The sequence below is a fragment of the Hemitrygon akajei genome, chromosome 8 (genome assembly GCF_048418815.1).
Source record: "Hemitrygon akajei chromosome 8, sHemAka1.3, whole genome shotgun sequence".
In the NCBI taxonomy this organism is placed as follows: domain Eukaryota; kingdom Metazoa; phylum Chordata; class Chondrichthyes; order Myliobatiformes; family Dasyatidae; genus Hemitrygon; species Hemitrygon akajei.
Window position 1 is genome coordinate 62,131,367 of NC_133131.1, and position 72,089 is coordinate 62,203,455.

Here is a 72,089-nt window from a genome sequence, read left to right on the forward strand (position 1 = left end):
GCCCCCACCTTGTTGTTGTATATTTGGCAAAGCAGAGTGTATATTTGGATGTAAACACATTATAATCAATTTCCTTTCCTCGGCGTCATCTGGAAAGTGTATTACTCTCTGATGATTAGTGGCTTGAAACAGTTCCCGAGGATCATCTCCGAACCCACACATTCCGATATCTTTGGCAATATCTCTGAGCTGCTGTACTCCAAACGGAGTAGTGTATGTTATATTCTGGTTTTGATTTCCTGCCCCAGCTCCCCGCTCTCGAATAGTATCTAGGGGGGGCTAGTGGTGCCGTTGCACCGGCGATTCCTTAATATTGTATGTGGGCGGGGGATCCTCAGGAAAAAGCGCTTCGTCATTATCAAGACTATATCTAGTCGCATCATCGGCTAAACCGTTCCAATCTATATCTACATATTCACTCTCTTCCCCTCTTTCAGATCCAAAAGCGCATATTATTCCCCTTTGTGTAGCAAGTTGGTCCTGCAGCTTTTGTATCTGCTTTAAACACTTTGTATGGTCACTAGTATTACTTCTCTTTTCAGAAACTGATTTCTGTATCACATTTATAGCTGTTTTTATATCACTGCACTGTTTCTTTAATTCTTCTGCTTGGCTCTTGGCTAAATTAGCTTCCTTTTCCAGTTTCTTCTGTTCTTTAACGAGTTTCTCGCATTTCAGCTGAAACTGATTCATATGCACCAAATCCATACTTCTTTGTCCCTGTAAATCTGTAAAATTTCCCTTGAGGATTTGCAACTCCTTTCTGAGCATTCTGTTTTAGTTTTCTAACTCCTCTCGGATTCTTTTGTTTTCGTCTGCTAACTTATCTCTCTCAGCGTCGGCTTTTTGCCGATTTCCTATTAATTCCTCAATGAGACAGGCAACTGCTACTGGCTTCAGTAGTCGCTTAAATTCCTTGTCCGACAATTTCCCTCAGGCAATTCTAAACAACATTTCGCCGCCTTTACCGCTGGTGTATCCAGCACACTCTCCGTATTGTGACCATTTCCCCAATACGTACTTCTGGAGGAATTCCCTCCAATCAAAACTATCCAAGTCCTTCAGACTTGCAGATTTCCCTAAATTCTTCATCCTGGGTCACTACCAACCAGTTACCCAGCCCCGATTTCTCTGTTTCTCACCCACGTGGTCCGGCTCGAGCCTCGTGCTGACTCAACAAGAGATTTAACCTCGAGCCCACCCAGGGACGCCAATTCTGTTGGAAAAAGAGGAGAGAGAGAGAGCTACCGCTTCTACCTCTTCCAACGATTCTGAGTGAGGCACAGAGAGATCTGTATTTACTGACAATTACCTTTATTGTTCAAACTAACAAGTACGTGAATTCATACACTAAATATCTTGCGCGCACACCCGCTAAGTATCCCTGACCCTCCTGGTTAGTCAAAGAATAGCAAAGGTATTACCCGGGCGGACGAATTTACGCTGGCCAGGCGTTCCTTGTTTCTCGTGTTCCCGATTCACTCTCCACGTGCTTCACGCAGGGTTCTTCTCGCTTGTATCTGCGATAGTTATTCTTCGAAGTTACCGCCATCAGCACCCACAAAGCATCCACTTTTATATCCATTTCTTATCAATTCAAATGTCGCATTCCCGGGCCATTGGCCGCAGGTCACGTGTCTGGCCTTTAACACCTGGTCATTGGCTCTGGTCCAAAGCAGCATCCATCTATTGTCCTCTTCCCATCAAGGGACAGTTGCTGACTCATGGCTCTTTGTTCTCAGTCAGCAATGAGCTCGAATCGCCTCAGGCATTCACAATCCTACATGTTATAGCCAACCAAAGAACACCTCACAAATAACTCCTTATTTGGAAATGACCTCCAGTCCAGTAGATTACTTGAAGTGTCTTTGTGCCTTCTTTAAAACACTAATCAAGTCCAGCATGTCAAGCTCACAAAATAGAGAATAGAGTGTCTTCACAAAATGGCAGCCTCCATCCCCCAAGCATACGGCAAGAACAAAGACCTCTTCCACTGTCCTTGATTCCTTTGAATTCACTGATTTGAAGATTGTCATTCTTTCTGGCCAACAGTATTCTACATTTCTATGTTCCTATGTTACCGACAGTGGTATTACAAGTGCAGAAACTGCCGGGGCCCTAACAGAGATATTGATGAGGGGGTATTACAAGTGCAGAAACTGCCTGGGCCCTAACAGAGATATTAACAAAAGAGGTATTACAAGTGCAGAAGCTGCCGGGGCCATAACAAAGATGTTAACGAAATGTGTATTACACGTGATGAAACTGGCGTGGCACTACAAATGATATTAACAAAAGGGGTATTACAAGTGCAGAAACTGCCAGGGTTCTAAAAGAGATATTAACGGCAGGGGTACTACAAGTGCAGATTTTGCCGGGGCCCTTACAGAGATACTGATGAAAGGGGTATTACAAGTGCAGAAGATGCAGAGGCCCACTCAGAGAGATGAAGGACAGGTGTATTGCAAGTGCAGAAACTGCCGGGTCCCTGACGGAGATATTAATGACAGGGCTATTACAAGTGGAAAAACTGCTGCCGCACTAACAGAGATATTAACAACACGGATATTACAAGTGCAGACCTGCCAGGTCCCTAACCTATGTATTAACGACAGAGGGATTACAAGTGCAGAAACTGTTGGGCCCGAACAGAGATATTAACGACAGGGGTATTACAAGTGCAGAAACTGCCGGGGTTCTACCAGAGATATTAACGCCACGGCTGTTACAAGTGCAGTAACTGCCGGGGCCCTTACAGAGATATTAAGACAGATGGATTACAGGTGCAGAAACTGTAGGGGCCCTAACAAAGATATAAACGAAGGGGGTATTATAAGTGCAGAAACTCCAAGACCCTAACAAAGATGTTAAACAAAAGGGGTCTTACAAGTGCAGAAATTGTCGGGCCCCTAACAAAGATGTTAACGACAGGTGTATTACCTGTAGAAATTGCCGGGGCACTAGCAGAGATGTTAATGAAAGGGGCATTACATGTGTAGAGACTGCTAGGGCCTTAACAGAGATATTAGTGAAAGGTGTATTAGAAGTGCAGAAATTGCACGGCCCCTAACAGAGATGTTAATGAAATGGGTATTACAAGTGCAGAACATGCAGAGGCCAACTCAGAGAGATGAAAGACAGTTGTATTACAATTGCAAAAACTGCCGGGGCCCTAACAGACATATTAACGAAAGGGTGATTGCAAATGCAGAAACAGCAGGGGCCCCAAAAGAGATATTAACGACAGGGGTATTACAAGTGCAGTAACTGCCTGGGCACTAACAGAGATATTAACGACACGAGTATTACAAGTGCAGGGACTGCCGGGGCCCAAACTGCGATGTTAATGAAAGAGTATTACAAGTGCAGAAATTGCTGGGGCCCTAACAGAGATATTAATGACTGGTGTACTACAAGTGCAGAAATTGCCGGGGCCCTTACTAAGGTATAACCACAGAGGTATTACAAGTGCAGAAATTCACGGGATCCTGACCGAGATATTAACGACAGGGTTTTTGCAGGTACGGAAACTGCCGGGGCCCAAACTGCGATGTTAACAAAAGGCTATAACAAGTGCAGAAACTGCCGGGGCCCTAACAGACATATTAACGAAAGGTGTATTACAAGTACAAAATTTGCAGGTGCCCTAACAGATATAGTAATGACAGAGATACTGTAAGTGCAGAAATTGCCAGGTCCCTGGCAAACATATTAAGGACAGTGCTGTTACAAGGGCAAAAACTTCAGGGGACCTAACAGAGATGTTAACGACAGGTGTATTACAAATAGAACCATAGAACACTACAGCACAGTACAGGACCTTGAGCCCTCCATGTTGTGCCGACCCATATAATCCTTTAAAAAAGTACTAAACCCACACTACCCCATAACCCTCCATTTTTCTTTCATCCATGTGCCTGTGCAAGAGGCTCTTAAATACCTCTAATGGTTTAGCCTCCACCACAATCCCTGGCAAGTCATTCCAGGCACTCACAACCCTCTGTGTAAAAAACTTACCCCGATGTCTCCCCTAAACTTCCCTCCCTTAATTTTGTACATATGCTCTCTGGTGTTTGCTATTGGTGCCCTGGGAAACAGGTACTGACTATCCACCCTATCTATGCCTCTCATAATTTTGTAGACCTCTATCAAGTCCTCTCTCATTCTTCTGCGCTCCAAAGAGATAAGTCCCAGCTCTGCTAACCTTGCTTCATATGACTTGTTCTCCAAACCAGGCAACATCCTGGTTAAATCTCCTCTGCACCCGCTCCATAGTTTTCACATCTGCATTCCAAATACAGAAATTGCCTGGGCCCTACCAGAGATATTAACGAAAGGGGCATTGCAAGTGCAGAAACTACCAGCGTGCTAACGCCAATATTAACGATAGGGGTATTACAAGTGCAGAAATTGACAGGGCTCTGACAGAGATATGAACGACAGGGCTGTTACAAGTGCAAACATTGCCGCAGCCCTAAAAAAGATATTAACGACAGGGGTATTACAAGTGCAGAAACTGTCGGGTCCGACCAGAAATGTTAACGAAAGTGATATTACAAGTGCAGAAACTGCTGGGGCCCTAGCATGAATGTAAACGAAAGATGTATTACAAGTGGAGAAACTGCTGGGCCGTAATAACCATATTAACGACAGGGGTTTAACAGAGATATTAACGACAGGGGTTTTACCAGTGCAGATATTGCCGGTGTCCTGGCAGACATATTAACGACAGGGCTGTTATTAGTGCAGAACCTGCTGCGGCCCTAACAGAGATATTAACGACAGGGGTATTACAAGTGCAGAAACTGCCCGGGCCCTAACCGAGATGTTAACGATGAGGTAATACAAGGTCAGAAACTGCGGGGCCCCTATCAGATATGTTAACAACAAGGATATTACAAGTGCAGAAACTGCCGGGGCCATAACAGGGATATTACCCATATAGCATATAATCATATAACAATTACAGCACGGAAACAGGCAATCTCGGTCCTTCTAGTCTGTGCCGAACGCTTACTCTCACCTAGTCCCACCTACCTGCACTCAGCCCATAACCCTCCATTCCTTTCCTGCCCATATACCTATCCAATTTTTCTTTAAATGACAGAATCGAACCCGCCTCTACCACTTCTACTGAAAGCCCGTTCCACATAGCTACCACTCTCTGAGTAAAGAAGTTCCCCCTCGTGTTACCCCTAAACTTTTGCCCCTTAACTCTCAACTCATGTCCTCTTGTTTGAATCTTCCCTACTCTCAAGAGAAAAAGCCTATCCACGTCAACTCTACCTATCTCCCTCATAATTTTAAATACCTCTATCAAGTCCCCCCTTAACCTTCTACTCTCCAAAGAATAAAGACCTAACTTGTTCAACCTTACAGACATATTAACGACAGGGGTATTACAAGTGCAGAAACTGCCGGTGCCCTTACAGGCATATTAATGACAGAGATATTGCAAGTGCAGAACCTGCTGCGGCCCCAACAGAGATATTAACGACAGGGGTATTAGAAGTGCAGAAACTGCCCGGGCCCTAACAGAGATGTTAACAACAAGGGTATTACAAATGCAGAAATTGCTGGGGCACTAACAGAGATAATAACGGCAGGGTATTACAAGTACAGAAATGCCGGTGCCGTCACAGACATATTAACAACAGGGGTATTACAAGTGCAGAAATTCTCGTGACCGTAACAGCGATGTTACCAACAGGGGTATTACAAGTGCAGAACCTGCTGCGGCCCTAACAGAGATATTAACGACGGTGGTATTACAAGTGCAGTAACTGCCGGGGCCCTAAAAGTAATGTTACCGAAAGGGGTATTACAAGTGCAGAACCTGTTGCGGCCCTAACAGAGATATTAACGAGAGGGGTATTACAAGTTCAGAAACAACCGGGGCCCTATCAGAGATGGTAACAACAAGGGTATTACAAATGCAGAAATTGCTGGGGCATTAACAGACAAATTAACGACAGGTGTATTACAAGTGCAGAAATTTCCATGACCGCAACAGTGATGTTAACAACAGGGGTATTACAAGTGCAGAAATTGCCGGGGTCCTGGCAGAGATATTAAAGACGAGGGGATTACAAATGCAGAAATTGCCGTAACCGTAACAGCGATGTTAATGACAGGGGTATTACAAGAGGTTTCACTGGCCCCATTATTTGTTGTGTCTGTTTTTTACCTGCTTTGTTGTGTGTTTACTATGTAAGACTACTGATACTGTGGTTTCACCTTGGCCACCTAGGAATAGTTTCTGTTGGCTGTACCAGTGTGTATGCATGAAGGAAACTTTAACTTGAAGCCAAACCAGTCAAGAAACATTCTCTTCTTAAGTCCTCCGCTCAATATTTCCTTGCTGAGAACAACAAACATGGATTTATGTCTCGTCAGAGCTTTAGGCTTACTTTAATACGAACTGAACTCTGCGTTTGGACATTCCTTCTGGCATCGCAGGTGCACGTTTTTGCTCGCACCAAACGGGTGCCTGTCGCTATATTAAATAACAGGAAAACCTTTGATTACTAATGATTTTACTTCACCACGGAGTTTTCATTATGTCAGCAAGCATCACGAATTATTGGTATGATAATGGTTGACTTAAATACCCACATACAGATGTGGCTTCAACTCACAGACCCGCACTGAACAGCTTGCTGCCTCAAACTCGCAGCTAAAATCATGAATTTAAATGAATTCAGAATCAGGTTTAATATCACTGGCATATGCCGTTTTTGAGAACCTGTACAATACAATACATGATAAACAGAAGCTACAAATTACAATAAAATTTTTAGTCCTGACGAAGGTTATCGGCCCGAAAAGTCGACAGTGCTTCTCCTTATAGATGCTGCCTGGCCTGCTGTGTTCCACCAGCATTTTGTGTGTGTTCTTACAATAACATTTTCATTCTTTCTGATAATTGTGCGACCTCAGCAATGTCAGTTGATTCATAGATGTCGGATAGTCAAACGGTTGTGAACACCTTACATTCTCCAGCTGCCAAACCAACCGAAACAGATATCCTCAATTCGCACACAATCGAAGTGATTATGACCAGACAGCTTTAAGTAAAGTGCCAAAGCTCTCTTTGACAAGACGTCCCCTCGGCATTCAGAAACACGCCGTGCTGCTGTAGCCACAGCAAAGCCGAATAAAACGCGACTGGTGTTCCCGGGGATCCTAACATGGCACTTCAGGCCATTCCTCCAGACATCTAGTAATGTTTTTTTTTTGCGATAGCTTGTCTGCATTCTGACAATGTTCATGTTCCCGTATACACAGGCGGTTTCAGCTCACGGTTCCGTACTAAGCAAAATGTCGCCTCAAATCTTCAGCCCATTTAGAGCAATTCTTACCGTTTCTGTCAACCATATTTGAAGTATTGCGCTGCGTGAACCCGTATCCCGCCACATTACAGGCACGCGGTAACTGCTCCGTTCCTTGGGGTTTGTCAACTTGATCATGAGTATGGGGGACAGTTATAATGAAGAAGGCGGCTGAATGCAATATAAGGGCGAAATGGGATGTGGGCTTGATAATACTCGGGACAAATAAAAGAACTCAGCCGTATATTTCAGAATTCCTGCATGCTGGCTTGAGCAATTGTGGAAGGTCAGAGTAATTGATTCGTAGTTGTCTGGTTAGTCAAGCAAGCTCAGACTCTGAACGCTGTCACTTATGCCAACTTTCAAAACAGTTTTCCCAACCGAGTTTCGAACCTGGGACGCGGCTGTTAAAAAGCCGAATCCTAAACAGTGGACAACTAGAGAATCTGACAGACATAATAAACAACTTGGTAGCATTGTCTTAACTTTGCTCACAAGGTAAATAACAACAATTCACAATTATATTCTGCCATCGTCATAGCACGTCTCCTGCAGGAATGCATGTCCCTCGAGCCAAATGGGCGTGCAACTCAGCTTGTGTCTCAGTCTGCAGATCAAGGGGAATAGAATAGAATAGAAAAGCAGGGAGATAATGCTGAGCAGTTATAAGGCACTAATCAGGCCGCACTTGAAGTATTGTCAACGGTTTTGGGCCTCATATCTCAGAAAGGATGTGTTGTCATTGGAGAGAGTCCAGAGGAGATTTACGAGAATGATACCGGAAATGAAGGGGTTTACATATGAGTAGCGTTTGGCAGCTTTGGGCCTGTACTCACCGGAATTTAGAAGAATGCGTGGGGATCTCATTGAAACCTACCGATTGCTGAAAGGACTAGAAAGGCTGGATGTGGAGAGGATGTGTAACCCCCTGGGTCGCCTCAGGCTCGCTCAGCTCGTTCTCGTCCAGGGGGAGCAGTCTTCGGCCCCGCCAAACTGGGTAATCAGCTCGTGTGGATGCTGTGTGATGTCCTCGCCTCGCAAAAGAACAGACAGGACACCATATGCGAATAAATGATTACAATTTATAAAGATTACTATAACAAAGTAATTAATAACGATACAGTATACATGAAGGAAAAGATAATAAAGAAAAGGCGCTATCAAAGTCCAAACCACTTTGTGCACAACCGTTGGAGCTCAATTACTGAAGTCTTCTGGCCACCATTCGATCCCCTCCGAACTCCTCGACTCGCAGCTCAGGACCACCCGAAGTGGTCAACCAAGCACATCTATCTATCTTCTCCTCTCCTCGGGGTACCTCCTGGCCTCGGACCCCCGCTTGGGGTCCGTTCCTCGCCCAGTTTACAGCATCGCGTCCTCTCTCTCTCTCACCCCCTCGCGCCGATCTCCCCAAAAGCCCGCCAACAATACTTACAGACTCAGAAGAAAGAACAACATTAATCCCAATTGGTTTACAAAGGAATACAATTCTCGTTATCAGTAAATTTTAACCCAAACAAGCTTCCAGCACTCTCTCGCAACAAAGAAGCATTCCTACTTTTAACAAAACAAAGAAGCCATTTTGATTAACATACGCAGTAACAAAGAAAAAGAAGAACCCCCCCCCCCCCTTTACAGATGTTTCCTAAGGTGGGGAAATCCGGAACTACAGGGCACAACCTCAAAACTGAGGGGCGACCTTTTATAATAGAGATAAGGAGGATTTTTTTTTTTATTAACCAGAGAGTAGTAAATCTGTGGAATGCTCTGCCACAAGTTGTAGTGGGGGCCAAGTCTGTGGAATATTTAAAGCGGAAGTGGATCGTTTCCTGATCGGTCAGGACATCAAAAGATATGGCCAGAAGGCAGGTCTGTGGAGTTAAGTGGGATCCGAGAGCAGCCATGATGAAATAGTGGAGCAGACTCGATGGGCTGAATGGCCTAATTTTCTTCCCATATTTTATGGCCTTATGGTCTTGTCAATAACAGCTGCCCCTGTTCGACATACACAACTGCCAGAACAGCTGCACTCCATTCTTCCAAACTCCTGTATGAGCTCCAACAAATTCTAAACATATTCACGAGAGAATTTTCCTTTTTCGACACTTGCACAGCAATATCGTTCACAGACATTACCCTGCCCTACTCATTTCTGCCGTTCCTTCACTATATGAATACATGTAATTCACACGTGATTGCGGTGCAATTCTTTCCTACTTCCGACGCCTAAGCCTGTGCTGGGATCTCAGCTGTTCATGACGTATATAAATGACCCGGATGAAAATGTTGATGAGGGGATTAGTAAGTTTGCGGGTGACACTAAGATTTTGAGTTTCTCTGTGGCATCCTCAGTGGCTTGTATCATTCCATCTGAGGACAGTTGGGTGTTGTGAGATAATTGTGGACATCTGTTGCGATTATTTCGTAAGCTGGGAAAGAGTTTGGAATCTGCACCTGGTTGACAGCTACCAATCAACCACTTTTCTGGACACAGGCAGCAAGACACCTTTCTCTGAGTCAGCAAGCCACCGTACAGGGATAGAATCGTGTTTCTATGAGGGAAAATACAGCTGAGTTCCGATATTTAATCCAAAGAGTATCAAACTCGAATGTAGTTTAACCCTCATATTCCATCGAACGGCCTTCATCACTCTAACAGCCTCCTGCCCTCACGACCCATTTGGCAGTCTTAACGAGCACATTTAGATAATAATCTGCACTATTGTTCCTTTTACCAAAATGCATTATCATACATTTCCCACACTGTATTCCATCTGCAATTTTTTGCCCATTCTTCCAATTTGTCGAAGTCCTGCTGCAATCCCATTCCTTCCTCAGCACAACCTACCCCTCCAACTATCTTCGTATCCTCTTCAAACTTTGCCACGAAGCCATCAATTCCTCCATCTAAATTATTGACAAATATGAAAAGTGGCGGTCCCAACACTGACCCCTGAGGAACACCACTAGTCACCGGCAGCTAACCAGTGTCATGGTCCCGTCTGGCTGTCCCCCATCTCGCTCCTATCTCCTTGATTATGCCTTAATTCCAGTCGTTATATTCCCAGTTGCTGCTCGTTCAGTTAATTACAGCACTTAATTAATCACAGTTATCTGTTCCACGTACACAACTGAGCAAACACCTCTCAACCCTGTCTCCGTATTTGTGTCCTGCACCTGGGTTCGCCCCAGTCACTCCTTGTAACAGAAAGAACTGGTTAAGAAAGAACCCAGCGGACACGAACCCCCTGCAACAGGCCCTCGCCAGCCAGGGTACCCTACTGGGCCTACACGATCAACTGCTCAGAGATGTCATGGAAAACCTCCGCGCACTGTCCCAGAATGTAAAGAAGATCGGTCAGCAGGTCGAGTATCCGCTCCTCTTGCTCCGACCCTTCCGAGGACCCGGTCTGATCAACCCTCACAGCCTGGGATGACAACGCCCTATGGGTCGGCAACACGATCACCAAGAGAGCTACACGTACCCGAACCAGAACCCTACGCTGGGGACCTAGGGAAGTGCCGGGCTTTCTTACTGCAATGTTCCTTGGTTTTCGAACAACAGCCACCTACGTACGTCACGGACGTATGAAAGATAGCGTACATCATGGGGTTGTTGCGAGGGAATGCCTTAGCATGGGCCACCACGATTTGGGATAACCAGCCAGAGACCTGCTCTTGTTTTCCCACCTTCATTTCTGAAATGAGGAAGATTTTTGAACATCCCATTCGCGGTAAGGACGTCGCTGACTCTCCGTCAGGGCTCATGAAGCGTAGCCGAATACTCCATAGAGTTCCGGACACAAGCGGCCGACTCGGGGTGGAATAACGAGGCACTCCAGGAAATGTTTCGATAAGGTCTCTTTCGATAAGGTCTCAATATTATCCTATTATTGACAGGATAATAGCAGAATTGGCAGCGAGGGATGACACAAACAGTTTGGACTCTTTGGTCTCTCTAGCCACCAGACTAGATAACTGACTCCGAGAGCGTCAGAGAGAGAAAACCGGTCGCCCCACTCTTCGAGTCATCCCACGGCCCGTTTTACCATCTTCAACCAGCCCTAAACTCTCTCCCCCTTCCGCTCCTAGCATAGCTCCCACTCCTACCGTTCCCACTACCCTGGGGGAGGAACCGATGCAGCTGGGAAGCAGCCGTCTCTCTCCCACCGAGCTACCAGAGATTAAGATCAGGGGATCGCCTCTATTGCGGCCAATCTGGATATATCCGTGATACCTGTCCTCTTCGGCCAAAAAGGAGGGCTCACCAGTAGAAAGGGTGAGCCAGACGACACTCCCTTCATCCCCCAAAACCCGGATGCAGGTCCAACCTACTGTGAACTATCACCAACAGTCCCTGTCTCTATCCACCTTGGTGGACTCCGGTGCCGAGAGAAATCTGTTGGACGAGGACATAGCCTCCCGGGCAGGAATTCTACAGGAACCGCTAAGAGAGGTACTCTGGGAGCCCGGGCGCTGGATGGAAGACTTCTGGCCCTGATCACCCACTTTACGCCACCCCTGACCTTGATTCTGTCTGGAATCCATCGGGAGCAGGTACAATTTTATCTAATCCATTCTCCTCAAGCCCCTATAGTTCTAGGATACCCCTGGTTGAGCCACCATAATCCCTACATAGACTGGTCTACTGAGAGGATAGCCAGCTGGAGCCCGTTTTGTCACTCCACCCGTCTTCAGTCGGCCCTATCCCCTGAGGAGGTCACCACGACCTCCCCTGTCGTGGAACCCTCCGACTTGTCCAGGGTTCCAGCAGAGTACCACGACCTGGGACAGGTATTTAGTAAACAAAAGGCTCTTTCCCTGCCTCCACACCGACCATACGATTGTGCTATCGACCCTTCTTCCCGGGACCTCGTTACCCACCAGTCAGTTGTATAACTTGTCCCGGCCTGAGAGAGAAACCATGGAAAAGTACTTCAGTGAGTCTGTCACGGCGGGCATTATTCGACCTTCATTCTCCCCGGTGGGCGCAGGGTTCTTCTTTGTGGGGAAGAAGGATGGGTCACTACGTCCCTGAATCGAGTACTGACGACTTAGCAATATAACCTTTATAAACAAGTACCCACTAGCCCTCATAAATTCCGCGTTTGGACCACTTCACGGACCCACCATCTTCTCGAAGTTGGACCTACGAAGCGCCTACCATCTGGTCAGAATAAGGGAGGGGGACGAGTGGAAAACGGCATTCAATACCCCTCTAGGCCACTTCGAATACCTGGTCATGCCATTTGGCCTCACCAACGCCCCCGCCGTTTTTCAAGCCTTGTTTAACGATGTGCTGAGAGACTTTATTAACCGCTTTGTGTTTGTCTATCTGGATGACATCCTAATCTTCTCTAGCAGTCTGCAGAAACACATTCATCATGTCCGTCAAATCCTACAGAGGCTGTGAGAGAACAAATTATTCGTGAAAGCTGAGAAATGTGAATTCCATGTCTCCTCGGTTAGCTTCTAAAGGTTACATCATCGAGAACGGGCAGGTGAGGGCGGATCCCGAGAAGATCCGGGCGGTGACGGAGTGGCCCATACCCACGACCTGCAAGCAACTCCGGCGATTGAGAACTTCTTTCGCTGGTTTATCAGGGATTATCGTCGGGTGGAGGCGCCCCTTACCCGACTTACCTTAAATTCCGGTGTAAAAACCGAAAATTTGGCCCTAAATTCTGGTCCTAAAGTTAGGAGGTCGGCTTATACAGAGGGTGCCAACTTTGGAAAAACGAATACACAGAGGACAGGTCGTATTTATTGGCTGTTTTTCAATCAAATTGGTTCCACTGTCGACGCATGAATTGTTTGGTTTGTTTAAACTCACATCTAGCGGCTGGAGCACAGACATCAAACCACCGGGGATGACTGCAATGTCCGTATTTGCAGCTTTCAGTGTTGCTTTTGTCTCACTGACAAGTGCGCTTTGAAAATGTCCCAGAGAAGTCGCGATTTTTCCTTCCTGAAACCTTCAGGACGTCGACGCCACACCTCTTTAACCCACTTCAAGCAACCCGCTTCGTCCATCCAGCAGCGTTCTTGAAAGTAAACAACACCCCGCGGGAATTTTCTGAGCAATCTTTGTTTTTTGACTCAACACAAGATCGCATCTATTCATAAATCGGGTGCAGCAACTTCACGTAGCTTTGAAACTTTCGCTTACCTCACGGTGTTTTTCGGTCCCAGTTCAAATGCTTGAACATGAATCATTTCTCTGGTAAAGATGTATCCGGACGATCTTTGTTGATTCACCCACTCTAAAACTTATTCTTTCACTTTTGGCCACTGACATGTTTTCCCGCAGTTTGCTCATTTTGTCTTTGGCATTTCCCTCAACGTGTCCTTGACACGAGGAGGAGACAAGGGTGCTGGGAGAGGACCCACACGCAGGACACAAACACGTCTTTCTTAGGTACAATAAAATAGCGTTTATTACTCGCTACACAGACAATCGGGAAATCAAGGAGGACAAAGAGGAACAGGAACCTCGGACTAGGGGACTAGGGACTTGGATCGCCGCGGACCTGGGACTTGGAAACAGGGAACAGGGATCGCCGCGGCCATGACTTGGACAGTGGGAACATGGACAGCCACGGACCTTGGACATGGACAGTGGGAACATGGATCATCGCGGACCATGGACTTGGACAATGGGAACATGGACAGCCGAGGATCTTGGACAGTGGGAACATAGACAGCCACGGAACTTGGACTAGGAGACTAGGACCTTGATTCACCGCCACCAGAAACTTGGAGATCATGGAGCGCTGCAGCCAGAAACGAGGACACCAAAACACAGGACAACGAACCTTGAGCCAGGACTCTTCCTTCAGATCAGGCATCGAGCCGGGGCTCCTCTTCAAGGGGACAGACGCGGACACAGGGCATGAACATTGAGCCGGAACCGCCTTCAACTCAGGCACCGAGCCGGGACTCTTCTTCGAGGGGGTAGACACGGACAATGGGCAGGAGCGTTGAGCCAGGACTCCGCCTCCAGATCAGACATCGAGCCGGGACTCTTCTTCGGGAGATAGACACAGACACTGGGCATGACATCGAGCCAGAACAACGCCCTCAACTCAGGCACCGAGCCGGGACTCTTCGAGGGTAGACACGGACAAGGCGCATGAACGTTGAGTCAGGACTCCGCCTTCATCTCACCCCTAGCAGATTGACCTTGCCCGGACACACTCTGGCGGAGGAAGGCGAATTGCTGGTACTCCGATGCGGGCTGGATAAGTCTGGATTGTCGTAGCGACGGCGACTTGCGAAGGCTTCTTAACACTCTCGCACCGAACGGCTAAAGCCAGGGTTCGGTCGAGAGTAGATCACTTTAATTGCCAAGCGTCAAGGAACACGTGAAACGGAAGTAGAAGGGAACAAAGAGTCAATGGTCCGGATCATAACGCAAACTAACTAAATTTAAAGAGGAACCGATCCGGACTATGACAGTCCTCTGCCTTTCTCCACTCTCTCACTCTCTCTCTTTTACACTAAACTTCTTAACAGCTGCAGGATTATTCGTTCCTTTAGCAAAATCAACAACCTTCAGCTTGAAGCCGGCATCATATCGCATTCGTTTTAATCTTTTGTACATGGTGGTCACAAACTCAATACTGAGTACACGTACTGATCTCGCCACCCTGTGTTATGTTTTAACGAGATAACGATGGGCGTTAAATGATTTAATGGGGGTTACATTTCAGAGGATTCTTTGCCATTGGAAACCCAATCCAAAAATTTCCTCCCTGATTTATTTATTAAGAATTCGTTTGTAACGCTCTACAGTGTGTAGGTCTGTTTTCTTAGCAGGTAATGGTTCACAAAATTTCCGGAGTCCGGATCCAGCAAAGCTGAGTACCGGCATGTGAGATCTTGTGATCTTTTCTGGTTAAATCAAAAACCTCTACAAAAGGGGTCGGCTTATACAAAGGAAACATGAAAAAGTCACTTTTTTAACCTTGAAAATGGGTGGTCGGCTTATACACCAGATCGGTTTATACTCTGGAATATACGGTTCCACACCTTTTCTTTGGGATTCCGAGGCTGACACGGCATTCGCAGAACTGAAGAGGCATTTCCGGCTGCTCCCATCCTGGTCCAACCGGACCATTCCTGTCAATTCCGACTCCGGGGTGGGTGCGGTCCTGTCCCAACGTTCAGGTCCTGATCAGAAACTTCATCCCTGTGCCTTCTTTTCTCGCCGGCTGTCTCCCGCTGAACGAAATTACGACGGGAGGAACGGGGAGCTACTGGCAGTCAAACTGGCGTTGGAAGAATGGAGGCACTGTCTGCAAGTGGAGGAAAAACCTGTTTATTCTGGACCGATCACAAGAACCTCGGATAGATCCAGACCGCAAAACGCCTGAACTTCCGCCAAGCCCGTTGGGCGTTATTTTTTGGCCGGTTCAGGTTTACTCTCACCTATCGTCCGAGGTCCAAGAACGGGAAACCTGACGCGCTTGCCCGTCAATACAATTCCGAGGAAGACCTTTCCAACCCGAAGACCATCCTCCCACCATCCTGTGTGGTGGCGGTCCTCATCTGCGAAATCGGGTCCATAGTAAAAGAGGCCCAACGGGCTGAACCTGGCCCCGGCAACGGACCCACCAACCACCTTTTTGTGCCCGATTCCATTCGATCTCAGCTCCAGTGGGAGCACATGTCTCGTTTCGCCTGCCATCCCGGGAGAGATTGGACACTGTTTCTTCTGAAAAGACACTTTTGGTGGCCTTCCATGGACGCTGATACCTGTTCCTTTGTCTCTGCATGTTCCGTCTGTGCCCGTGGAAAAACCTCCACCCGGCCACCTACTGGATTACTTCGTCCCCTACCTGTCCCTAGTTGTCCATGGTCTCACGTAGCACTGGATTTTGTCACGGGACTACCCCCTTCACATGGGAACACCGCCGTACTCACCGTGGTGGACCGTTTCTCCAAGACTGCACTTTGTAGCCCTCCCTAAACTCGCTTCTGCTTAGGAGGCCGCAGACCTTCTCGTCCGCCACGTCCTCCGCATTCATGGAATTCCTTCGGACATTATCTTGGACCGGGGTCCCCAATTCGTTTCGCAAGTCTGGAGATCCTTTTGTCGAGCCCTGGGTGCCTCAGTTAGCCTGTTGTCCAGCTTTCATCTACAGACGAACGGGAAAACGGAACGGGTCAACCAGGATTTGAAGGCGGCGCTACGGTGCATAACAGCCAACAACCCGTCTACCTGGAGTAACCACCTCGCGTGGGTAGAGTACGCCCACAACACTCTGGTCAGCATCGCCAACGGATGATCTCCTTTTGAATGCTCCCTTGGTTACTAACCTCCGCTGTTTCCCTCTCTGGAAGGGGAGATTGCGGTGCCTTCTGTTCAGGTCTATATCCGCCGGTGCAGCAAGGTCTGGGAAGACACACGCACGGCCCTGCTCCACTCAGCCGACAGCAACCGAAGGTTAGCCGATCGTCATAGACTGCTGCTCCTGAGTATCGACCTGGGCAGAAGGTGTGGCTGTCGTCAAAAGACATTCCTCTCAAGAACGAGCCCAAGAAGCTCGCCCTTCGCTTCCTGGGGCCTTTCGAGATTGAGAGTATTATCAACCCCAAGGCTGTTCGACTCAAACTGCCTAAAACTATGCGCATCCCTCCTACATTGCACGTTTCGCAATTAAAACCAGTTTCTGTCAGCCCCTTGTGCCCTCCGACCGAACCTCCTCCTCCCGCCCGGATCATCGACGACCACCCGACGTACACTGTCCAGCGGTAACAGGATGTGCGCTGTTGGGGCAGGGGCTTCCATTACCTGGTTGACTGGGAAGGATACGGCCCAGAGGAACGTTCCTGGATTCCCAGCTCGTTCATCTTGGACCCTTCCCTCATCCGTGATTTCCATCGGGACCATCCACACAAGCCTGAGGAATCGCCTGGAGGCTCCCGTTAGAGGAGGGGGGGATGTTGCTGTCATGGTCCTGTCTGGCTGTCCCCCATCTCGCTCCTTGATAATGCCTTAATTCCAGTCGTTAGATTCCCAATTGCTGCTCGTTCACTTAATTACAGCACACCTAGTTTCGATCAGAGACTGCAGGATAAGAACTCTAGCGTCACAACCACGGGTCGCCAGTTCGTTCGTCGATTCCCGTGCTGTTAACCTAGTTTCCCGATCACTTCGAATCGTTAGTTCTAAGTTCAGCTCCAGTCTCTAGATATTCTACAAAAAACTCGTCTCCGGGTCAAGACTCCCCTGGTTATCTGTTCCACGTGCACGACTGTGCAAACACACCTCAACCTTGTCTCCATGTCTGTGTCCTGCACTTGGGTTCGCCCCCAGTACTCCTTCTTAACAACCAGAAAAGGCACCCTTTATTCCCAATCACTGCCTGCTGCCTGTCACCCATTCCTCTATCCACGCCAGTATCTTTCCTGTAATGTCATGGGATTTTATCTTGTTAAGCAGCCTCATGTGTGGCACCTTATCAAATGCCTTCTGAAAATCCAAGAAACTGACATCCACTACCTCTCCTTTGTCTATCCTGCTTGTTATTTCCTCAAAGAATTCTAACAGATTTTTCAGGCAAGATTTCCCTAGACAGAAACCAATCGGACTTTGACTTATTTTATCATCAGTCTCCAGGTATCCCGAAATAATAACAGTAGACTCCAGCTCTTTCCCAACCTCTGAGAAGAGCAGGATCTCTCAGTAACCTGACTATGTAATTTCTATAGGGGAGGGCACCTCTACAACCCGCAGCTCCAATCTTATCTCATTGATTGGAACTCCTGACTTCAAATAACTTTTGTAGAAGGCATTACCCCAGAGGTTCACATTTTTTAACCTAGACTGATTGTTTAAATGGTGCACTCATTGTGCACCACCATCCGAGGCAGACTTCGCCCATCCACCACAGTGACGTAGATGAAGATCAGAGCACATTCTGCAACGAATGCAGAAAACCAGGCAATTGCAAAAGGTTCACAAACCTTTTCTTGCAACTGTACTTCAATCACGCGTCAGGTGAAATCAAATCAGCGAGGATTGTGCTTAGCAGGTTGTATGTATTACCATGCTTCCGGCTCCAACACAGTATGACCACAACCTACAAACAATAACCCTTACATCTCTGAAACGTGGTTGGAAACTGGAGCACCCGAAGAAAATCCACTCGGTCACCGGGAGAAAGTACTAATCCCTTAGCGGCGGAATTGAACCCCAGTTGGTGACTGGTGGCGTTGTAGCTTTTTACAGACAGTGGTGGAACTGAAGCCCAGCTGACGATTGGTGCGCTGTAATCCCTTACAGACAGCGGTGGAGCTGAAGCCCAGCTGGCGATTGGTGCGCTGTAATCCCTTACAGACAGCGGTGGAGCTGAAGCCCAGCTGGCGATTGGTGCGCTGTAATCCCTTACAGACAGCGGTGGAGCTGAATCCCAATTGGCGATTGGTGGCGCTGTACTGCAATGTGTGAACACAAAGTACACTGCAGATGCTGTGGTCAAATCAACACGTACAAAAGATGGATGTACTCAGCAGGTCGGGCAGCATCCGTTGAAATGTGCAGTCAACGTTTCGGGCTGAAACCCTTCATCAGGACTGAAGAAGGAGGGGACAGAGGCCCCATAAAGAACGTGGGGGGAGGGTGGAAAACCAATCAAAGGGAAGAATGTGTACTGTGTGATGTCTCATTGAAACCTACTGAATGTTGAAAGGACTAGATAAGGTTGATGTGGAGAGGGTGTTTCCTAGGGTGGGCATATTGAGAACTAGACGGTACAGCCTCAAAATTGAGGGGCGACCCTTTAGAACAGAAATAATGAGGGTGTTTTTTTTAGCCAGAGAGTAGTGAATTTGTGTAATGTTCTGCCAGACAGCTGTACAGACCAAGACTGTGGGGATATTTAAAGAGAAAATTGATAGTTTCCTGACTGATCAGGGCATCAAAGGTGATGGCCAGAAGGCAGATGCAAGGTGTTGAGTGAGATCTGGGCTCAACCATGATGGAATGGTGGAGATGAATAGCCTGATTCTGTTCCTATGTCATGGTCTTATGGGGGCTTTCTCCTTCCACTCCGACGATCTTCTTTATTCTGGCGTCTTCCTGCTTCCTTTCCAGTTTGAAGCAGACTCTCCGTCCGAATTGTCGTCTGTTTGTTCAGTTCAATGGATGCTGACTGGTCTGATGAGTTTCTCCGCCATTTTGATGTGTGTTTCTTTGGATTTCCAACATCTGCACTTTCATACAGTCAAATACACCCTCTCAACTTTCTCTACAGATCTACGGAAAATAGGTCACTCAATGATACGGCGCTGGCTGGGCCAAACGGTGAAATAGAGCCAATTAGTGAACCTGCTGACCCCGAGGTTTCCTTCGCTTCATACTGCGGTCAAGAACCATCTCAGGGGATTATGAGACCTTATCTGATTGGTTAGTCGCGCAAACTGGAATAGCATAAAGGCAGCTCGCTGAACACCGGTTCTATCCTGACTAAAATTCAGATTCCAAACTGAATTCTTGTCAACATAATTTTCTCTGTTTTGATAGTCTTAATCTTCTCCTTGCCGTTCTTTAGTGTGTCACTGCCGTCGTTCTGTCCGTGTCAACTCACTGCCGTCGTCAACACCCGATAGGCATTCCCAATTTGTGTTTCTTTTATTTTAATATAGCCCCGTTAATGATGAATAAATACAAATAGCGCGATCTCTATGAGTCTGAAGGTGGTGAAGTCTTGAATTCTAATCCTGCTAAGAAACAAAAACTACAGAAGGTGCGACAATACAATGTTACATATCTGGTGTCTGGTTTTATTCTACTCCCGTCAGATCTGCGATGCCCTGTATGTCTTATTTGTAAAACTGTTCTGTCTACTGAACACTTCTGTAAAAGACACACTGAAAGGCTGCTTATGGTATAACTCAGTTCCAGAAAATGAAAGAAGCTTTTGAAAAGTATTGTACACTCGAATCATTTGCCAGGAAAGCTAAAAATGACCTTGATAGTAGTCCTGCTGCTTCTTATAACATTTCCAAAATGATAGCAAAGTGTGGAAAATCTCATACAATTGGTGAAAGATTAATAATGCCTGTTGTACCAAAAGTGCTCGTCACTGCTCTCAAAATGGATACCAGTATTTTAAAATCAATTCCTCTGAGTAATAACTCTGTCGCTCATCCTATTGACAAAATGAGTGAAGATATTGAGTATCAACTGTGCACAGAGCTACGAAAAACAGAATTTGGGACACAACTGCATGAGTCAACTGTGCGAGACAACGAGACATCACTAAGTTTAATATGAGATTCTCTTTAGAAAAAAGTTAAAAACAACTATCAACGGAGAATCAATCTACGATTAGCTCAAACTGTACCGTGGCATGCAAAAGTTTGGGCACCCCTGGTCAAAATTTCTGTTACTGTGAATAGCTAAGCGAGTAAAAGATGACCTGATTTCCAAAAGGCATAACGTTAAAGGTGACATATTTCCTTAATACTTTAAACAGGATTACTGTTTTATTTTCATTTTTTACAGTTTCCAAGTAACAAAAAAGGAAAAGGGCCTGAAGCAAAAGTGTGGGCGCCGTGTATGGTCAGTACTTAGTAACACCCACCTTGGCAAGTATCACAGCTTACAAAAGCTTTCTGAAGCCAGCTAAAAGTCTTTCAATTCTTGTTTGGGGGATTTTCGCCCATTCTTCCTTGCAAAAGGGTTCTAGTTCTGTGAGATTCTTGGGCCGTCTTGCATTCACTGCTCTTTTGAAGTCTAGCCACAGATTTTGGATGATGTTTAGGTCGGTGGACTTTGAGGGCCATGGCAAAACCTTCAGCTTGCGCCTCTTGAGGTAGTCCATCGTGGATTTTGAGGTCTGTTTAGAATCATTATCCTGTTGTAGAAGTCATCCTCTTTTCATCTTCAGCTTTTTCACAGATGGTGTGATTTTTGCTTCTGGAATTTGCTGGTATTTAATTGGATTCATTCTTCCCTCTGCCAGTGAAATGTTTCCCGTGTCACTGGCTACAACACAAGCGCAAAGCATGATCGATCCACCCCCGTGCTTAACAGTTGGAGAGGTGTTCTTTTCATGAAATTCTGCACCCTTTTTTCTCCAAAAATACCTTTGCTCATTGCGGCCAAAATGTTCTATTTTAACTTCATCAGTCCATAGGACGTGTTTCTAAAATGCATCAGGCTTGTTCAGATGTTCCTTTGCAAACTTCTGACGCTGGATTTTGTGGTGAGGACGCAGGAAAGGTTTTCTTCTGATGGCTCTTCCATGAAGGTCATATTTGTTCAGGTGTCGCTGACCAGTAGAACAGTGCACCACCACTCCAGAGTCCGCTAAATCTTCCTGAAGGTTTTTTTCAGTCAAACGGGGCTTTTGATTTGCCTTTCTAGAAATCTTACGAGCAGTTCTATCAGAAAGATGTTTTTGTCTTCCAGACCTCAACTTGACCTCCACCGTTCCTGCTAACTGCCATTTCTTAATTACATTATGAACTGAGGAAACGGCTACCTGAAAACGCTTTGCTATCTTCTTATAGCCTTGCACTGCTTTGTGGGCATCATTTATTTTAATTTTCAGAGTGCTGGGCAGCTGCTTAGAGGAGCCCATGTTGGGACAAGGTTTGCGGAGTCAGGGTATTTAAAAAGCTTTGAAATTTGCATCACCTAGCCTTTCCTAACAATGACTGAGAACAAGCCATAGCTCTAACAAGCTAATTAAGATCTGAGACCTTGGTAAAAGTTATCTGAGAGCGCAAATCTCTTGGGATGCCCAAACTTCTGCATGGTGCTCCTTTCCTTTTTTTCCACTCTAAAATTGTACAAAACAAAGATACTACACGTAACGCCCACGCTATCGGCTAATGTATGTCTAGGGGAAAATCCGTCCACCCGCCAAACCGTGCGTGGATATTATGAAATGCACACTGGTACAAACTCGCACACAATATCAGACAGCACACCATGTACGGTTACAGAATACACTTTATAAATCTTACTAGAACTAGGTAATTAATAGCGATACAATATAAAAAAGAAAAGGCGCCAGAACTTATCAGAGTTCAATCAATTCGTGCACAACCGTTGGAGCTCAATTTCGAAATCTTCATTCCACTATGCGAGCTTCTCCGACCTCCTCGACCCGCCGCCTGGGAACAACCTCGGTGATCGACCAGAGCGCGTCCAGCACGTCCTTCCTCTCTGGTTCTCCTCCCGAAAAACCCGTGCACTCACTCCAGGTTCCCATACATACAGATAGAACAACATTGCTACCACTGGTTCGTTGCTCCGTTATTAATAATTATAACCCAAACATTCCAACTAAACAGAGCATTACTTCATCAGTTACCCACAAAGAAACATTTCATTATAACTCTACAGAGAAGCCATTTTATATATGCAGTTAGCAGTTAACATACAGTTAATAATCTGAGAACCCTACACTCTTCCCCCACCAAATCAAGTCATGCCCTCATGACGTTCAGATAATTCGCCAACCCCTCCTGCAGAACACACAGCCCAATCCAAGTGCAGAAAGCAATGGTGTGACTCCCCAAAACCGTGGATATCACACCCTGTTCCCCAGGTGCCACAGAGGCCAACCTATCTGGGGAACGCCTACTTCTCTGACACTTGCGCACTCCCTCTTCTGCCTCCTCCACCTCAGACACTACAGGAGACTCATGGGAACTAAGAGGTAAACCCTCCCACGGGCGGTCACCCAAACCCCTCTGCATCTCGGAACCCACTATCTCTTGTTTGGGCCCCACATCCTCCTCCCCAACGCCCTGGGGTACCCCCGACTGTCCACCACTAGCCCTCCTTACCCCGTCTAACCCAGTGGGGGAAGGGCCAGGAGCCTACTCCTCCGTCACGGGGGCGTCAGCGAACGGCAGCATGTACCAATCATCCGGGTCATCATCCTCCGAGTCAGTGTCCTTCACAGGGGCTGGGCATGGGCCCGACACTCCAGATGTGGGCTCTTTGTCCACCCTGCGCGGACGCAAACTCCTGGTAGTAGGTGCAGCCGGCATCTCAGACTCCTGCTCTATCTGTACATCTCGCCCCAGGGGCAACAGGTGATTCCGATGGAGAATCTTGACGGGCCTCACCCGGAAAACTGGTAGATTTGGCACCTGACTCTCTACTACATAGGGCGTGTCCACCCAGCTATCTACAAGCTTGTGTTTCCCAGGTAGTCCCAAATTCCTTATGACTTGATCTCCTGGGAAGAATTGGTAGAACTTCATACCAATACCTCTTCTTATTTCCCTGATTCTGCATGGCGGCCGCCTCCCTAGCCAACTCATACGCTCTTTGTAATTCCTTCTTCATATCAGACACATACTTCAAGTAGGGCTTCGGCGATAGTTCACCCGCATCCGTCCCAAAACAAAGGTCAATGGGCAACCTTGCTCATACCCAAACATCAAATAATAGGGCGACTATCCAGTAGCTTCATTTCGGGTACAGTTGTAACAGTGAACCAGATGCCCAATATGTCGACTCCATCGGCTCTTCTTGCTAATCTCCGGAGTTTCGAGCATGTCCAGCAGCGTCCGATTCAACCTCTCCGGCTGGGAATAGCCCTGCGGATGATAGGGCGTAGTCCTCGATTTCTCAACCCCCAACATACCCAGTAGCTCGTAGATGAGCATACACTCAAAATCTCTTCCCTAGTGACTATGTATCCGTCGGGGAAGGCCATAATGCACAAAATACTTCTCCCATAGCACTTTCGCCACCGTAGTCGCCCTTTGATCCTTGGTAGGGAACGCCTGAGCATACCTGGTGTAGTGGTCTGTGATGACTAAGAGATTCGCCGTACTGCTGGCATCGGGTTCTATTGCCAAGAAATCCATACACACCAGGTCCAAAGGCCCCTCACTTTGCAAGTGTGGCAATGGAGCAGCCTGCACAGGCAGCGTCTTCCGGCGTATGCAGCGAGTGCACGACTTGCAAGACTCTTCCACCTCCGCCTTCATTCGGGGCCAGTAAAACCTGTCTTTGAGCTTCTCCACCCCCAAATGTCCAGAATCATCGTGCAGGGACTTCAACACAGTCTTCCGATACTTCTCAGGCAGGACCAGCTGCCAACGCCGACGTCGGTCCGGGGGTGACGTTACCCGATATAAAACTTGTTTCTTCAACTTCAACCAAGGCCATTCCCTTAATAACAGAGGCACTGAAGCGTGTTTCGTCTTCTCCGCCCACGCCACATCTCGCTTCTCCACCGCGCTCCAAACAATGCCAGTGCCCGGGTCATCTCGCTGAGTAACTGCCACTTCCCTCGGAGTTAGTTCCGACAAATGCTTAGTCTTCATTGCAGTCAGGTCACAGTAAACTGGGGGTAGGGCGTCATCAGAAGCCCCCAATGGGTCCACTACTCGCTCCGACCTCCCCTTTTCCTCGGCTTTCACGGTGATAGCAAACTGACACGTGGCTTTCACCCCAAGGGCAGGAATGCTCTCCCACTCCTCGTCCGTCTCCTGTTCCTCATGCTCCCGTCGCGACAAAGAATCCGCATCGACAGCCGGTGCTTCAGGCTGAAATCATATACCGACAAAGCTGCCAACCACCGATGGCCTGTAGCATCCAGTTTCGCCAAAGTCAGGATATAAGTAAGTGGATTGTTGTCTGTTCTCACCTCAAACTAGGCTCCGTAGAGACAGTCACTCAGCTTATCCACCACCGCCCACGTCAACGTCAGGAACTCCAACTTATGGATGGGATAGTTTCTGTCGGAGGGCGGCAAACTCCGGCTGACTAACACAACAGGCCTCAACCCGGTGCCCTGATCTTGATACAAGACGGCCCCTAATCGCTCTCGGCTGGCGTCAGTGTGTAGTACATTGGGTAATCGGGGATCCGCAAAAGCCAGCACCAGTGACTGGATCAGCAACTCCTTCAGCAATTTAAAAGCCTCCTCGCATTTTACATCCCAGCTCTGTCCAAAGGGCTACGATGGGTTGAGATATTCTCCAAACTCCCGTTCCCCTTTTCCTTCCTTCCCCAAGGGAGGGTAACCACGCAGAAGTTGGTTCAATGGGGGACTCACTTTGGTGTAGTCCTTCACGAATTTCCGATAATAACCACAGAAACCCAAGAACGAGCGCAAAGCGCTCACTGTCCGGGGCCTCGGCTACGTGGTCACCGCTTCTATCTTAGTCGGTTCTGTAGCTGCTCCATGCTGCGAGATTATGTGTCGAACATAGCTAACAGACATCTTGCAGAACTGACACTTGTCCGGGGAGAGTTTTAACCCTTCCTCCTTCAGCCGATTTAGCACCTTCAGTAGCCTCACTTCGTGTTTTTCCAAGGTGGCTTCAAACACTACCAAATCATCCAAATACATCAAAACTTCAAGCAAATTCATATCCCCCACCGTCTTCTCTATGACCCTCTGGAAGGTGTCAGGGGCCCCCGATATGCCCTGGGACATCCTTTCGAACTGGAAAAACCCCAAAGGGCATATAAATGCCGTCTTCTCTTTGTCGGTCTCACTCATCGGGATCTGGTAATATCCACTCATCAACCCAAGCACACTAAACCACTTCGCTCCACTCAGACAGGCCAGCGCGTCTTCGACCCTCGGGACCGTATACTGGTCAGGGACAGTGCGCCGGTTCAAGATCCTATAGTCCACACACATGCGTACCCTTTGGTTCTTCTTTCGGGCCGCTACTACTGGGGACACATAGGGGCTTCGGGACTCAGTGATGATTCCAGCTTCCTTCAACTTGCACGTCTTCCATATCTGCAGGGGCCAGTCGCCGCGACCTCTCTCTGAACGGGGAGTGACTCGGATGGTATGGCGAGTGCTCTTGGAGCAACCCAGATCAAACTCGCCAAGAGAAAAAACATCTTCCAGCTTCAACATCTTCTCCACCAGCCTGCGTTTTCACTCTGGCGGCACAGGAGAGTCCCCAAAATTAAAGGCCTCAGCGGTCAGCTTTCCTCTGTTTTCCAATCCTTCCCCCTTAGTGGGCATCATAGGGGCGCTAGACATCACCGTCACCGGGAACAAATGCGCCAGCGGCATCCCTCTCTTAAAGGTGATTTCTCTCTTCCTAGTGTTCCTGACACTCACAGCTATCTGCCTCGCATGTATCACCGAGGGCCTCTGCACTTCGGGCCTCACCAACACCCCAGCCGGAAATTGTGTCTCCCCTTCGAGGTTCGCTGAAAGGGCGTCGCCATCAGGCACTCAGGGAAATCTGGGGGTTCCCATCACTGTTACTACTTCCCCGGGCCTTATTATCGCAGGCTTCTACTGGGTGCACCACGCAGTCCCTCGTTTAACTTCAGTCTCCGGCCTACGGCGGCGCCGCACTTCCTCAAAAGCAGAATGAAACGCTGGGTGCACGGTCCGGGCCCCCAAACAGTTCTCACTCGCCCTTTCCTGGAAGGCCCCCATGAGCCTCCGCACCACAGGGGTGCTGGTCCCCACCAGGACTGAAGCACCTCCCGTCTCAGCTGGGTCCGGATAACCCAGCGCAAACTTCTTCAAAACTCCCACATCGGCTTCGGAAAACACCAGTTTCACCGACAAATACCAATTAGACGGAAAATCCCTAGTACTGACGCCCCAAATCTCCAGTGCACTGAATTGGGTCAGTGGCAAATGCTTTAAGTACTGATTGTAAAATGAACGGTCTCGTCGACACCTGCGACCCGGTGTCAAGTATGGCTTTAGCAGAGATTCCCTCTATCAGTAGCGACACGCGAGAGCGGAATCCCGCTAATCCTTCAGGAATAGGGTCTTTTGCTTTCGGGGGTTCCTTGGTACATTGCTGGGAAAGTGTTCCCTTAGAGTCACAGGCCGTTCCCTCACTGGGTCCCCTCAAAGTTTCCCGATACCTCTCCCTTCTTGGATAGCCGGGGACTCGCCCTCTTAGGGGCTTCCGACCGCTCCCTTTCCCGCCGGAAGTGTCACTCCTCCCCGCAGTTATAGCATACGCTACCAGCCGCCCCTCTTCTCGCAGACCTCCCGCCACTTGCAGCATCCTGCGCTGTCTGTCCTCTGGGGGGCAAAGCCCTCCCTACCGACCCCTCAGCCCTCAGCTCGGCCACCACCTCCTTTATCAGTTGCCGGGTGGAGCTGGCTCCTCTCCCGTCCCCGTCGGGGACTACAACTGAGGATCTCGCTCTGCTGGCAGAGTCCTCCCGCGGCTTCAACGCGCGCTCATCCCCCCTCACATCTCTGATCAGTTGAACGAACATCGGAGGGGCGCGCATTTTATAAGACTGTCGGAGACTCCAAGCAATCTTGTCTTCGGCCTGGGCACCCCGAAATACCTGATCCATCCTTAACTGATCCACCTGTTCAGCCCAAATGACACCCTCCCCCTCCCGGCGCCGCAATCCATTAAGCTGTCTCTCTAGCCGAAAAAGGTACGAAGACAGCTTCTCACCCTCCTCCTGATACATGTTTTGAAACTCCCAGAGGAGCTTCCAGGAGCTCCCAGTCAACCCAAAGGCACTTTCCAAAGCCTCCATATAGTCCATCAGAGTGGCCAAAGGCTGGTTAACCTTCACACCTCGCACTACACCAGCCGCCTTTCCCCACAAACGTTCAACTAATCTCTGTCGCTTTTCCTCATCCGGGCACTGACACTCACTCAACAACTGTGACGTTTGCTCAACCCATGCCTCATAATCCTCCTCACCCTCTGGAGTGGGCACTAACCCCGAGAAAACTCTTATCTTCTGGCGGGGCCCCTCTGCCCTTCTTGCTAAGGAGGTAAGTGCAGAGGCCAGCTCAGAGCTCTTGCCTTTCTCTGTGGTACAGGAACTGACCAACCTTTCCAAATCTGATCACTCTTTCCCTTCCTCCTCCAACACCGAAAGAATCCGTTCCCTAAGATCTCCTCCCTCCTCTGCTGGCAACTCTGCTCGCTGAGCTTTTGCCCCTCCCTACCCGACACTCTGCAGGTGCCATGGCCCCGCCTCCCCGGGGACGCCAATCTCCTCTGGCAACTCCGCCGCTGTTATGTCCTCACTTGTCAGCACTAACACTTTATCTGTACCTGCCTCAAAGTCAAAGATCCGCGATACAATCTCCACTTTGCCAAAAGTTTCAACCGCACTCAAACCTCGAAGTAACACTTCATCCGGTACGCTGGTCTCCACTCCCCTCAACACGCACGCATTGCTCTCTTCGCAGCCGCACACCTTCGCTGAAAAGCAGCAGCCGCCATCCTTACTGTATTTTATTTAAGCAGAGTGGTCACCAGCATCCACAAATTCAATCCCGGGACGAGCACCCCACAAATGTAACGCGCAAGCTGCCGGCTTATGTATGTCTAGGGGAAAATCCGACCACCCGCCAAACCGTGTCTCCCGTTTGCGTGGATGCTGTGAAATACACACAGGTATAGATTCGCACACACAATATCAGACCGCACACCATGTACGTTTACAGAGTACACTTTATAAATCTTAGTAGAACTAGGTAATTAATAGCAATACAATATTGTTATGAAGGATGAATAGCTGTGATGAACAGAAGAGTGCAGAGTGGTCCATGTCCACCAACCGCCCCCCCCCCCCCCCGGGAGAATCACAAACTGTTACTGCTCGCTCTCTCTCTCTCTCTCTCTCTCCCTCCAACGATTGCAACGCAACGACCAACATCTACCTCAGCACGTATGAACTGAACTGAAATTTATACTCACATATGACAATTCATTATCCCCTAGACATCGATAGAGCTTGTTTATTATTGATTATTATTATACCCACACTTTTAGGTTTATTATTGCTAATGTGTATTACCTATATATTTGCATTATTGATATTGATTTGTATATTTTACTAATAAACACTGTTGAAAATAGTACCACCAGACTCCAACGGATTCTTCTATCTTTGCTGGTTAGACACCCAGTTACGGGGAACGTAACAAATTGGGGCCTCGTCTTCCGGGATTTGATTACCAAATTGGGGGGCCAGTGAATCGGGCTATAAGTCCATTATCTGATCTGGTTGCGTGGGTAACCAGACGGGAAACCAGCAGAGATGGAAATAGACAAATGTTTAGGAAAGCCGACTTTGAAGGCGCTAGGGGGTGCCACAAAGACGGACTTGGTGGAGGTTGCGAAACGATTAGATCTCTCAGAGGTGAAGTCGTCAATGAAAAAGTGGGAGATACAGAGGGCCATAGCCCAGCATTATATATCCGAGGAGGTGTTCACACCTGATGCATTAAACCTGTTCCCTGAGAAGAAACCAGTTGATGGGGCATCTCAGTTAAAGATGGAAAAAATAAGGTTGGAGACAGAGAAGAGGAAAATGGAGTATGAGATCCTGCTAAAGGAGTTGGAGGCAAAAAGGGAGAGAGAAAGAGCTGAGGTGGCTGAGAAGGAGAAGCAGAGGGAGCATGAACTTCGGTTAAAACAGATGGAAGCAGACAGGGAAGTTGAAAGGAAGAAGCTGGAGGGGGAGGAGGCAGAGAAACAACGGCAGTTCGAGAGGGAGAAATGGCAACATGTGGGTAGCGGGACAGACCGAGAGGGAGAAATTTAATTTTAGTAGGGAGCTTAGGTTAGTACCTCCGTTCGAGGAGACGAATGTTGATAGGTACTTCTTGCATTTTGAAAAGGTGGCAGTGAATCAGAAGTGGCCCAGAGATCAGTGGGTGGCGTTGTTAAAAAGTGTATTAAAAGGGAAGGCTCAACGGGCATATGCGGCGTTGTCCGAGGGGGCTGCAGAGGGTTATGAGGAAGTAAAACAGGCTATCCTTCGGGCCTACGAGTTGGTACCTGAAGCGTATAGACAAAAGTTCAGGGATTTAAAGAAACAGTGGAATCAGAAGTTTACAGAGTTTGCCTACGAGAAGGGTGTGCTCTTGGATCGCTGGTGCGCTGTAGAAAGGGTGGAGGAGGATTTCCATCGTTTAAGAGAGTTAATTCTGATCGAAGAATTTAAAGGTTGTGTTTCGGATAATATCCGGACGTATTTGAACGAGACGAATAAGTCTATATCAGAATTTGCCAGGTTAGCAGATGAATATGCCCTAACCCACAAGACAAAGTTTCCCCCAAATAAAAGTTACCAGAAAGGCAGTAGGGACGGTAGAAAAAGTCCACCGGCTAAGGCAGAGAATAAGCCGGGATCTAGTGGTAAAGGTAAGGAGGAGGAAATGCAGGCTGGCAGGAAGGTTCCTAGCTTGACCTGTTATAATTGTGGAAAAGTCGGTCATATTGCATCTAAGTGCTTTGCTCCGAAGAAGGAGACAGGAAAAGGGAAAACAGCAATCCCTACAGGGTGTATTGAGTCGATCAGCAGATCGATGAGGGAGGCCAAGGTAGACAGAGTACGAGAGGGGCGTGAGAAATTTATTTCGGAAGGGACGGTGTCTGTGAAAGAAGGAGAAACCCCATTTCCAGTGAGTATCTGGAGAGATACAGGGGTTGACCAGTCATTGATCCTAAGTAAGGTGCTAGATTTCGGTCTTGAAACTGGAAAGGTGATATTAAGAGGCATAGGAAAAGGGGCAGAAGCTGTACCTTTGCACAGGATCATCTTAAAATGTGACCTGGTATCTGGACCAGTCGAAATAGGGGTGCGGTCAGAATTACCGAGAGACGGCGTGGACGTCCTTCTTGTAACGATTTAGCAGGTGGTGACGTGTGTGCAGCAGTGAAATTAACAGGCAAGCTTGTGAGTGCTGAGGACCCGCCCCTAGATTCTAAGATCTATCCCGCATGCACAATCACTCGCAGCATGTCGAGAAAGGCGGTTGAGAAAGAAGACAGTTTAAATGAGTCCAGTGTTGATTTGGCTGAGACGTTTTGACCAACCCTGTGCCAAGAGGGGTTAGGGGATGGTAAGGAGGAGAATAAGGATGTGAAAGAGAGTAAAAGAGAGGAGATAGACCTACCCTTAGCCAGGAGAGAATTTATAAAAGAGCAGGGACGTGACGAGGAGCTTGTGGCATTGAGAGAGTCAGTTCTTTCTGAGACAGAAATGGATAAAGAACCAGAGGGTTACTACCTGAAGGAGGGAGTGTTGATGAGGAAGTGGAGGCCGACCACGGTGCCAGCCGATGAGGACTGGGCGGTGGTACATCAGGTGGTAGTTCCTAAGGTGTATCGGGATGAAATTTTGAATTTAGCTCACAAGGGACCTCTAGGCGGACATTTGGGAGTAAGGAAGACAGTGGATAGGGTTATGAAAGATTTCTATTGGCCAAATATGAGGAAGGATATTGCTGACTATTGTAAAAGGTGCCATACGTGTCAGGTGGTAGGAAAGCCAAACCAGGTTATCCCTAAGGCACCTCTCAGATCGATACTCACTTTCGAGGAGCCTTTTTCCCGAATCATTGTGGATTTTGTGGGTCCTTTGCCTAGAACTGCGAGTGGGCGCCAGTACGTCATGACCATGATGTGTGCTGCTACACGATTTCCAGAGGCTGTGCCCCTGGGGAACATTAGGACCCCTGCGGTGGTTAAGGCACTCATTAAATTCTTTACCACAGTGGGGCTACCTAAAGAAATACAGTCGGATCAGGGGAGTACATTTACATCCCGTGCATTTCAGCAAATGTTGACACAGATGGGAGTTAAACAAATTTTAGCCTCGGCATACCATCCGGAATCCCAAGGAGCGTTGGAAAGATTCCACGCGACTTTAAAGACCATGATCAAAACTTACTGTTAGGAAAACATTCGAGACTGGGATGATGCATTACCACTCCTGTTATTTGCAGTAAGGGATACAGTTCAGGAATCTCTGGGGTTCAGTCCATTTGAGCTCGTTTTTGGTCACAAGCCCAGAGGACCTTTAACCTTACTTAAAGAGAAATGGTCTAACCCGAACGTTCAAGTCAATGTGATTGACTACGCTTTGAAATTCCGAGAAAGACTCCATAAAGTATGCAATCTGGCAAAGCAAAATCTTAAAGACTCCCAGACTAAAATGAAACAATGAAACAACGATAAACGAGCCCGAGAGCAAGAGTTTCACGTGGGAGATAAGGTTTTGGTCCTATTCCCTGTGGTTACCAACCCCCTACAGGCAAGGTTTCAAGGACCGTATAAAGTGATTAAGAAAATAGACTCGCTGAATTATGTGATCGAAACACCTGATAGACGAAAGCCGAGCCAGTTGGTTCACGTGAACATGATGAAAGGTTATCATGAATCGACCCCCGCGGTGGTCGGTGCAGTCACGAAAACCGATGAGGCAGAAAGGAGTGTTGAGGAGGGACCGGAGCGCTTTGAAAAGATAGGCATAGTACCCACCAGACTAGAGAACTCTGTTATTTTAGCCAACCTTGTTGATAAAGTCAATCATTTAGAGCCTGAACAAAGAGAGCAGTTAACACAGCTCATTAAACGGCATACAGATTTATGTCCAGATGTTCCAAGGAGGTGTAAAGGAACAGAGCATGATGTCATTGTTACCTCGGCCCAGCCTATTAAACAATCCCGTTATCGGATGAATTTGGAAAAGAGCAAGCTAGTGGAAAAAGAAATTGAGCATATGCTAGCTGCTGGTATAATTCGCGAATCCTCTTCTGCATGGGCCTCTCCCTGCGTGGTCGGACCGAAACCGGACGGTACCATAAGATTCTGTACAGATTACAGAAAAGTGAATGCTGTCACACAGACAGATGCTTACCCTATCCCTAGGGTGGACGATTGTATTGATAAAATGGGGAAAGTGAGATACATCACTAAGATTGACCTGTTAAAGGGATACTGGTGCGTTCCTTTAACGGACAGGGCTCGAGAAATTTCAGCCTTTGTCACCCCATCCGGGTTTTACGAATACAATGTCTTGCCGTTCGGAATAAAAAATGCACCAGGGACATTTCAGAGGATGATTGACATAGTGATAAAAGGTTTAACAAACACGAAGGCTTATATTGACGATGTAGTAGTTTGGAGTGACACCTGGGATGAGCACATTGAGGCTGTAGAAAACCTGTTTAAAAGAATGTCTGCAGACCATCTTACAGTGAACGTCGCAACGCAAAGAGTGAATTTGGTCATGCCACGATCACGTACTTGGGGTATGTGGTAGGACAGGGGCTGTTGGCTCCTGTGCAGGCAAAAGTACAGGCTATTTCTGAGGTTCCTGTACAAACAAACAAAAGAGCATTGAGAAGATTTTTGGGCATGGTGGGGTACTATCGAAAATTTTGTAAGTACTTTGCTGATATCGCCCTCCCGCTTACAAAACTCCGACGGAAGGTCGAAAAGTTTGTGTGGAGCAATTCTTGTCAGGAAGCTTTTGAAAAGTTGAAAACCATACTGTGCCATCACCCTGTGTTAAAAGCACCTGACTTGTTAGAATCTTTCTCCCTGGCGACTGATGCAAGTGATGAGGCTGCAGGGGCAGTCCTAATGCAGAAAGCAGGGGATGGAGTGGAACACCCAGTAGCGCATTTCTCTCGAAAGTTCAATGTGCATCAGAGGAACTACTCTACTGTAGAAAAAGAATTGTTAGCACTTATCTTGGCGATACAGCATTTCGAGGTCTATATTTGTTCAGCACAAAGACCCTTAATTGTTTATACTGATCACAACCTTTTGGTATTCTTGGCTACCATGAAAAATAAAAACAGGAGGTTACTAAGTTGGAGTCTGATGCTACAGGAATTTGATATTAAGATATAACATATTAAAGGGAGTGACAATGTAATCGCTGACTGTTTATCTAGATGCTAAGTTGAATGTATATCTGTATTATCTTTGTAGTTAAGAACACTTCTGTATTGTGTTAGATTCTGTAATTCTATAAGATGCTGTATTAGTTAATTTTCACCTTGGTGAAAATTCTCAGAAGGATGGGGATGTTATGAAGGATGAACAGCTCTGATGGGCAGAAGGGTGCAGAGTTGCCCATGTCCACCCCCCCCCCCCCCACCGGGAGTATCACAAACTGTTACTGCTCTCGCTCTCTCTCTCTCTCTCTCTCTCTCTCTCTCTCTCTCTCTCTCTCTCTCTCTCTCTCTCTCTCTCTCTCTTTCTCCAACGATTACAACACAACGACCAACATCTACCTCAGCACGTATGAACTGAACTGAACTTTATACTCACATATGACAATTCATTATCCCCTAGACATCGATAGAGCTTGTTTATTATTGATTATTATTATACCCACACTTTTAGGTTTATTATTGCTAATGTGTATTACCTATATATTTGCATTATTGATATTGATTTGTATATTTTACTAATAAACACTTTTTGAACATAGTAACACCAGACTCCAACGGATTCTTCTATCTTTGCTGGTTAGACAGCCAGTTACGGGGTACGTAACAATATAAAAAAGAAAAGAAAACAAAAGGCGCCAAAACTTATCAGAGTTCAATCAATTAGTGCACAACAGGTGGAGTTCAATTTCGAAGTCTTCAGTCCACCATACAACCATATAACAATTACAGCATGGAAACAGGCCATCTCGGCGTTTCTAGTCCGTGCCGAACGCTTACTCTCACCCAGTCCCACTGACCTGCACAGCCCATAACCCCCCATTCCTTTCCTGTCCATATACCTATCCAATTTTATTTTAAATGACAATATCGAACCTTCCTCAACCACTTCTACTGCAAGCTCATTCCACACAGCTACCACTCTCTGAGTAAAGAAATTTCCCCTCGTGTTACCCCTAAACTTTTGTCCCCTAACTCTCAACTCATGTCCTCTTGTTTGAATCTCCCCTACTCTCAATGGAAAAAGCCTATCCACGTCAACTCTATCTATCTCCTTCATAATTTTAAATACCTCTATCAAGTCCCCCCTCAACCTTCTACGCTCCAAAGAATAAAGACCTAACTTGTTCAACCTTTCCCTGTAACTTAGGTGCTGAAACCCAGGTAACATTCTAGTAAATCTTCTTTGTACTTTCTCTAACTTGTTGACATCTTTCCTATAATACGGTGACCAGAACTGTGCACAATACTCTAAATTCGGCCTTACCAATGCCTTGTACAATTTTAACATTACATCCCAACTTCTCTACTCAATGCTCTGATTTATAAAGGCCAACATACCAAAGGCTTTCTTCACCACCCTATCCACATGGGATTCCACCTTCAGGGAACTATGCACCATTATTCCTAGATCACTCTGTTCTACTGCATTCTTTAATGCCCTACCATTTACCACGTATGTCCTATTTGGATTATTCCTACCAAAATGTAGCACCTCACACTTATCAGCATTAAACTCCATCTGCCGTCCTTTAGCCCACTCTTCTAACTGGCCTAAATCTCTCTGCAAACTTTGAAAACCTACTTCATTATCCACAACGCCACCTACCTTAGTATCATCTGCATACTTACTAATCCAATTTACCACTCCATCATCCAGATCTTTAATGTATATGACAAACAACATTGGACCCAACACCGGCCTCCAACCTGACAAACAGTTATCCACCACTACTCTCTGGCATCTCCCATCCAGCTACTGTTGAATCCATTTTACTACTTCAATATTAATACCTAACGATTAATACCTTCCTCAATAACTTACCGTGCGGAACCTTGTCAAAGGCCTTACTGAAGTCCGTATAGACAACATACACTGCTTCATCCTCATCAACTTTCCTCGTAACCTCTTCAAAAAATTCAATAAGATTTGTCAAACATGACCTTCCACGCACAAATCCATGCCGACTGTTCCTAATCAGACACTATCTATCCAGATAATTATATATACCATTTCTAAGAACACTTTCCATTAATTTACACACCACTGACGTCAAACTGACAGGCCTATAATTGCTAGGTTTACTCTTAGAACCCTTTTTAAACAATGGAACCACATGAGCAATACGCCAATCCTCTGGCACCATTCCCGTTTCTAACGAGATTTGAAATATTTCTTTCAGAACCCCTGTTATTTCTACACTAACTTCCCTCAAGGTCCTAGGGAATATCCTGTCAGGAACTGGAGATTTATCTACTTTCATATTCCTTAAAAGCTCCAGTACATTCTACTCTTTAATCTCCATTGTTTCCATAACTTCCCTACTGTACCATTCAATATCCTTTTCCTTAGTGAAATCCAAAGAAAAAAAATTGTTCAAAATCTCCCCCATCTCGTTCGGCTCCACACATAGCCGTCCACTCTGATTCTCTAAGGGACCAATTTTATCCTTCACTCTCCTTTTGCTATGAATATAACTGTAGAAACCCCTCGGATTTATTTTGACCTTACTTGCCAAAGCAACCTCGTATCTTCTTTTAGCTTTTCGAATTTCTTTCTTAAGATTCTTCTTACCTTCTTTATATTCCTCGAGCACCTCATTTACTCCATGCTGCCTATATTTATTGTAGGTATCTCTCTTTTTTTCTAACCAAGTTTCCAATATCTATTGAAAACCATGGCTCTCTCAAACTTTAAACCTTTCCTTTCAACCTAATAGGAACATAAAGATTCTGTACCCTCAAAATTTCACATTTAAATGATTTCCATTTCTCTGTTACATCCTTCCATTAAAACAAATTCTCCCAATCCACTCCTTCTAAGTCCTTTCGCATCTCCTCAAAGTTAGCCTTTCTCCAATCAAAAATCTCGACCCTGGGTCCAGTCCTATCCTTCTCCATAATTATATTGAAACTAATGGCATTGTGATCACTGGACCCGAAGTGCTCCCGAACACATACCTCCGTCACCTGACCTATCTCATTCCCTTACAGGAGATCCAACACTGCCCCTGCTCTAGCTGGTACCTCTATGTATTGCTGCAAAAAACTATCCTGTACACATTTTACAAACTCCAACCCACCCATCCCTTTTACAGTATGGGCTTCCCAACCTAATTGTGGAAAATTAAAATCTCCCACAATCACAACCCTGAGCTTACTACAAATATCTACTATCCCCTTGCAAATTTGCTCCTCCAATTCTCGCTCCCCATTAGGTAGTCTATAATACACCCCTCTAAGTGTTACTATACCTTTCCCATTCCTCAGTTCCACTCAAATAGCCTCCCCAGACGAGTCCTCTAATCTATCCTGCCAGAGCACCGTTGTAATATTTTCACTGGCAAGCAACACAACACCTCCCCCTCTTGTCCCTCCGATTCTATCACACCTGAAGCAACGAAATCCAACAATATTTAGTTGCTAATCACACCCCTCCTGTACACATGTTTCACTAATAGCTACAACATCATATTTCCAGGTATCAATCCATGCTCTAAGCTCGTCCACCTTTCTTACAATGCTCCTAGCATTAAAATAAATGCATTTAATAAATTCTCACTTCTTCCTCTCTGTTTATCTGTAACAATACAAAGAACTTTACTGTCTTCTTTTTCTTCCATGCATTTGTTCCTACACTCTGGTTGCCCTCCCCCATCGTATCTAGTTTAAATCCACTGGAGCCTTTCTAGCAAACCTACCTGCAAGAATATTTGTCTCTCTCCAGTTCAGATGTAAACCGTCCCGCGGGAACAGGTCCCACCTTCCCTGGAAAACTGCCCAATTATCAATAAATCTGAAGCCCTCCCTCCTGCACCATGTCTTCAGCCACGTGTTGATCTGCACTATCTTACTATTTATAAACCCACCTGCACGTGGCAGCGGTAGCAATCCTGAGATTGCTATCCTGGAGGTCCTATACTTTAACTTGGCACATAGCTCCCTAAACTCACCTTTCAGGACATCCTCACTCTTCCTACCCACGTCATTGGTCCCTACATGGACCACGACATCCGGCTGCTCACCCTCCCTCTTGAGAATACTGAGAACTCGATCCGAGATATCGCTGACCCTGCCACCAGGGAAGCAACAGACCATCCGGGATTCTCGATCTCTTCAACAGAACCTCCTATCTGTCCCCCTAACTATCGAATCCCCTATCACTACTGCTGTCATCTTTTCCCTCCTTCCCTTCTGAGCTGAGGGTCCATTCTTGGTGCCAGAGACGCAACCACTGCAACTTGTCCCTGGTAGGTCGTCCCCACCGACAGTATCCAAAACGGTATACTTTTTGTTGAATGGAACTGCCACAGGGGTGCTCTGCTCTTCCTGTCTAGTCCCCTTTCCTCTCCTGACAGTCACCCAACTACCTGTCTCCTGACTCCAAGGGGTGACTATCTCCCTGAAACTCCTATTTCTGCCTCTACCTCCCGAATGATCCGAAGTTCATCCAGCTCCAGCTCCAGTTCCCTAACACGGTTTGTCAGGAGCTGCAGCTGAATGCACCTTTTGCAGGTGTAGTCATCAGGGACAGCTGTGCTCGCCCTAACTTCCCACATACTGCAAACGGAGTACTCGACTGCCCTAACTGCTGCCTCCATTACCTACTCCTAAGCTAATTAGATTAATTAAAGGAGCTTACCCGGCCTTACCTCACCTTGAGTGAAGCTCGTACTCAGCCTCTGCTCGCTTTTTAAATTCCCCCGCTGATCTCAGAGGCCGACTTTCACGCGCTTGCGCTGTTGTGCCCCGTTCAAAGCTCGCCTCTGCCTGTTCTCTCAGAAGCCCGACTGAGCCAAAGCCGAGCCACTCTGCCTCAGTCCACTCCGACGATGGCAGCTGTATATGGCGGTCTTTCCTTTAAACCTTTGGCGCGCTACGTCACGCGCCTGCGCAGTCTAGCCTCTTTGCCCCGACCAGTTAAAAAAACAGATTCTCTTCGAGCTTCTTTTACCTCTTCCCTCTCCGCCTCTTGCTGCGATTTTTGCGACTATGTGATCCTCTCCGACCTCCTCGACCTGCCGCCTGGGAACAACCTCGGTGGTCGACCAGAGCGCGTCCGGCACGTTCTTCCTCTCCGGTTCTCCTCCCGACAAACCCGCGCACTCACTCCACGTTCCCACACATACAGATAGAACAACATTGCTACCATTGGTTCGTTGCTCCGTTATCAATAATTATAACCCAAACATTCCAACTAAACAGAGCATTACTTCATCAGTTACCCACAAAGAAGCCATTTTATTATAACTCTACAGAGAAGCCAATTTATACATACAGTTAGCAGTTAACATACAGTTAATAATCCGAGAACCCTACAAATACTAACCTTACTAAAAATGTTGATCTTTATGAATTTTGGAGATCAGTTCATCTTCTACTCACTTAACTATTCACAGTAGCAGAAATTTTGATCAGGGGTGCCCAAACCTTTGCATGCCACTGTATATTGAGGATAAAAGTATTTTGATTAGGGACATGAGTTCTTGCGTAACAGATGGAGAACAATATATGACAGGTTGCCATGCTGGTTTGGTGGCACATATGAAAAAAGAAATTTCAAGTCGGCTTGTAATCCATTGTGTAATTCTTCGTCAACACCTTCGAGCCAAAAACCTCAGCCAACGACTTGTTTTGGAGTATGGCTCCTTTAATATCTAAGCTCATCCATTAAAGAGCAGAACATTTCGCCAGTTATGCTAAGATAACGATGAACAGTTTGAATGCTTGCTTTTTCACACTGAAGTGCGTTGGCTGTCAAAAGGGTGCTTTTTTAAGTTTCCTTCATCTTTTTGACACTGTGGTTGAATTTTTGCTAGAAGTCTACTAGAGCTTAAGGAACAGGATTAAATTTCTACGTGGAGATGTGGTATACATCTGTATGCCAATCTGTATGACAAAATGGTGGCGTCCGTTAGTTTCGCGATACCACTGATCTGCGCCTGGAAAGTCTACTGGAGTGTCCTCTCCAGGGCGCAGGCCTGGGCAAGGGTGTAGGGAAGACCGGCAGTTGCCCATGCTGCAAGTCTCCCCTCTCCACGACACCGATGTTGTCCAAGAGAAGGGCAAGGGCCAATACAGCTTGTCACCAGTGTCGTTGCAGGAGTTGACAGAACGAGGTTGAAGGCAACGTCGGACTGCCTTAGGGACTCCAGCTCCGGATTTGTCCTCAGGGTTTGACAAAATGAACACTGTAAATATGAAACTGCAGGGTGAGAGTTTAAATTTAATCCAGGTAAAAAGTGCAGTGTCCACTTTTACTGGAGAATTAGTAATATAAAATCAAATATTGGGAGAAGAATATTCTCAGGTTCCCTGCATGGAAAATATGAGCACTCTTTTTCACAGACAGTGATTTGCAAAAGTACTGCTTACACCTGCAGTCACTGAAGAAGGATTTTCAGAATCGATTCAAGGATTCGAATGATCTGGAAATTCCAGACTGGGTAATTAGCCCATTTCTTTGCAAGGTAGAAGAACAGGAAGAGAGCTTGCAAGAATAAATTATCGAAATTCAGAATGATAGAAAAGGAAAAAAATCTTCTCTAAAAAGTTGGTTTTGTAGTATGAAGTCATATGAAGTTATATGAAGTTTCCCGGTCTTTGGAAAAGAGCTAAACTGCTCTTCATTACATTTCCATCCTCCTACCATCAGTGCTCTTCCACAAACTGCAGCGGAGGCCGTCCGTAGGTATACTTAAGGCCAAAGTTGATAGCTTCCTGATTGGATAGGACGAGAAGGCAGAGAGAATCAGTGCTGTGAACTATATACTCACAAAAAATCAGAAACTGTTTGAACATTGTTATGCATGGGGACTTGATATTTTAACTTTTGCTGAAAACCATCAAGCTGAAGGATCATATTGTTATCAAAGCTGCTGTACAGTGCACCGGTACTCTGTAAGCTAGGTTTAGGGACAAGTATAAAACAGAATAGTTTTTCTCATGTTAGCATATGGTAGACTTCTTTACAGTATGGGGGCGCCAGAAAGTATATTGTGCCAAAGAGGGGCATTTGCAAGTATGAAAGTGCTTTAGGGTGGCGTTGCGCTAGAAAAAAAGGTTGAGAAATACTGGGATAGTCCTACAGCTTTTGAAGTGATTCTCAACAGACAGCTTAAAATAATATTCCAAAGCTCTCTTCGACAGGACGGCGCCTCAACAATCAGAAACATGGTGTATTGTCGTAGCTGTAGCCAGCCGGGTAAAATGCGCCAGGTGATCACTCGCACACGCACTGGAATCACAAAGTTCGCGACTAGAAGTTAGCATGCCTTTTCATTTTGGACTGCTCAGGTTTGCGATCATAGCTTAAGTAGGTTCTTCTTGGGCTGGGAATTCGAAAATCATATTTTTCTGTCTACAAATCGAAACGTTTTCGTCTACAACGCAGTTGCCGATATTGCAGCTTAACAACTTGATCAGATTTCCTCTTGTGGTAAATCGGATGCAGAGCGGAATTTGCAGAACCGGAAGATTTTGACTACCCCAATTGTCAAAAAACATATTCCCTGATCGGGAATGGAACCCGGGTCGCGGCGGTGGGAGCACCCAATCCTAGCCATTAGGTCACCAAGAAAACTACATGTTTCAAAACATGTAAAGCAATACGGGCGTCCTTCTGCATCCACTTCACTACTTCATAGCCTTGATGCAGATTTGCAAATCCAAACTAACAGATACATCATGCTGGAGGAGCTCAGCAAGTTCGGCAGAATCTATTGAAAGAGATAACGACAGTGCTGTCTGTTCCTGATTATTCTGACAAAGCCAAGTCGAAGAGAGCTTTGGTACGATATTGAAAGCTCTCTGCTCACAATCACTTCGAAATCTGTCGGGCTAACCCATAGAATATTGACAGACCTCAGAGGAAACCTATGTAAAGACCATAAGACATAGGAGCAGAAATAGGTCATTCAGCCCATCGAGTCCAATCCGCCATCCCATTCTAGCTGATCCCAGATCCCACACAACCCCATGCACCTGCCTTCTCGCCCTATCCAATCAGGAAGCTATCAACTTTGGCCTTAAATATACCTACAGACTGCCTCCGCTGCAGTTTGTGGCAAGCATTTCACAGATTCACTACTCTCTGAATAAATAAAATCCTACTTACTGCTGTTTTAAAAGGTCGCTCCTCAATTTTGAGGCGGTGCCCTCTAATTGTGGATACCCCTATCATAGGAAATATCCACTCCACTTCCAACCTATCTAGTCCTTTCAACATTCCATTGGTTTCAATGAAAACCCCCACATTCTTCTAAATTCTAGCGAGTACAGGCCTAAAGCTATTAAACCTCCTCATATGTTAAGCTCTTCGTTCTCAGAATCATCCCCATGAACGTCCTCTGGTCTCTCTCCAATAATAATACATACTTTCTGAGATATTGGACACAGAACTGATGACGATCAGTGCGGCCTGACTGGTGTCTTATAAAGGCTCAGCATTATCTCTTTTCTTTTACATTCTATTTCCCTTGAAATAAATGACAACATTGCATTTGCCTTCTTTACCACAAACTCAACCTGTAAATTAACCTTTTGGGAGTCTTGCACGAGGACTTCGAAGTCCCTTTTCATCTCTAGATGTTTGAATTTTCTCCCCATTTAGATAATAGACTGCACATTGTACCAAAATGTATATCGCACATTTTCCAACACTGTATTCTATCTGCCACTTTTTTGCCCATTCTTCCAATTTGTCTAAGTTCTGCAGCAATCGCAATGAATTGAATTGATTTTATTTCTTACACCCTTCACATACATGAGAAATCTTTTTACGTTTCTGTCTGAATGTGCAATGTGCAAATTACAGTAATTTGTAATAAATAGTATGTACAGTTAGATATACAACAGAGCAGTCATTATAGCTTAGAAATACAGTTGTGTCAGCGTGAAATAATCAGTCTGATGGCCTGGTGGAAGAAGCTGCCCGGAGCCTGTTGGTCCTGACTTTTACACTGCAGTATTGTTTCCCAGATGGTAGCAGCTGGAACAGTTTGTGGTTGGGGTGACTCAGGTCCCCAATGATCCTTCGGGCCCTTTTATGCACCTGTCACTGTAAATGTCCTGAATAGTGGGAAGTTCACATCCACAGATGCGCTGGGCTGTCCGCACCACTCTCTGCAGAGTCCTGCGATTGAGGGAAGTACACTGGAGTTTACAGAGAGCAGTGGAAAAAAACAAACAAACAAATACCCAGAGAGCGGCAGTTCTGTGGGTGGAGAAGCTTTGTTAATGAGGGAGGTTACACGACGATGGCCAGACTGGTCCAAGCTGTCAAGAAGGCAACAGTAACTCAAACAGCTGCGTATTACATCATGCTTTGACCCAAGTGAATGAGGACAGCAGCAGGAGACCACGAACATACCTTCAGTGGCTACAAGAGCTACCTAATGAATCAGCCACTGAGTGCACGGGAAGGGGTTTCTACCTCCTGAGTATTAACTGGGATCAATTTAGTGGGAATGGTATAAAGGGGTGGATTTTTTTTTTTTAAAGTGTATCTAGCATGGATTTGCAAGCTAGCGTTTATGTGGTCCTACCAGAGAAGGTCAGTGCTGGAAGTAATTTTTTGGGAATGTAGCTGGTCAAGTAGTTGAAGTATCAGCCACAAAATTCTGGAGGAATGCAGCAAGCCTTCTGTGGATGGGACTGGAGTATGAGCCTTGGATTAGAAGAGGGAAAGGAAATCCGGAGCAGGAAACAGAATAAATATTAAATACAAGGTTCTGCGGATGCTGGAAATCCAGAGTAACACATACAAAATGCGGCAGTTCTGTGGACGACATCGCCTTGTTAATGAGGGAGGTCAGAGGAGAACAGCCAGACTGGTTCAAGCTGACAGGAAGGCGACAGTAATTCAAGTAGCCACGTGTTACAGCGGTGATGTGCAGAAAAGCATCTCTGAATGCACAAGCTTAAAGTGATGGGCTCCAGCAGCAGACATTTACAGAAGTACATTCAGTGATATTAGAGACAGGAAGCACATCTCAGAGTGCACTGTCCAAACGAACACAGCGGAGTGGAGGAGGGACGGGAGAAGAGAGGGCAGAGGAGGATGATGAATGGGAAAGAGAAAGAGGAGGAGAGGTGAATAAGAGGAAGGGAGAAGGAGGGGAACGTACTGTAGAGAAGAACAACTGAATGATAAAGGGAAGCGATATCGAAAAAACAACCGAAACGCCCCTTTATAGAAGTTGATAGAGGTGGGAGGGGAGGTACAGGAAAGGGAAGAGAGGCAGATTAGAGGTATTGGTGGAGAAGGTATCAGAGGGTAAGGCAGGGGAAGGAGGTGAGGAAAGAGTGGGATCGTGGAAGATGCTCCTCTTTACTTTCTGATCTTGCTCTCAGACCCCTGACACCATAGTATCATCCACCCTTGCTTAGTTTCTGCCAGACCTCCCCCGTGTCAGAGGGGATCAGATGAAGGAAGTTGACAGGTTGGACGTGGACGGGCCTTATCTAGAGATGCCTGGGACGGGCAATTTCACGGATGGCAACCACTTGCAATGGCGGTGTGACGGTAAGCGCCCTTTACTCATCTTTGGTCAGTGAATTAGGAGCGAGACAGAAGGCAACTTACAGGTTCGTAAGTGAGATTTAAAAAAGGAGCCTTCGGGTTATTTTTTTGGCCTTTTGTAGTGGCCCAATTGAATCTGGAGTGAGAGAGAACGCAACTAATAGGTCCGTGAGTGAGACTTAAAGAAGGCGCTTTCGCGGGCTTTTGGCGTTTTCCAGCGGTCCAATCGAATCGGGAGTGAGAAACGTGGTAATTCACGGGCCGGAGAGTGAGATTTAAAGTGAAGCGTTTGTGGGTTTTCAGCATTTTCCGACGGCCGAAATGAATCAGGATCGAATGAAGAGGCAACTCACTGGTCCGTGATTTTAAAAAAAAGTGTTTGCGGGCCTTCAGCATTTTTTGCAATTCAAACAGCGATTCATTAGCAAGGTCAAATAAAAATAAAGCAGGGACAAACAGAGCAGCCATTGTTAGACCAATGTTAGAGTGGAGATGCTTTGGCTCATCAGATTTGGTGAGAGCAGGCTTGGGCGAAGTAAGTATGTGGTATGTGTCTTCTTCATTCTTCGTCCCTTAGTACACAGTTAGAGCAGAGGGGATGGCTCCAGAGGCTATATTATGTACTTTGTGTGAGATATTGGAATTCTGAGAGACCTCCAGCCTCCCAGACAACCACATCTACACTAGCTACAGCCTCCAAACTTCTACACAGTCTCCAGTCTCCAAACTTTCAGGAGGCAGCCGCCAAGGTGTCAGTCAGGAGAGAAAGGAAATTGGCAGTCAATGCACAATACCTCTGTGGCCGTTACCCTCAATAGTAAGTACACTGCTTTAGATACTGTTGGGGGAAACAACCTACTGGAAGAAGCCACAATGACTAGTTCTCCGATTGGTGCTATATAAGACATAGGACTCGAATTAGGCCATTCAGCCCATTGAGTCTGCTATGCCGTTCCATCATGACTGCTTCCAGATCCTACTCAACCCCATACACCTGCCTTCTCAGCATATACTTTGGTGCCCTGACCCCGTGAACCTTCTCCCTGTGACAATATATACTTTCTGAGATACCCAAAATTGTTGACAATTCTCTAATTGCGGCCTGACTAGTGTATTATAAAGGCTCAGCATTACCTCCTTGCTTTTACATTCTATTTCCCTTGAAATAAATGCCAACATTCTATTTGCCTTCTTTACCACAGTCTCAACCTGCAAGTTAACCTTCTGGGAGTCTTGCACAAGGATCTCTACATCCTTCTGCACCTCTGAAGTTTAAATCTTCTTCCCACTCAGATAATAGTCTGCACTATTGTTCCTTTTACCAAAGTCCATTATTATATATTTATCAACACTGTATTCCACCTGCCACTTCTTTGCCCATTCTTCCAATTTGTCTAAGTCCTGTTGCAATTGCATTGCTTCTTCCGCACTACTTCGTATCACCTACCTTCGTATCATCCACGAACTTTGCCACAAAGCTATCAATTCCATTATCCAAATCATTGACAAGCAACATGAAAAGTGGCGGTCCCTGTATTGACCCCTGAGGAACACCACTAATCATTGACGGCTAACCAGATGAAGGCCCCTTTTATTCCCACTTGCTGCCTCGAAACCTCATCCTTAATAATAGACTCTAAAACTTTCCCAATCACTGCGGTTAGGTTAATTGGCCTATAATTTCCTTTCTTTTGCCTTCTTCCCTGTTTAAGGAGTGGAGTGACATTAGCAATCTTCCAGTTCCGTGGGACCATGCCAGAATCAAGTGATGCTTGAAAGATCATGATCCATGCATCTTCTGCAACCTCTCACTCAGTAGTCTCTGGCACACTGCTAGTGTCGTCCACATAGAAATACAGAAAACCTACAGCACAAAACAGGTTCTTCGGCCCACAAAGTTGTGCCGAACATGTCCCTTCCTTAGAAATTACTAGGCTTACCCATAGCCCTCTATTTTTGTAAGCTCCATGTACATATCCAGGAGTTTCTTAAAAGACCCTGTTGTTTCTGCCTCCACCACAGCCACGGGCAGCCCATTCCACACACTCACCCTCTCTCAGTAAAAAACATCTCCTCTGTACCTATTTCCAAGCACATTAAAACTGTGCCCTGTCATGATAGCCATTTCAGCCTCGGGAAAAAAGCCTCTGACTATCCACACAATCAATGTCTCTCATTATCTTGTTCACCTCTCATCCTCCGTCACTCCAAGGAGAAAAGGTCGAGTTCACTCAACCTATTCTCATAAGCATGCTCCCCAATCCAGGCAACATCCTTGTAAATCTCCTCCGCACCCTTTTTATGGTTTCCACGTCCTTCCTGCAGTGAGGCAACCAGAATTGAGTACAGTATTCCAAGTGGGGTCTGATCAGGGTCCTATATAGCTGCAACATTACCCCTCGGTTCTTAAACTCAATCCCATGGTTGATAAAGGCTAATGCACTATTTACCTTCTTAACCACAGAGTCAACCTGTCTAGCAGCTTTGAGTGGCCTATGGACTCGGATCCCAAGATCACTCTGATCCTGCACACCGCCAACAGTTTTACCATTAATGCTATATTCTGCCATCATATTTGACCTAATGAACCACCTCACACTTACCTGACACTTCTCAGCCCAGTTTTGCATCCTATCAATGTCCCACTGTAACCTCTGACAGCCCTCCACATTATCCACAACACCTCCAACCTTTGTGTCATCAGCAAATTTACTAACCTATCCCTCCACTTCCTCATCCAGGTTATTTATTAAAATCATGATGAGTAGGGGTCCCAGAACAGATCCTGACACACACCACACGTCACTGGCCTCCATGCAGTGGTGACAGATGCAAAGTATCCATTAAGCTCATCTAGTATATCTTTGTTCTCTATTACTACCTCACCAGCATCATTTTCCAGTGGGGCAATATCAACACTCACCTTCCTTTTATTCTTTTTATAACTGAAGAAATGTTTCGTATCCTGCTTTATATTATTGGCTAGTTGGCCCTCACATTTCATCTTTTCTCTTCTTATATAGTTGCCTTTTGTAGGATTTTTAAAGATTCCCAATCATCCAACTTCCCACTCACTTTTACAACCTTATATGCCCTTTCCTTGGCTTTTACGCACTCCTTAACTTCCCTTGTCAGCCACAGTTGCCTACCGCTGGCATTTGAGAACTTCTTCCTCTGTGGGACATATCTAACCTGTGCCTTGCGAAATATTCCCAGGAACCTTCCCCATCTCTGCTCTGCTATCTTCCCTGCCAGTATCCTCCCCCTATCCACGTGGACAAGCTCCTCTCTCATGTCTCTGTAATTCCCTTTATTCCATTGTGATACTGATATATGTGAGTTATACTTTTCCCTCTCAATTTGCAGTATGAATTAAATCATATTATGATCACTGTTTCTGAAGGGTTCCTTTACATTGAGCTTCCTAATAAGATCTGGATTATTACACAGCACCCAATCTAAGATAGCCTTTCCCTGAGTAGGCTCAAGCACAAGCTGTTCTAAAAAAGAGCATCCCGTAGGCATTCAACAAAATTCCTCCCTTGGGATCCATCACCAATTTGAATTTCCCAATCCCCTTGCATATTTAAGTCCCCATTAGTATTTTGTCATTACCCTTGTTAAGTGCCTTTTCCAGCTCCCTTTTCAATTTCAGTCACACTCCTTAGCTACTATTTGGAGACCTATATATGATTGCCATCACGTTTTTTTTTAATCCTTGCAGTTTCTTAACTCAACCACAAAGATTCATCAGTTTCTGACCCCATGCCACCTCTTTCTAAAGATGTAATTCCATCTCTTACCATCAGAGCCCGACCACCACCTATGCCTTTCTGCCTGTCCTTTTGATATAAAGTGAATGCTTAGATGTTAAACTCCCAACTATGGCCTTCTTTCAGCCACAACTCAGTGATGCCCACAACCTCATACTGAGCAATCTCTAATTCCGCCACGATTTCGTCCACCTTATTCCAAATGTTACGTGCATTTAAATACAGCACCTTCATTCCTGCATTCTTGACCCTTCTGAATTTTGCCCCTTTTTACAATTTAACTCTTTGCTTTGTCTACATTTGTACCCAATCATTGGCTTGTCCTTCCTTGCATTCATGTTATATCCATCATCTACCTGTAAACCTGTTGATTCATCCTCAGCTCTTTCATACTGGTTCCCATTCCCTGCCATATTAGTTTAAACAGCTCCCAACAGCTTTAGTAAACCTGCCGCAAGGATATTGCTCCCCTTTGGATTTGTTCCACCTGCCACAGAAGAGGTCCCAATTATCCAGAAATCTGAATCCTTGTCCCCTGCTCCAATTATTTGGCCAAGCATGTATCTGGCACGTCATTCTATTCCGATCCTCACTGTCACGTGGTACAGGCAGCAATCCCGAGCTAGGTAGAAAGCTGAAAAGCGGGACATCCTGTGGCCTGCACCAGTGAGGGTCAGAATAGGGTGATTTGACAGATAAATGCATGGCTGAGGAAATGGTGCAGGGCAGGTTTTCAGGTTTCTGGAACATTGGGATCTCTTTTGAGGAAGGTATGACATTTACGAAAGTGTCGAGTTACACCTAAACCCGAGGAGGACCAATATCCACGGAGGCAGGTTTGCTAGAACTGTTGGGGTGAGCAGGTTTCAAATAATTTGGCAGGGGTTGCAAAAATGAATGAGATCTGAGGGATAGGCAATTGGTACAGAATTAAATGCATTGTGTAGTGAAACGGCGAGGAAGGACAAGCAGATGACAGGGCAAATTTGCCGTCAATGGGACGAGTTGCAGTATAACAGGGACAAAATGGAAAAGAGTGATGAATATGGAACTGAAGGTGTTATATTTGAATGCGCACAGTATATGGAATAAGGTAGCTGATCTTGTAGCACAGTTAGAGATTGGCAGGTTGGCATCACCGAGTCGTGGCTGAAAGAAGATTATCTTTAGGAGATTAACATCCATGAGTGTTTTGGTATCGAAAGGACATGCAGGTAGGTAGATGGGATGGTGTGGCTCTCTTGGTCAGAAAATGAAATCAAATCCTTAGAAAGAGGCGACATCGGATCGGAAGATGTAGAACCGCTGTCGGTAGAGTTAAGAAATGGCAAGTGTAAAAAACCCTGATGGGAGTTATGTACAGGCCTTTGAACAGTAGCCAGGATGTGGACCACAATTTACAATGGGAGATAGAATAGCATGTTAAAGGTCATTGCTACAACAGTGATGGGCTCAGGCTTTCAATATTCCGGGAAAAAGAAGACAAATGGATCAGGTTGATCAGATGGCAGAGGAGCCTCAATAGGTTGAATGGTCTCACTTCTCAATGTCTTGTTGCCTTGTGGAATGTCGAGGGAGTTCTACGCTGAACAAATGGAGAAGAATGTCTGGGAGCTGTGGGAGAAGATTTGGTTGTTTTGTGTAGTCCGTCATGGGGAGAGTGTTTGGGAGTTGTGGGAGAAGATTCGGTTATTTTGGAGAGTCTGTGATTGGGACTGTGGGAGGAGATTCATTTCTTTGGGACAGTCTGTCATAGGCAGTGTGTCTGTGGGCTGGAGGAGGAGATTCAATGGGTGCGTGGGCAGAGTCTGTGATAGGGGAGTGTCTGTGGGCTAGGGAGGAGATTCAGTGGGTATGGGGGGGGGGGGGGGGAGTCTGTGTGTTCGCACTTGGCCGAGTATTTAAGTCTTTGGGCTGGCGATCTGAAGGTCGTTAGTTCGAGCCTCAGCCGAGGCAGTGTGTGTGTCCTTGAGCAAGGCACTTAACCACACACTGCTCCTGCACGTTTATAGCCCAGTGGCGGTAGTTGGTGCAGTATGGACAAGACAAGACAAGACAAGACGAAAGTGTCTGTGAGCTGTGGGAGCATTTTCATTTCTTTGGGATAGACTGTGATAAGAAGAGTGTCTGTGGGCTGTAAAAGGAGATTCATTGGTAGGGGAAGTTCTGTGATGGTGGACTGTGTGTCAACTGCGAGAGGAAATTGAAAATGTCGGGAAAAGTCTGTCATGGGGCGAGTACGCATTAATTTTGGCTCGAGTAGCCAAGGTGGTTGTAATGTCCTGTGTTAACGCCTGAACCGACATTTCTTTCTGTTCCCCCGCTTCTGCTATTTAGTAAAAGTGCCCGTTTCTTTAACCGATTCGCAGAAGTCTAGCCAGCGTAACGCGCCTTTCCCGTTCCTGGAATTTGGGACGAGTCCTAGGGATGATCCCTGGCGAGGTTTAATCCGCGGGGGAGGGGGGGTGGTGGGGGGAAGATGCGAGGGCTCACTCGAGGAGGAAAACTGGAGAAAGAATCCCAGAGGAGTGAATCTAAAAGGATAGCGGGGCGGATATTTGAGGGGAAGGTGCTGATGGTGACGGTAATGTTCTCCCAACAGCGAAGGCTTCAGGGATTTAATGTTCTGAGCAGAAGGTTTGCGTGAGGGGAAGGTGTGGGCAGAGAGCAGCAGCGGTTGGCAGATCACTTCACAATCGGGAAGAGATTCAGTCAGAGGGAAGGGTTTAGAGATGAGCTTGATAGGGTGGTTAAGATGTCGCATGGCATGCTTGCTCCTATTAATCGAAGCTTGAATTGAAAAGTCAAGAAGTTATGTTGCAGCTTTATGAAACTCAAGTGAGGTCGCATCTCGAGTATTGCGTACAGTTATGATCTCCCCATTATAGGAAGGATGTCGAGGCTTTGAAGAGGGCACAGAAGTTTACCATCGAGTCTGCTCCACCATTCAGTCATGGCTGATCCTTTTTTCCCCTTCTCAACCCCAGATCCCGGCCTTCTCCCTGTAACCTTTGATGCCATGTCCAATCAAGAACCTATTTATCTCTGCCGTAAGTACTTCCAACGATCTAGTCTCCACAGCTGCATATAGCAACAAATTCCACAAATTCACCACCCTTTGGCTAAATAAATTTCTCCGCATTTCTGTTTTAAATGGATGCCCCTCTACCCTGAGGCTGTACCCTCTTGTCCTATGCTCTCCCACCATGGAAAACATCATTTCCACATCTACTCTGCCGAGGCCTTTCAAAATTCGAAAGGTTTCATTGAGATCCCCCACATCCTAAATTTCAGCGAGTACAGACCCAGAGCCATCAAACATTCCTCATATGATAACCCTTTCATTCCCGGAATCATCCTTGGGAACATCCTCCCGACCCTCTCCAATGCCAGCACATCTTTTCTAAGATGAGGGGCCCAAAACTGTTCACAATGCTTAAGGTGCGGCCTCACCAGTCCCTTATAAAGTCTCAGCATCACATCCCAGCCCTTGTATTCTAGACCTCTTGAAATGAATGCAAACAATGCATTTGTCTCCTTCACCAGTGGCTCAACCTGCAAGTTAACATTTAGGTGTTATGTACAAGGACTCTCAAGTCCCTTTGCATCTCGAATTTTTGGATTTTTTCCAGTTAGAAAATAAACACATTTATTTCTACCAAAGTGCGTGACCATGCATTTTCCAACATTGTATTTAATTTGCCAATTTCTTGTCTATTCTCCTAATCTAAGTCCTTCTGCAACCTACCTGTTCCCTCAACACTACCTGCCCCTCCACCAATCTTCATATCATCTGCAAACTTGGCAACAAAGCCTTCTATTCCATCATCTAAATTATTGATATACAGCATACAAAGAAGTGGCCCCAATACCGACCCCTGCAGAATACCACTAGCCACTGGCAGGCAATCAGAAAAGATCCTTTTATCCCCACTCGCTGCCTTCTTCCAATCAGTCGATGCTCTAACCATGTTAGTAACTTTCCTGTAATACCATGGCTCTTAACTTGGTTAGCAGCCTCATGTGTGGATGTTACCAGGATGTAACCTACAATAGAGGGTATGTGCTTTAACGAGAGTTTGGGTTGTTTTCTTTGGAGCGGCGGAGGCCGAGGGGAGATCTGATAGAGGGCTATGTGAGGGATCGATAGAATAGGCAGACAATATATTTTCAGGGTTAAATGTCTAATACTAGATGGCATGCATTTAAGGTGAGAGGGGGTAAGTTCAAAGGAGAATTAAGAGGTATTTTTTTTTTACACAGAATGGTGGGTTCCTGAAATGTGTTACATGGGGTAGTGGACAGGATGAAACATTAGAGGCGTTTAGATAAACACATGAATGTGAGGAAAATGGAAGGATATGGACTTCGTGTAGGCAGAAGCGATTAGTTTAGTTAGCGATGTGATTACTAATTTAATTGGTTCTGCACAGCATTATAGGCGAAGGGCCTGTTCCTGTTGTAGTGTTCTCTGATCTATATTATACTTCCTTCTACCTTCTCCTTCCGCCAGATTCCAACTCACTGCCAGACAGTTCGTCACCTCAGCTCGACCAAGGTGCCAGGAAGAAACATCATCAAGCATTAGCTCCCGATTCCTGGGTCTCGCATCACTCTCTCCGCGCTCTCTGGCCACCGGGACCTGCTTTATTCTTCACGGTGAAAGGCTGTTTCCCGCTGCACTGCTACCGCAATAGGTGTGGAAGGCACCGGACCTGGAGAGTGTCGTTGTTGCTCCATGCCTGTTATGACGTGGCCATATCCTTCCTCTGGCGACCTTACTCCTCTCCAAGGTTTTCCTTCATACATGTCACAGGCACTCATCCCGAACTCCATACTCGCCCTGCCCTCTCTGGTCTGGTGACCGAGGAGGTTAGAAAAGGTCAAGGTACGATCTCCGGAAAGTCATCTCATGTACAAAGTGGGAATTCTAGACTAAACGTGAATTGACGAAGGATACTCGGCAGTTGAGCTAGGGCTTGAATACTATCACCTCTTAAAGTTATATTAGGGCATTGGCGACTGCTAGGCTTCACTTCCAGATGAGCTCAATGTCCTCAATGCTTACTTTGATCGTCCAAACATGGAGGAAACATCATGAACTGCCACAGCTCCCGATGGTCCTATGATTTCAGTTTCTGAAGCCGGCGTGTGGGCAGCCTTCAGGAGGGAGTACCCATGAAAGTCTGGCCAAACACTAAAGTCCTGTTCTGATCAACTGGCTGGAGATCTCAGTGAACAGTGAAGAAGAACGTGGTAACCTGCCTTAATGACTATCGTCCAGTAGCACTTACATCCACAGTGACGAAGTACTGTGAGAGTTGGTGATGACATATATCAACACCTGCCTGAGAAGTGACTTGGATCTCCTCCAATTTGTCTACCGGAGCAACAGGTCCACAGCAGTTGCCACCTCATTGGCTCTTCACTCAATCCTGGAAAATCTGGATTACAAAGGTACTCTTTATCGACTACATCTCACCCTTCGATACCATAATCCCCTCAAAACTAATCAATAAGCGTCAAGACCTTGGTCTCAAAACCCCCTTGTGAAATTGGATCCTTGATTTCCTTGGACCACAGTCAGTTCGAATTGGCAACATTTCATCCATCAGCACAGGTGCACCACAATGCTATGTGCTTAGCCCCTGCTCTACTCGCTGTACACCTATAACTGCGCGGCTAAGCACAACTCCAATGCTATATTTCAAGTTTGCCGACGACACCACTGTCCTAGATCGAATCAAAGGTGGCGATGATTATAAGAGCGAGATTGAAAATCTGTCTGTGTGGTGCCACAACAACAACCGCTTACTCAATACCAGCAAGATCAGGGAGCTGGAGATCAGAAGCTCACAAACCAGTCCTTATCGGGGGACCAGAGGATAAAGTCTTTCCCACCACTGAGCACATCTAAATGAAACGTTGAGTGATGGGCGTCCAGGAAGAAGTTACAGGAGCCTCAAGACTCACAACACCAATTTCAGGAAAAGTTACTACTCCTCAACCACCAGGCTGCTGACCAAAATTGGTAACTTCATTCAGTTTCACTTGCCCCATCATTGAAATGTTCCAACAACCCGTGGACTCGTTTTTTCAAGAATACTTCGTATTTCTCAATATTTATTGCGTATTTATTTATTCTTTCTTTTTGCATTTGCATAATTTGTTGTGTTTTGCACACTGAACGCCCAGGTTGGTGCGATCTTTCATTGATTCTGTTATGGTTATTATTCTATGGATTTATTGAGAAAGTCTTTGGAACTTTGAATTTTTAAATCAGTGAAGGCACAACAGAAAGGAGCATGCGATAAAATCTGTTTACAGTACTGAGGTATGCGGGCACCAGAAATAGTAAGATGTGCTCATGGTGATGTGTTTGTTGCGAAGCGGCAGGAGCTGAATTGCAGTTTGATACACAAGCTTATTCGGGTTAAAGAGAACTTCGGCTTTCAGGAGTTCCGCGGTGGCAGGGTCAGAAAATACTTCAGAATAGTTGGTCAGTGGCTTGTGTGCAATACAGAGTGAATACCGGTGAGAGTGACAATAATTTAACAGGTTCCCTGGTAGATTCGGCGCTCTTACTGCCGCGGCCCTGCTTTGATTCCCGGTCAGCGAACAGTGGGACAAGTGATATCGTTAAGACTCACTGCCTGCTCGATTAACCTGACATCTAACGATCACCGACTCCTGCCGGCAGAGACAGCACGGAATCGTTCACTGATATAGCAAACTCCCGAGCAGGAATGTGCTTTCTCGAGCTGTCATATACCTGCCTAAACATTTATATTCTACATAGCGTGCCATCCATAAAACGCAATCCAAGAACTTACAGGATTTTAGTTTCTTCATTGTCGCTGGGTCAGGACTCTTGATCTCCCTATTCAACGATACTCTGGTAACACCTCCTCTATTATAGTCACCGCTGCTCCTGGAGATGATCCCTCAACTTCACTTGGAACCGTTGCCCTCATTCCATGTGCAAACATGTTTTAAAAGTGCGGATAACTTGCTCCAGCTTTTAACTCAGTTTTACAGCTCGGGGCGTCGGAGTTGGGAGTGCAGTTCTGGCATCATCGGTTTAAATGAAGTTTGCATGTTCTTCCCGGTTGCGCGCCAGTTTCCCCCTCACAATCCAAAGATGTGCTGGTTGGTAGTTATAGATTATCACGTGATTAGGATGCTGAGGGGCCGGGGTGGGGAGGGTGCACTGTACTTTTAAATAAATAAATACATACCTGTATTAAATAATAACGTATTAAAATTATATGAATTAGGGAAATTGTGCATCATAAGCCAATCACCGTGGCACATGTAACAGACATGATGATGGAATGTTTCATTCACGATGTGTTAATGAGGTACTTAGATAATCAGGATATGATCAAGCAGAGAAAATGAAAGGATTTGGTAGAGATGAAATATTCTATGACTAGGAAAATAGTGTTTGACAAAGCAAAGGTTTTTAAGAAAGTGAGGAAGCATAGAGGGTAGATAAGCGGAGGTGATTTGATAATCAAGATTTTCATAAGACATTTGATAATGTGTTAGGCAAGATTTGCTCCTTAAAGGTTCATAAGATTTGGGCAATACATTAAAATGGATGGCAACTATGATGAAGGAGGAAAAACAAAGAATAGGACTAAATTAAGATTTTAAAAATTCTTTCAATGGTTGTACTGTTCGTCTACCCATCAAGCTGGGAGGAGTTTTGCACCTTTTCTTTGGGCATATCTAATGGGATTCACAGTAGATCTGTTAGCAGATGTGTTGTGTTGTGAGGTGGGCATCTCATGATTGGAAGCTGGAGTGCAGATTCCGACTCATAAGCTTGCCAGCCAATGGAATTTGGAGTTCAATGGGTTACTGCAAACCTCCACAGCTTTGTAACCTCGGCTATGTGAAATCAATGGGGTAAATCAGCGGCTAGGGAAAAATGTCAATGCCAAGGTTTTATTGATCCTGTTAGTTTAAATGACTAGAATATAATGCGGAGGCTTTATAAGGCATTGTCCAGACTGCACTTGGAATACGTGAGCAGTTGTGCGCCCTTTATCTAAGAAAAGGTATGCTGGCATTGGAGAATGTCTAGAGGAGGCCCACGAGAATGATTCCAGGAATGAACGGGTTAACATATGAAGAGCGTTTGACAACTCGCTGGAGATTGGGGGCGGGGGGGTAGAGTATCAGAATAGCATTGAAACCTATCGAATATAGAGAGCGAAGCCTAGATGGAGTGGATGTGAAGCATACATGTCCAATAGTGGGCGAATCTAGGAACAAAGGGCACAGCCTCAGAATAGAGTGGTGTCGGTTTATTATTTGTTATAGAGATGCAGCGCCGAATTGACCCTTCAGGCCCTACCAGCAATCCCCAATATGACCCTAGCCTGTTCGTGGGACAGTTTGCAGTGACCAATTTGCCTGTCAACCGGTTGGTCTTTGGACGGTGGGAGGAAACAAGAGCACCCGGAGGAGACGCACGTGGTCACGGGGAGAATGTACAGACCCTTTACAGACAGTGGCGGGAACAAAATGAGGAAATATCTCTCTGGCTAGAGGGTGGTGAATCTGTAGGATTCATTGCCACAGATGGCTGTGCAGACCAAGTCACTGGGTGTATTTAAAGCGGAAGTTGATATGTTCTTGGTTAATAAGGGTGTCCAAGCTTATGGGGAGAAGGCAGGAAAACGGGGTTGAGAAAGATAATAAGCCGCGGTGGAATGGCGAAGCAGACTCGATGGGCCGTATGGCCTAATTCTGCTCCCGTGTCTTATGGTCCAACTTCTTGTTCCGACATCGAGATGCCAGTGCGAGACGGGTGATCCCGGTTTGCTATGCAGGCTGCTTCCGATTGGTGAGACGACATCTTGTCGAACAGAGCTTTGGCACGATATTTAAAGCCATCTGCAGAGTATCACTTCAAAATGTGCCGGAATATCCAATGAATCATTACAGACCACAGAGTAATATGCTCAGTGTCCCTAATGACCAGCGCTATTTTGACTGGACAAATGCAGAGCTGCTGCTTTGGCCTTTTTTGGCTGTTTGCTGTTCTTCTTTTAAAATGCGTTCGTGAGATTACGGTGGGATGTTCAAGTTCATCTATTGTTACATTTTAGCTGGGGTTAAACAGTTATTCGCTTGTGGGTTTGTGGGTCACCCTAACTGTATCCGGGGTGTGTGATGGTCATCTCCCTCGCCTGTGTGTGAGTGAATGGGTTTTGTTCCTGGGTCATAGCGCCCGGTCTGTTTTTATTTTTGTGTTTGTCTCAGTAAAAACGGTTGTTGCGTTAAACGAGCCGGCTCGTCCGTCGTCGTGGACCGAATGCTTGCCTCAATATATTTTGGCATCACTGGCGCCCGCTATATTTTCGAATTTGTGATATCGTCACAACACAACTGCAGTAAGCCAAAATGCCCCTAGACAAATGGACATGGAACTCGTTCGTATCTCAATCTGCAAAAGGCCAGATGTCTCTTTAAAAAAAGGCCAAAGCAACCTCTCTGCATTTGTCCAATCAAAAGAGGGAATCTGCCTGTTTCTACATCTGCTCAATATCGTTGGTAGATATTACCCTGCAATGTTAATTCCCTTTGTTTCTTCACGACACTCACACGCAGTGTAATTCTGTCTAACGCCGACATATGGCTTCCCTCTACCAATTTAAAAAGTATTTGCACTTCAATATGTTCAGTAACTTCTCTTTTGCTAACAAGGTTCTTCGCACAATAACCTTGATTAATTCGTTGCATTCTCCCTGCTCCTTGTTATGAAACCCTGAGGAGCTCACAACGTTTATTAAATTTTCATTCACAAGACGTCCCTAGTTAGTCTACAAACCCTCAGAGGATATGACACAACCATTAGAAGCGGCAAAGGGGCGCTACGCATGAATTTTTGCCAGACTTCTACGGGTAAACGCGATCAAATGCAAAATTCACTCCACTCTTTAAGGAGGGAAGAAGGCAAAAGAAAGGAAATTATTGGCCAGTTAACCTAATCTCTGTTTGGGAAAATGTTGGAGCTTATTATTAAGGATGAGGTTTCGGTCTACTTGGAGATTAATGATAAAATAAGTCAAAGTCAGCATGGTTTCTGTCAAGGCAAATCTTGCCTGACAAATCTGTTACAGTTCTTTGAGGATGTAACAAACAGGGACGACAAAGGAGAGACAATGGATTTAATTTAGTTGGATTTTCAGAAGGCATTTGATAAGGTGTCACACATCAGGCTGCTGAATAAGATAAAATCCTGTGGCGTTACAGGAAAAATGCAGGCATGGATAGAGGAATGGCTGAAAGACAGGAGGCATCGAGAGGAAAAAAGGGGGCCTATTCTTGTTGGCTATCAGTGACTAGTGGTGTTCCTCAGGCGTCAGTATTGTGACCACTACTTTTCACATTGCTTGTCAATGATTTAGATAATGAAATTGATGGCTTTGTGGCAAAGTTTGCAGATGACACAAAGATAGGTGTAGGGGTTGTAGTGCTGAGGAAGCAATACGATTGCAGCAGGACTTAGACAAATTGGAAAAATGGGCAAAAAAGTGACAGATGGAATACAGTGTTGGGAAATGTATGATAATGCATTTTGGGAAAAGGAGCAATTGTAGGGACTATTATCCAAATGGAGAGAAGGTTCAAACATCAGGAGTGCAGAGGGAGTTAGGAAGGTTAGAAAGCTAATTTATAGGTTGAGGCTGTGGTAAAGAAGGCAAATAGAATGTTGGCATTTATTTCAAGGGAAATAGAATGTAAAAGCAAGGAGATAATGCTGAGCCTTTATAATACACTAGTCAGGCCGCAATTAGAGAATTGTCAACAATTTTGGGTATCTCAGAAAGTATATATTGTCACAGGGAGAAGGTTCACGGGGTCAGGGCACCAAAGTATATGCTGAGAAGGCAGGTGTATGGGGTTGAGTAGGATCTGGAAGCAGTCATGATGGAACGGCATAGCAGACTCAATGGGCTGAATGGCCTAATTCGAGTCCTATGTCTTATATAGCACCAATCGGAGAACTAGTCATTGTGGCTTCTTCCAGTAGGTTGTTTCCCCCAACAGTATCTAAAGCAGTGTACTTACTTTTGAGGGTAACGGCCACAGAGGTATTGTGCATTGACTGCCAATTTCCTTTCTCTCCTGACTGACACCTTGGCGGCTGCCTCCTGAAAGTTTGGAGACTGGAGACTGTGTAGAAGTTTGGAGGCTGTAGCTAGTGTAGATGTGGTTGTCTGGGAGGCTGGAGGTCTCTCAGAATTCCAATATCTCACACAAAGTACATAATATAGCCTCTGGAGCCATCCCCTCTGCTCTAACTGTGTACTAAGGGACGAAGAATGAAGAAGACACATACCACATACTTACTTCGCCCAAGCCTGCTCTCACCAAATCTGATGAGCCAAAGCATCTCCACTCTAACATTGGTCTAACAATGGCTGCTCTGTTTGTCCCTGCTTTATTTTTATTTGACCTTGCTAATGAATCGCTGTTTGAATTGCAAAAAATGCTGAAGGCCCGCAAACACTTTTTTTTAAAATCACGGACCAGTGAGTTGCCTCTTCATTCGATCCTGATTCATTTCGGCCGTCGGAAAATGCTGAAAACCCACAAACGCTTCACTTTAAATCTCACTCTCCGGCCCGTGAATTACCACGTTTCTCACTCCCGATTCGATTGGACCGCTGGAAAACGCCAAAAGCCCGCGAAAGCGCCTTCTTTAAGTCTCACTCACGGACCTATTAGTTGCGTTCTCTCTCACTCCAGATTCAATTGGGCCACTACAAAAGGCCAAAAAAATAACCCGAAGGCTCCTTTTTTAAATCTCACTTACGAACCTGTAAGTTGCCTTCTGTCTCGCTCCTAATTCACTGACCAAAGATGAGTAAAGGGCGCTTACCGTCACACCGCCATTGCAAGTGGTTGCCATCCGTGAAATTGCCCGTCCCAGGCATCTCTAGATAAGGCCCGTCCACGTCCAACCTGTCAACTTCCTTCATCTGATCCCCTCTGACACGGGGGAGGTCTGGCAGAAACTAAGCAAGGGTGGATGATACTATGGTGTCAGGGGTCTGAGAGCAAGATCAGAAAGTAAAGAGGAGCATCTTCCACGATCCCACTCTTTCCTCACCTCCTTCCCCTGCCTTACCCTCTGATACCTTCTCCACCAATACCTCTAATCTGCCTCTCTTCCCTTTCCTGTACCTCCCCTCCCACCTCTATCAACTTCTATAAAGGGGCGTTTCGGTTGTTTTTTCGATATCGCTTCCCTTTATCATTCAGTTGTTCTTCTCTACAGTACGTTCCCCTCCTTCTCCCTTCCTCTTATTCACCTCTCCTCCTCTTTCTCTTTCCCATTCATCATCCTCCTCTGCCCTCTCTTCTCCCGTCCCTCCTCCACTCCGCTGTGTTCGTTTGGACAGTGCACTCTGAGATGTGCTTCCTGTCTCTAATATCACTGAATGTACTTCTGTAAATGTCTGCTGCTGGAGCCCATCACTTTAAGCTTGTGCATTCAGAGATGCTTTTCTGCACATCACCGCTGTAACACGTGGCTACTTGAATTACTGTCGCCTTCCTGTCAGCTTGAACCAGTCTGGCTGTTCTCCTCTGACCTCCCTCATTAACAAGGCGATGTCGTCCACAGAACTGCCGCATTTTGTATGTGTTACTCTGGATTTCCAGCATCCGCAGAACCTTGTATTTAATATTTATTCTGTTTCCTGCTCCGGATTTCCTTTCCCTCTTCTAATCCAAGGCTCATACTCCAGTCCCATCCACAGAAGGCTTGCTGCATTCCTCCAGAATTTTGTGGCTGATACTTCAACTACTTGACCAGCTACATTCCCAAAAAATTACTTCCAGCACTGACCTTCTCTGGTAGGACCACATAAACGCTAGCTTGCAAATCCATGCTAGATACACTTTAAAAAAAAAAAATCCACCCCTTTATACCATTCCCACTAAATTGATCCCAGTTAATACTCAGGAGGTAGAAACCCCTTCCCGTGCACTCAGTGGCTGATTCATTAGGTAGCTCTTGTAGCCACTGAAGGTATGTTCGTGGTCTCCTGCTGCTGTCCTCATTCACTTGGGTCAAAGCATGATGTAATACGCAGCTGTTTGAGTTACTGTTGCCTTCTTGACAGCTTGGACCAGTCTGGCCATCGTCGTGTAACCTCCCTCATTAACAAAGCTTCTCCACCCACAGAACTGCCGCTCTCTGGGTATTTGTTTGTTTGTTTTTTTCCACTGCTCTCTGTAAACTCCAGTGACTGTTGTGTGAAAATCCCAGGAAATCTGAAATACCTAAACGACCCCATCTGGCGCCAACAATAGTTCCACTGCTAAAGTCACTTAGATCACATTTCTTCCTCGTTCTAATGTCTGGTTCGAACAATAACTAACCTCTTGACCATGTCTGCATACTTTAATATGTTGTGGTGCTGCAACGCGATTGGCTGATTAGACATATGCAAAAGCGAGCAGAAGTGGGAAAGTAATGTTCTGCTATCCGTCGTTGCAATTTAATGTTCTGCTGTCGACTGTGGAAATGTAATGTTATGCTGTCCATCGTGGCAATGTATTGTTCTGTGAACCATCGTGGCAATGAAATGTTCTGCTGTCGACTGTGGGAATGTAATGTTCTGCTTCCTGCTGTGGGAATGTAATGTTCTGCTGTCGGCTGTGGAAATGTAATGTTCTGATTTCAACTGTGGGCCTGTAATGTTCTGCTGTCAACTATGGGAATGTAATGATAGACTATTAATCGTGTCAACGTGATGTGCTGTTGTCCATCGAGGCAATGTAATGTTCTGCTATCCATCGTCGCAATGTAATGTTCTGTTCTCCATCGTGGCAATGTAGACTTCTGCTGTCGACTGTGGGAATGTAATGTTATTCTGTCCATCGTTGCAAATTAATTATCTGCTATCCATCATGGGAATGTAATGTTCTGCTTCCAACTGAGGCAATGTAATGTTCTGCTTTCTACTGTGGGCATGTACTGTTCTGCTGTCAACTGTGGGAATGTAATTTTCTACTTTCTATCATGGCAATGTAGTGTTCTGCTGTCGACTGTGGGAATGTAATGCTCTGCTGTTGATTGTGGGAATGTAATGTTCTGCTGTCGACTGTCGGGAAGTAATGTTCTGCTATCCGTCGCTGCAATGTTATGTTCTGCTGTCGAATGTGGGAATTTATTGTTCTTCTGTCCATCGTGGCAATGTAATGTTCTATTGTCCACTGTGGGAAGGTAATGTTCTGCTGTTGACTGTGGGAATGTAATGTTCTGCTGTAGACAGTGGGAATGTAATGTTATGCTGTCGATCGTGGCAATGTAATGTTCTGCGATCCATCGTGGTAATGTAATGTTCTGCTGTCGACTGTGGTAATGTAATATTCTGCTGTCGACTGTGGGAATGTATTGTTCTGCTTCCGGCTGTGGGAATCTAATGCTCTGCTGTCGGCTGTGGAAAGGTAATGTTCTGCTTTCTACTGTGGGCCTGTAATGTTCTGCAGTCAACTGTGGGAACGTAATGTTCTGCTGTAGTCTGCGGCAATGTAATACTCTGCTGTCCATTGCGTGAATGTAATGTTCTGCTGCCCATTGCGTGAATGTAATGTTCTGCTGTCGGCTATGGCTATGTAATGTTCTGTTGTCGAATGTGGCAATGTAATGTTCTGCTGTCGACAGTGGTAATGTATTGTTCTTCTGTCCATCGTGGCAATGTAATGTTCTATTGTCCACTGTGGGAATGTAATGTTCTGCTGTTGACTGTGGGAATGTAATGTACTGCTGTCAACTGTGGGAAGGTAATGTTCTGCTGTAGTCTGCGGCAATGTAATGCTCTGCTATCCATTGCGTGAATGTAATGTTCTGCTGACGACAGTGGGAATGTATTGTTCTTCTGTCCCTCGTGGCAATGTAATGTTCTATTTTCCACTGTGGGAATGTAATGTTCTGCTGTTGACTGTGGGAATGTAATGTTCTGCTGTCAACTATAAGAATGTAATGTTCGGCTATTAATCGTGTCAACGTGATGTTCTGCTCTCCATCCTGGCAATGTAATGTTCTGCGATCCATCGTGGCAATGTAATGTTCTGCTGTTGAGTGTGGGAATGTAATGTTCTGCTGTATACTGACGGGAAGTAATGTTCTGCTATCGGTCGTCGCAATGCAATTTTCTTCTGTCGAATGGTGGAATGTAATGTTCTGCTCACCATCGTGGCAATGTAGTCTTCTGCTTTCGACTGTCGGAATGTAATGCTCTGCTGTCGAATGTGGGGAAGTAATGTTCTACTATCCGTCGTTGCATTGTAATGTTCTGCTGTCGAATGTGGGAATGTAATGTTATGCTGTCCATCGTTGCAAATTAATGCTCTGATTTCCATCATGGCAATGTAATGTTCTGCCTCCTACTGAGGCAATGTAATGTTCTGCTTTCTACTGTGGGCATGTAATGTTCTGCTGTCAACTATGGGAATGTAATTTTCTACTTTCCATCGTGGCAATGTAGTGTTCTGCTGTCGACTGTGGGAATGTAATGCTCTGCTGTCGATTGTGGGAAAGTAATGTTCTGCTGTCGACTGTCAGGACGTAATGTTCAGTTATCCGTCGTTGCAATGTAATGTTCTATTGCTGCCAAATAAATTGGATGAGCTAGCCTCACTATTAAGGAATGTTAAAGCATACAAGGAATGCAGTTTAATGTGTTTTTCCGAAACATGGCTGACGGCTAACATCCCGGATGTAAATGTAGAATTACCTGGTTTTACTACGGTAAGATTTGACAGAGATGCCAAAAAGTGTGGGAAGAAGAAAGGAGGGGGACTCACTGTCTACATTAACGTAAGATGGTGTAACCCCGGGCATGTGAGTACAAAGATCTCCATTTGTGAAAGAGATATTGAGCTGATCGCCGTGAGTATGAGGCCATATTACCTGCCTCGAGAATTCGCAAGCGTCATTGTGGTGAATGTGTATGTCCCGCCGCGTGCCGACGCAACGGTAGCGTGTGACGTCATCAGCTCCGCTGTTGCTAGGCTTCAGACACAACACCCTGAGGCACTGGTGATAATTACAGGGGACTTCAACCATGTGACTTTGGACAAGACACTACCTGCTTTCTCCCAGTACGTGGATTGCTACACCAGGGGTAATAGGACTATTGACCTACTGTATGCAAACGTAGAGGAGGCATATAGTGCATCCCCACTGCCTTCATTGGGGAAAGCTGATCACAACCTGGTTTTGTTACAGCCCAGATATAAATCAATTGTGATGAGGCATCCCACTACCACACGCTCTTTTAGGAAGTGGACTCCTGAAGCTGAACAGGCCCTGAGAGACTGCTTCGGTACTACTAACTGGGATGTACTGCATGGGGAGCTCTGTGGGGGCGTTGAGGAGGTCACTGAATGCACAACGGACTATATTAACTTTTGTGTGGATGCCGTTGTCCCTGTTAGAACTGTTCGCTGCTATCCCAACAATAAGCCCTGGATCACTAGTCACATCAAAGACCTCCTAAACCAGAAGAAGAGGGCCTTTAAAGATGGTGATCGGTTAGAGCTTAAAAGAGTTCAGAAGGAACTCAGAGTACAGATAAGGGGGGCAAAGGAGCAGTATAGGAGGAAGCTAGAACAAAAGCTGCAGAAAAAAAGCATGAAGGAGGTGTGGGATGGGATGAAGATCATCACCGGATGCGGTGCAAAGCGGGGGGCAAACATAAGTGGAGATGTGGAGAAAGCGAACCAGCTGAACAACTTCTTCAACAGGTTCGACAGCACAATCTCATCCTCACCGCAGAAATCCACACCAGGCTTACTTCCCTCACAGGAAAATAGCCACTCACAGGAGACCTTGCCCACGCCCAGGATTACGGCTGCACAGGTGGAAGGTCAACTGAGGAAGATCTGTACCAGCAAGGCGGCTGGACCGGATGGAGTTTCCCCACGATTACTGAGGGACTGTGCGACTGAGCTGGGAGAACCACTACAGCTCATCTTCAACATGAGCCTGGAGCAGAGAAGAGTACCCAGACAGTGGAAAACATCCTGTATTGTCCCGGTACCGAAGAAACCACAACCAAAGGAGTTGAATGACTTCAGACCTGTTGCCTTGACGTCGCACGTGATGAAGACCATGGAGCGGCTGATAATACAGAATCTGAGGCCACAAACCAGGCACGCCCGGGATCCTCTTCAGTTTGCGTGTAAGGAGAAGGTGGGAGTGGAGGATGCTATCACGTATTTGCTGCACAAATCACTCTCTCACCTAGATGGGGTCAGTTGTGCTGTGAGGATTACATTCCTTGACTTCTCTAGTGCCTTTAACACCATCCAGCCCAAGATCTTAAGGCACAAACTAACGGAGATGGGAGTAGACTCTCACATGGTGGATTGGATAGTGGACTACTTGACAGATAGACCTCAGTATGTGCGGTTGGGAGACTGTAGGTCTGACACGGTGGTCAGCAGCACAGGAGCGCCGCAGGGAACCGTGCTCTCTCCGGTCCTGTTCACCCTGTACACATCAGACTTCCAATATAACTCGGAGTCCTGCCATGTGCAGAAGTTCGCTGATGACACGGCCATAGTGGGGTGTGTCAGTAATGGACAGGAGGAGGAGTATAGGAAACTGATACAGGACTTTGTGATATGGTGCAACTCAAACTACCTGCGTCTCAATATCACCAAGACCAAGGAGATGGTGGTGGACTTTAGAAGATCTAGGCCTCATATGGAGCCAGTGATCATTAATGGAGAATGTGTGGAGCAGGTTAAGACCTACAAGTATCTGGGAGTACAGTTAGACGAGAAGCTAGACTGGACTGCCAACACAGATGCCTTGTGCAGGAAGGCACAGAGTCGACTGTAGTTCCTTAGAAGGTTGGCGTCATTCAATGTCTGTAGTGAGATGCTGAAGATGTTCTATAGGTCAGTTGTGGAGAGCGCCCTCTTCTTTGTGGTGGCGAGTTGGGGAGGAAGCATTAAGAAGAGGGACGCCTCACGTCTTAATAAGCTGGTAAGGAAGGCGGGCTCTGTCGTGGGCAAAGTACTGGAGAGTTTAACATCGGTAGCTGAGCGAAGGGCGCTGAGTAGGCTACGGTCAATTATGGAAAACTCTGAACATCCTCTACATAGCACCATCCAGAGACAGAGAAGCAGTTTCAGCGACAGGTTACTATCGATGCAATGCTCCTCAGACAGGATGAAGAGGTCAATACTCCCCAATGCCATTAGGCTTTACAATTCAACCGCCAGGACTTAAGAACTTTTTAAAAGCTATTATTAATGCTTTTTGAGATAGTGATTTAGATGCATTTCATATTTTTTACTGAGTTAAGTATTGTATGTAATTAGTATGCTACAACAAGTGTATGGGACATTGGAAAAAAAAGTTGAATTTCCCCATGGGGATGAATAAAGTATCTATCTATCTATCTATCTATCTATCTATCTATCTATCTATCTATCTATCTATCTATCTATCTATTGTCCACTGTGGGAATGTAATGTTCTGCTCTTCATCGTTGCAACGTAATGTTCTACTGTAGACAGTGGGAAAGTAATGATATGCTGTCCATCGTGGCAATGTAATACTCTGCGATCCATCGTGACAATGTAATGTTCTGCTCTCCATCGTGGCAATGTAGACTTCTGCTGTCGACTGTGGGAATGTAATGTTATGCTGTCCATCGTTGCAGATTAAAGCTCTGCTATCGATCATGGCAATGTAATGTTCTACTTCCGACTGAGGCAATGTAATGTTCAGCTTTCTACTGTGGGCTTGTTATGTTCTGCTGTCGACTGTGGCAATGTAATATTCTGCTGTCGAATGAGGCAATGTAATGTTCTATTGTCCACTGTGGGAATGTAATGCTATGCTGGCCATCGTGGCAATGTAATGTTCTGCGATCCATCAGGGCAATGTAATGATCTGCTGTCGACTGTGGGAATGTAATGTTATGCTGTCGACTGCGGCAATGTAATGTTCTGCTGACATCAGTGGGAATGTATTGTTCTTCTGTCCATCGTGGCAATGCAATGTTCTATTGTCCACTGTGGGAATGTAATGTTCTGCTGTTGTCTGTGGGAATGAAATGTTCTGCTCTCCATCGTTGCAATGTAATGTTCTGCTGTAGGCAGTGGGAATGTAATGTTATGCTCTCCATCGTGGCAATGTAATGTTCTGCGATCCATCGTGGCAATGTAATGTTCTGCTCTCCATCGTGGCAATGTAGACTTCTGCTGTCGACTGTGGGAATGTAATGTTATTCTGTCCATCGTTGCAAATTAATTATCTGCTATCCATCATGGCAATGTAATGTTCTGCTTCCAACTGAGGCAATGTAATGTTCTGCTTTCTACTGTGGCGATGTATATTCTGCTGTCGAATGTGGCAATGTAATGTTCTGCTGTCGACAGTGGGAATGTAATGTTATGCTGTCCATCGTGGCAATGTAATGTTCTATTGTCCACTGTGGGAATGTAATGTTCTGCTGTTGACTGTGGGAATGTAATGTTCTGCTGTTGACTGTGGGAATGTAATGTTCTGCTCTCCATGTTTGCAATGTAATGTTCCGCTGTAGACAGTGGGAATGTAATGTTATGCTGTCCATCGTGGCAATGTAATGTTCTGCGATCCATCAGGGCAATGTAATGTTCTGCTCTCGACTGTGGGAATGTAATGTTATGCTGTCCATCGTTGCAAATTAATGCTCTGCTATCCATCATTGCAATGTAATGTTCTGCTTCCAACTGAGGCAAAGTAATGTTCTGCTTTCTACTGTGGGCATGTACTGTTCTGCTGTCAACTGTGGGAATGTAATTTTCTACTTTCTATCATGGCAATGTAGTGTTCTGCTGTCGACTGTGGGAATGTAATGCTCTGCTGTCAATTGTGGGAATGTAATGTTCTGCTGTCGACTGTCGGGAAGTAATGTTCTGCTATCCGTCGCTGCAATGTTATGTTCTGCTGTCGAATGTGGGAATTTATTGTTCTTCTGTCCATCGTGGCAATGTAATGTTCTATTGTCCACTGTGGGAATGTAATGTTCTGCTGTTGACTGTGGGAATGTAATGTTCTGCTCTCCATGTTTGCAATGTAATGTTCCGCTGTAGACAGTGGGAATGTAATGTTATGCTGTCCATCGTGGCAATGTAATGTTCTGCGATCCATCAGGGCAATGTAATGTTCTGCTCTCAACTGTGGGAATGTAATGTTATGCTGTCCATCGTTGCAAATTAATGCTCTGCTATCCATCATTGCAATGTAATGTTCTGCTTCCAACTGAGGCAAAGTAATGTTCTGCTTTCTACTGTGGGCATGTACTGTTCTGCTGTCAACTGTGGGAATGTAATTTTCTACTTTCTATCATGGCAATGTAGTGTTCTGCTGTCGACTGTGGGAATGTAATGCTCTGCTGTCAATTGTGCGAATGTAATGTTCTGCTGTCGACTGTGGGAATGTATTGTTCTGCTTCCGGCTGTGGGAATCTAATGCTCTGCTGTCGGCTGTGGAAAGGTAATGTTCTGCTTTCTACTGTGGACCTGTAATGTTCTGCAGTCAACTGTGGGAACGTAATGTTCTGCTGTAGTCTGCTGCAATGTAATGCTCTGCTGTCCATTGCGTGAATGTAATGTTCTGCTGTCGGCTATGACTATGTAATGTTCTGTTGTCGAATGTGGCAATGTAATGTTCTGCTGTCGACAGTGGGAATGTATTGTTCTTCTGTCCATCGTGGCAATGTAATGTTCTATTGTCCACTGTGGGAATGTAATGTTCTGCTGTTGACTGTGGGAATGTAATGTACTGCTGTCAACTGTGGGAAGGTAATGTTCTGCTGTAGTCTGCGGCAATGTAATGCTCTGCTATCCATTGCGTGAATGTAATGTTCTGCTGACGACAGTGGGAATGTATTGTTCTTCTGTCCCTCGTGGCAATGTAATGTTCTATTTTCCACTGTGGGAATGTAATGTTCTGCTGTCAACTATAGGAATGTAATGTTCGGCTATTAATCGTGTCAACGTGATGTTCTGCTGTCCATCCTGGCAATGTAATGTTCTGCGATCCATCGTGGCAATGTAATGTTCTGCTGTTGAGTGTGGGAATGTAATGTTCTGCTGTATACTGACGGGAAGTAATGTTCTGCTATCGGTCGTCGCAATGCAATTTTCTTCTGTCGAATGGTGGAATGTAATGTTCTGCTCACCATCGTGGCAATGTAGTCTTCTGCTTTCGACTGTCGCAATGTAATGCTCTGCTGTCGAATGTGGGGAAGTAATGTTCTACTATCCGTCGTTGCATTGTAATGTTCTGCTGTCGAATGTGGGAATGTAATGTTATGCTGTCCATCGTTGCAAATTAATGCTCTGATTTCCATCATGGCAATGTAATGTTCTGCCTCCTACTGAGGCAATGTAATGTTCTGCTTTCTACTTTGGGCATGTAATGTTCTGCTGTCAACTCTGGGAATGTAATTTTCTACTTTCCATCGTGGCAATGTAGTGTTCTGCTGTCGACTGTGGGAATGTAATGCTCTGCTATCGATTGTGGGAAAGTAATGTTCTGCTGTCGACTGTCAGGACGTAATGTTCAGTTATCCGTCGTTGCAATGTAATGTTCTGCTGTCGAATGTGGGAATTTATTGTTCTTCTGTCCATCGTGGGAATGTAATGTTCTGCTCTCCATCGTTGCAACGTAATGTTCTACTGTAGACAGTGGGAAAGTAATGATATGCTGTCCATCGTGGCAATGTAATACTCTGCGATCCATCGTGGCAATGTAATGTTCTGCTCTCCATCGTGGCAATGTAGACTTCTGCTGTCGACTGTGGGAATGTAATGTTATGCTGTCCATCGTTGCAGATTAAAGCTCTGCTATCGATCATGGCAATGTAATGTTCTACTTCCGACTAAGGCAATGTAATGTTCAGCTTTCTACTGTGGGAATGTTATGTTCTGCTGTCGACTGTGGGAATGTAATGTTCTGCTGTCGACTGTGGCAATGTAATATTCTGCTGTTGAATGAGGCAATGTAATGTTCTATTGTCCACTGTGGGAATGTAATGTTCTGCTGTTGACTGTGGGAATGTAATGCTATGCTGTCCATCTTGGCAATGTAATGTTCTGCGATCCATCAGGGCAATGTAATGATCTGCTGTCGACTGTGGGAATGTAATGTTATGCTGTCCATCGTTGCAAATTAATGCTCTGCTATACATCATGGCAATGTAATGTTCTGCTTCCAAATGAGGCAAAGTAATGTTCTGCTTTCTACTGTGGGCATGTACTGTACTGCTGTCAACTGTGGGAATGTAATTTTCTACTTTCTATCATGGCAATGTAGTGTTCTGCTGTCGACTGTGGGAATGTAATGCTCTGCTGTCGATTGTGGGAATGTAATGTTCTGCTGTCGACTGTCAGGACGTACTTTTCAGTTATCCGTCGTTGCAATGTAATGTTCTGCTGTCGAATGTGGGAATTTATTGATCTTCTGTCCATCGTGGCAATGTAATGTTCTATTGTCCACTGTGGGAATGTAATGTTCTGTTCTCCATCGTTGCAACGTAATGTTCTTCTGTAGACAGTGGGAATGTAATTTTATGAGGTCCATCGTTGCAGATAAAAGCTCTGCTATCCATCATGGCAATGTAATGTTCTGCTTCCTACTGTGGGAATGTAATGTTCTGCTGTTGACTGTGCGAATGTTATGTTCTGCTCTCCTTCATGGCAATGTAGTCTTCTGCCTTCGACTGTGGGAATGTAATCCTCTGCTGTCGATTGTGGGAATGTAATGTTCTGCTGTCGAATGTGGGGAAGTAATATTCTACTAACCGTCGTTGCAATGTAATGTTCTGCTGTCGGATGTGGGAATGTAATGTTCTGCTCTCCATCGTGGCAATGTAGACTTCTGCTGTCGACAGTGGGAATGTATTGTTCTTCTGTCCATCGTGGCAATGTAATGTTCTATTGTCCACTGTGGGAATGTAATGTTCTGCTGTTGACTGTGGGAATGTAATGTACTGCTGTCAACTGTGGGAAGGTAATGTTCTGCTGTAGTCTGCGGCAATGTAATGCTCTGCTATCCATTGCGTGAATGTAATGTTCTGCTGACGACAGTGGGAATGTATTGTTCTTCTGTCCCTCGTGGCAATGTAATGTTCTATTTTCCACTGTGGGAATGTAATGTTCTGCTGATGACTGTGGGAATGTAATGTTCTGCTGTCAACTATAGGAATGTAATGTTCGGCTATTAATCGTGTCAACGTGATGTTCTGCTGTCCATCCTGGCAATGTAATGTTCTGCGATCCATCGTGGCAATGTAATGTTCTGCTGTTGAGTGTGGGAATGTAATGTTCTGCTGTATACTGACGGGAAGTAATGTTCTGCTATCGGTCGTCGCAATGCAATTTTCTTCTGTCGAATGGTGGAATGTAATGTTCTGCTCACCATCGTGGCAATGTAGTCTTCTGCTTTCGACTGTCGCAATGTAATGCTCTGCTGTCGAATGTGGGGAAGTAATGTTCTACTATCCGTCGTTGCATTGTAATGTTCTGCTGTCGAATGTGGGAATGTAATGTTATGCTGTCCATCGTTGCAAATTAATGCTCTGATTTCCATCATGGCAATGTAATGTTCTGCCTCCTACTGAGGCAATGTAATGTTCTGCTTTCTACTTTGGGCATGTAATGTTCTGCTGTCAACTCTGGGAATGTAATTTTCTACTTTCCATCGTGGCAATGTAGTGTTCTGCTGTCGACTGTGGGAATGTAATGCTCTGCTGTCGATTGTGGG